This window comes from Typha angustifolia, chromosome 7, assembly GCF_048772165.1.
Source record: "Typha angustifolia cultivar Huaian chromosome 7, ASM4877216v1, whole genome shotgun sequence".
Taxonomy (NCBI): domain Eukaryota; kingdom Viridiplantae; phylum Streptophyta; class Magnoliopsida; order Poales; family Typhaceae; genus Typha; species Typha angustifolia.
In genome coordinates this window covers 13,329,624-13,389,380 of record NC_133245.1, presented here as the reverse complement: position 1 = coordinate 13,389,380, position 59,757 = coordinate 13,329,624, and the positions used below count along the sequence as shown (strand labels likewise).

General features: G+C 35.6%; 5 protein-coding genes and 1 long non-coding RNA gene across 21 annotated transcripts; 5 read left to right on the top strand and 1 right to left on the bottom strand.

The window, feature by feature from the left end:
- The first annotated feature begins 4,616 nt into the window (after window positions 1-4,616).
- Window positions 4,617-17,188, top strand: LOC140762801 (protein NPGR2). Of its 6 annotated transcripts, none has more exons than XR_012104755.1 (8): window positions 4,617-5,073; window positions 5,894-6,189; window positions 7,693-7,942; window positions 9,603-10,819; window positions 11,103-11,253; window positions 12,156-12,505; window positions 12,920-13,000; window positions 13,655-17,182. XR_012104755.1 is itself a non-coding variant. In XM_073100755.1 (7 exons), the coding sequence occupies exons 2-6, from the start codon at window positions 5,953-5,955 to the stop codon at window positions 12,470-12,472; spliced, it is 2,172 nt and encodes a 723-aa protein (XP_072956856.1). In that variant the 5' UTR covers window positions 4,618-4,959; window positions 5,894-5,952; the 3' UTR covers window positions 12,473-12,505; window positions 12,920-17,188. The 6 variants fall into 6 exon arrangements, 2 of the variants coding, with proteins under 2 accessions (XP_072956856.1, XP_072956857.1); XR_012104753.1 differs by having other exon boundaries at window positions 4,618-4,959; window positions 13,710-17,181; XR_012104752.1 differs by having other exon boundaries at window positions 4,618-4,959; window positions 13,655-17,181.
- Window positions 17,189-17,606: 418 nt separating this feature from the next.
- LOC140762800 (DExH-box ATP-dependent RNA helicase DExH1) lies at window positions 17,607-29,713 on the top strand. Of its 3 annotated transcripts, none has more exons than XR_012104751.1 (17): window positions 17,607-17,868; window positions 19,101-19,246; window positions 19,602-19,701; window positions 19,781-19,996; window positions 20,116-20,211; window positions 20,743-21,018; window positions 21,797-22,000; window positions 22,098-22,250; window positions 22,771-22,863; window positions 24,117-24,331; window positions 25,742-25,901; window positions 25,990-26,263; window positions 26,385-26,577; window positions 27,120-27,306; window positions 28,291-28,659; window positions 29,215-29,411; window positions 29,475-29,713. XR_012104751.1 is itself a non-coding variant. In XM_073100754.1 (16 exons), the coding sequence occupies exons 1-16, from the start codon at window positions 17,701-17,703 to the stop codon at window positions 29,344-29,346; spliced, it is 2,982 nt and encodes a 993-aa protein (XP_072956855.1). In that variant the 5' UTR covers window positions 17,608-17,700; the 3' UTR covers window positions 29,347-29,460. The 3 variants fall into 3 exon arrangements, 1 of the variants encoding a protein (XP_072956855.1); XR_012104750.1 differs by having other exon boundaries at window positions 29,495-29,712; XM_073100754.1 differs by lacking the exon at window positions 29,475-29,713 and having other exon boundaries at window positions 17,608-17,868; window positions 29,215-29,460.
- Window positions 29,714-31,014: 1,301 nt separating this feature from the next.
- LOC140761948 (BRCA1-associated RING domain protein 1) lies at window positions 31,015-35,989 on the top strand. Its single transcript, XM_073099499.1, has 14 exons — window positions 31,015-31,158; window positions 32,135-32,188; window positions 32,269-32,339; window positions 32,416-32,520; window positions 32,617-32,936; window positions 33,257-33,395; window positions 33,475-33,539; window positions 33,682-33,782; window positions 33,966-34,152; window positions 34,238-34,332; window positions 34,437-34,569; window positions 34,648-34,813; window positions 35,054-35,172; window positions 35,319-35,989. Exons 1-14 carry the CDS (start codon window positions 31,070-31,072, stop codon window positions 35,628-35,630), a joined length of 1,956 nt encoding a protein of 651 aa, XP_072955600.1. The 5' UTR covers window positions 31,015-31,069; the 3' UTR covers window positions 35,631-35,989.
- A 480-nt stretch (window positions 35,990-36,469) lies between these two features.
- On the bottom strand, window positions 36,470-44,084 carry LOC140761950 (uncharacterized). 6 transcript variants are annotated; one of them, XR_012104659.1, is made up of 6 exons: window positions 43,039-43,178; window positions 40,576-40,727; window positions 38,520-38,541; window positions 38,313-38,434; window positions 36,765-36,922; window positions 36,470-36,611 (listed from the first exon to the last, which is right to left on the bottom strand). It is a non-coding gene; the product is annotated as an uncharacterized lncRNA (long non-coding RNA). The 6 variants fall into 6 exon arrangements; XR_012104658.1 differs by having other exon boundaries at window positions 36,478-36,611; window positions 36,837-36,922; XR_012104655.1 differs by having other exon boundaries at window positions 36,485-36,622.
- Window positions 36,881-43,152, top strand: LOC140761949 (actin-related protein 2/3 complex subunit 2B). Of its 4 annotated transcripts, none has more exons than XM_073099504.1 (10): window positions 36,881-36,939; window positions 37,902-37,983; window positions 38,350-38,557; window positions 39,446-39,612; window positions 40,400-40,477; window positions 40,578-40,710; window positions 40,880-40,971; window positions 41,047-41,103; window positions 41,495-41,546; window positions 42,962-43,152. In XM_073099504.1, exons 1-10 carry the CDS (start codon window positions 36,881-36,883, stop codon window positions 43,150-43,152), a joined length of 1,119 nt encoding a protein of 372 aa, XP_072955605.1. The 4 variants fall into 4 exon arrangements, with proteins under 4 accessions (XP_072955605.1, XP_072955604.1, XP_072955603.1 ...); XM_073099503.1 differs by having other exon boundaries at window positions 42,959-43,152; XM_073099502.1 differs by having other exon boundaries at window positions 41,489-41,546.
- A 10,107-nt stretch (window positions 44,085-54,191) lies between the features above and the next one.
- Window positions 54,192-59,135, top strand: LOC140761967 (very-long-chain aldehyde decarbonylase GL1-4-like). The gene is made up of 10 exons (XM_073099529.1): window positions 54,192-54,349; window positions 54,522-54,745; window positions 55,392-55,624; window positions 56,641-56,860; window positions 56,954-57,329; window positions 57,427-57,534; window positions 57,712-57,912; window positions 58,012-58,110; window positions 58,576-58,746; window positions 58,846-59,135. The coding sequence occupies exons 1-10, from the start codon at window positions 54,290-54,292 to the stop codon at window positions 59,005-59,007; spliced, it is 1,854 nt and encodes a 617-aa protein (XP_072955630.1). The 5' UTR covers window positions 54,192-54,289; the 3' UTR covers window positions 59,008-59,135.
- The last annotated feature ends 622 nt before the right edge of the window (window positions 59,136-59,757 follow it).

Sequence of the window (59,757 nt, the reverse complement as noted above, 5' to 3'; positions counted from 1 at the left end):
AGGCAGCTCCCCACTTTTTAGAACGATGATTGGTGGTATAAGTTTGGATGAACTAAAAATTAGCACTCTTACCTTTAGAATCTCAGATTCCTTTTCTTTTCTTTGTTGGTAATTCTTTAGTAGATTATTTGAACTAATTGTTCGTACTGGAACAATAACTATTCATTTACCTTCCACAAATCATACGATTGATTCAGTCATGAAGACTTTACTCTTTGGATGTAATTGAATTCTTAGAGGGGTTGTGGTCCATTCTGAGTACTCTTTTCCTCTGTGGCTTCTGCACCATGGTAGAAGAGTTTTTAGTGCTCTACTCTTGTCTTGACTGTTTATATTAACAAAGCCGTATTGGACCCCCTACCTCCATAATTCAGAGTTTGATTCCAGAGTACAAAGAATTTTCTCAAGGTAGGCAAATTGTGGCCAGTTTTCATACAATGGTTGGTTCAGTTGTTTAACCTCCATTATAGCTGGGCCTTCTTTCTACTTTTTAAGTCTTCAGAGAAATGATAAATTGACTTCATAAAGCAAGAATTCTTTTGAGTTCAAATCCTATGAAATTTATCTAGACAAATACTTCAATACCTCGTTAAAATTACTCTTTTGTAATTATGATTAGGTCTTAGTTATAGAGGATATATTTTGATACTAATTACTTTTTACGAGAGATAGACTTCAATTTAAATTTGATTCATTATCTCTATCAATTTTAAACCAACGAGAGATATAGGTAAATAATAGAAAAATTAAATGTTCATCGAGTTGATTATATATATATATATATATATATATATATACATCTCTCTTATATAAGAATATATATGTGAATATAATTGCCAAAACATAACGTGCATGTGATATACTTTAACCGTTAGATCTCACTTTATCTATAGTTTGGGGGTGTTCATACCAGTATAAGAACCATGACAATATAACAAACTATTCAGACTGTTACCTCTGGGCCTCACTTTGTCCTCTATAGTTTCTCTAGGTTACAAAATGCCTTCACTTGTGTTTCAAATTTGCAATTCTGATCGGTGGACATAGAAGAATATCTTAGAAAAGATTTTGTTGTTCTCTGGGATGGCCTGTCGGTGATCCAAGTTTTTTTTTAATCCATCCTTGCTATTCTGATGCATTAAAAATTTATCATCAGATGAACAAGGATCAAAACTATTTGTGCTGCTGCAAGGAATCAAAATGGACAAGAATTTGATGGTTTGTTCCCTTGTTCTTTTGACAAAGATGAAGTTTCTGCAGGTACCCAGTACACCAGATCAACTCATGATCCAAACTGCATCACTGGTGATCAATAGCTATGGCAGTGTAAGCTACTGTGATGGTGGTGGTCCAATCTTGTGCTCATGTTTTTAAAGCTCACTGATGCTTTGAATGTTTATGGAAGAAATCATGAATACACCCTAACACTTCAAATTTAAGAGATTAACCATTTGTTGTCGTCCAGATTAACATCTAAAAACTAATATTAGTGCGGATTAAGTTACTCTTATTATCATCATTTTTTACACTATTTTTTTAGGTATTAAGAAATTCGTCCATTTTATAGAATTCTAGGTATTTTAATAATTCTTGGATTTAGTACTTTTGAACAATAAAATAAAATAATATTTATAGAGCGTCAGACTTCATCCTCATATAATTTAAATGTTAAAATAACTGGGCTCGGCACAAGTTCTATTTTAGAACTTATTTCTTCGAGAGAGTTTCACTTAGACCTTCTAAACTATCACTGCATTACACATACACTTTATGAACTTTGTTATTATTATATACACCTCCAAAATTTAAAAAAAAAATATATAACACTCTTAAATTAAGAAAATAGTAATTATATGTTCCTCTAAACTAATTTTTTTTAAATAAAATCATGAGGTGTATATGGTTAAAAAAATAAAATAAAAAATTGTAATAGTTTAAGGGGTTATCTAAATAGAATTATCTCTATTTCCTCTAGAAATTCTAATTCTTCCATGATCTCATCCTGCCTATTTGAATCCAAACTAAGCAATTACAGTGCTGGAGTGAGATGTAAAGTGCTCTCCTCTCATTTATCTTTCTCTTAAAAAAAGCTGAGCAGCAAATAAGGAGACAACTTCTTTATACAACTTTCTTTTATACAAAGATAAAGATTATATATATATATATATATATAAAGAAAGATAAAAAGAAGATACCTCATGAATGTCTCTGAGAAGCATTGCTCGGCTGTTTGCTGATTGCCTGCTCACAGCCGACGGATCAAGAAACGCCCTTATTTGAGTGAATGTTTAATTACGCATACACCCCTTCGACTATAGCATATTCATATAATTGGTGCGACCAAGTGGACGGTGTCAACGAAAAATATATAACTACTTCTATATATATATATTAATCTATTTTATATCATATTAAAGGACATTTATAATTATTTTATAGAAAAAAATAGAACATATATTTTTTAAAAAAGAATTCATTCATTATATCACATTAAAAATATTATTATCACAAAAAACTAAAAATTATAAAATAATTAATTCTGAGTTAAGTTAACTAAACTAAAAAAAATTATAAAAATACCGTTAACCAAGTTATATTAAGATCATTTTAGTCATTTTAAAAATAAAATATCTCTAATTAATAGAATATAATATTTTGATGGTATTACTTCAAATCTAGCGCAGAGTATTTTTTACATATATTTATTAAATGAGATGACTCAATTTATAAATAATAAAATTATAAGGTATAAATTATAATTATATCATGAAGCAAGGTACAAATTTTCTCCTAGCTGCTAAAGTAAATAAAGTCTAAAATATTCTCATTTATTTATGTTGTCCATGGAGATTAGAGTTGTACCAAGAGCTTTATTTCAGCAACAACAATATCTCTAAGATTCATTCTATTTTTTTGCCACCATTTTAGTTGGAAGTGATGATTCATGGAAAGGATTATGAGGTAATGAGGGTGGGTAAAAGCCAAAAGGGGAGGAAATATCAATAGCTATTGATGCTTTTGTTGGGTTTAGGTTTTGAACGTGGGAGGAAAGACGAGGGGGTTTAAGTTGGTCAAAATAAAACATAAGAAAATTTATATGTAACACCGAGTTTTATAATGTAATTATAGTTTACACGTTATATATTTTTATTAATTATAAATTGAGTCATCTAATTTAGTAAAAAAAAGATAATATTATATTTTAGATTTAAATTAATACTGTCAGAATATTCTGTTAAGTAAAGATATTTTATTTTAAAAATAATTAAAATATCTCTAGTATAACTTAGTTGAGTATATTTTTATAATTTTCTAAGATTAGTTAATTTAACTAAGAGATTACGGCCTAATCCGATCCGCAACGATTTTGAAACTTAGATTATAGCTTGATAGCCCTTCAATGGCTAGATGGATGCTAGGGTTAGTTCTTGGTGTGAAAGGGGAGAAGTTGTTGTGGAAGAGGGAGGATAGAGGCTGGAAGAGACCGACCAAAGATTTGGGTGGTAGAAGAAAGGAGGTGGGAGATAGCGCCAATGGCTAGAGTCAAGAGAGAAGGAGATGAGGCTAAAATCAATTCCAATCTCAATAATAATATCTCAATTAGGGTTTCCTCTACATATATCAAGAGGCTCATCATAAGGACTCTATAATTAACATAAAAAACACTCCAAACAATCCTAACAATTCCTAACTTAACCCACACTTTCGCCATGGTGTGTTCGAACGCACCAATTCTGTTCTTTGTCGATGCGAACGTGATACAGACGTTCGAACCACCTCGTTCGATCTTACGTTCGAACGTACCATAGCAAAAATAGAATTTATTGATTCTACTTACTCAACTAGATAAATATACTCATTCTCATAAACCAAATGTCACACGTGGAGCCAATATGGATCGAATCGTGTTAGTTTAACTAACCACAAATTTCCCTAGAAAATATTTTCAATTATAGCAATATCATTATTATATTACAATACTAATTTAAATCATATCACGCGCCCCACTTATTATCAAATTGAATTATATAATTGAATCAAATAAAATACTACAGCCGATTAGTTTTGGTTAGGTGTCTGGTTGTTTGTCGTTGTTTTATTTTTTCTTCTTTTCGATATTATGTTATAGTTCGAGTCTCCTACTCTAAACTTTAATATAAAAATATATGTCAGCATTTATATTAGTAAAACACTATAAACTTATTAGCAACAAAGACTCAGTGCACTAAGACTTGGATACCATATTATTTATATTTAATAGAAAAGTAAAATGGGGGGGGATTAGGCTATCATTTTAATATTGGGCCCTATTAAGTTTGGGCTACGATATATTTTGGTAAATAAAGGTTTGAGGGAGGGTTAGTTTGGTCAAAACAACTCTTCTAGTTCGAGAAAGTGCAAATGTAATTAAGCCGTGGAATGAGAGCTGTACGTCTTCGCATCGGAAAGAAAACTTATCAAGTCAAGCGAGGGCGCCGGGAGAAAGAAACACGAGAGCGCACAGGAAACGGCATCGCACGTGTCGCCTTCCGGTGCCGTCGTCCCAATGGCGGGGCCCACGCAACCTTTTATTATTATTATTTTAAAAAAAGAAGTTTACCTCCGTTCTTTTTGTTGGTAATTTTTCCAGTTCTTTTTCCTCCCCAGTCTCCTTAGTCCTCACCCCCACCTCCAATTTAAAACCTCTTATCCCCTACCTTTGTGATAAAATAAAGATTTGATTTGATTTGATTTGGTCCATGGAATCGCTTCTTCAAGAACCCAAGAATTTTTGTGATTAAAGTAAAAGGGGCACCTTTTTGACTTCTTAACAGTAGTAACTCGGTCAGATTTTTTGGTTGGGGCCGGGATTGGGATCGAAGCATACGAAGGTTGAATTTTTCTTGGGTGTTTTGGCTGTGGTGGACGTCGGAATTGAAGAATTGGGTTGGCGAGATTTGACAGCCTCATGTGGGAAAGGTACGTCTTTTATGATGAGTTAATGTCCCTCCTCCTTGATGCTTTGCGGTTGGAATCTGCATTAATTTGGTCAGGTCGGGATTGGTGGGGAGATCTTTTTCCCGTCTTGGTATGGTAAGGCCTCAATTGGGTTGGAGGAGAATCCCATGAATTTTTCTTTCTCTGGTATTTTAGGAAGGTATTTTGAGGGTTAGGGTTTGGAGGGGGTGAAAATTGGAATGTTGTTCATGTGGATCGCTTCTGGATAGTTCTTGGTTGTAGGTATGGTGTTCTTCTGACTTGAGGCTTAAAAATTAGACGTACTTTTTAGCGCGGCAATCAAAAGTTGCATTTTCAGTTAATTTGAAGCGAATCCTCGTCGTACGATATAGTCCTTTTTTCTGGCTTTTGCTACGGTTTTTCTTCTTGGCAAACGATGCAGAAAAATAGTTAGATGACTTCTATTCTTTTCTATTTTGTTTCTTGGATGAATATTTTCGGTGGAATTCAATGTTCGATTTCTTCAATAGGTGTTTCGGGGGGAAGAAGATGAATTTGGCGGTTTGTTGTCAGAGCGTAACCTTTCTATTGTAATTTGTAAGGATTTAGTTGTATACTTGTATGATAATATGCTTTATTGGTGCTCTCTAGTTTGGTTCCGTTATATTTTTCATACTTGCGAGATAGGGGTAATGGATTTTGTGGAATATAAAGTCTTTGATCTTTTCGATTTTTGGGTGTTCTGATGGTTTGCGCATAAATTCACTTACTCCCTATTAATTTTGCTGCCCAGGTTGTGTAATTTTAGTAGTTTGTTTTCAAAAGCAACCGTCACAAAATATTGAAATTAGCACGAGTTTCTTTTATTTAGTAAATAGTTAGTTTCCCTGTTTGCCGAAGCATAATATCTTCTTGAAATCTCGATAGTTATGTTTGTTCTTTTTCCATGATTCAGATGAGTTGCCAATAACAGTGCACGGTAAGTGCAAAGGTGAATATTTATGATGGAGCAGGATGAAGGAGAAGAGAAGCTTCATTAGATCAACTATAAGGAGTGCAATGAAGTGCTTGTGTTCTGGGGAACAACTGAGAGCAGATGAAATGATTCGGTCATCTGAGTCCCTTGCCACAAAGGACTGCTCAGCCAGCGGGTACTCTTCTCAAAATGGCGAGGGTGAGCGCCGGATTGACACCGGCAATATTGAAGAAGCCGAATCTTCACTACGTGAGGGTGCTTGCCTTAACTATGAGGTTTGACCCTTCCTTCTGGTTTATTTTCTGATTTAGATACTTTATTTTGTATAAGAAGTTGATTATCAAGAGCTTTTGGAGAAGTGCAGTATGAGATTAGGTACTTCTTTTGGGGCTAGGTTGCTTAGTATGATTAACAAGAAAAATCTGTGGGAGTATCCTTTTTCAGTAGATGAAAATCAAGATATCACCTCCAAGTCAGGATTGCTCGTTAGTAATTCTTATATTATCTATGAAGTTTTATATGCTTTGAAATGTCCTCGTCCCATTAAACAGTTATGTATGATATTTTTAAGCTCCTTACCCCATGAATAAGAAGCATCTGTTGTATTTCCCTGTTATTTTACTGTCCAAGTGCTGCAGTAGACTGAGATGAGAAATTTACGAGGTATCCATTCACTTGTAATTGGGGGTCCTAGTTCTTCTTAAGCTTATTGAAGTAGTATTAATTTGATTGCAGAATGTTGATCATCATAATATTTTTACAAGTTAGTTAGATGGTAGGGATCTCACATTTAGCTGAAAGTTTATATTTATTATAATTTAATGGAATTTGTATGGAATGAATTATTAAAGGGTTTATGTATAAGTTCTACATATAGGGAAGAGGATTCTGTGCAGGAAAAAGCAGGGTGATGGCCCCTTCTTTCCTCCTCCGTTCTTATAGAAGTTCTCTTTGCCCTTCAAATTTTAGAAGGTCAATTTTGGGTGATTAATGGTCTTAGAAATCTGTTAATCTTTTGATGGAGTCTTCTCAGTTCTAGTAGTTTTAGTTGGGAGAAGTTTGATATGAAGTTAATTACGTGAGAAAGTATCTTTTGTTCTGGCGATAGAGTTGTGCCAAAATATCAAGTAGCTTAGTATATGGATGACACACACATGGTAATTACTTGTCTCTTATATTTGACTAAGGTTGTTTTTTTCCTGTGAATTTCTTTTTCCTACTATTTCTCTTAATTCTTCTTGAATGTCACTATTCTGCTTTGAGTTTGGTACTTCCAGGGTAGCCTGCTAAACGCTGTATCCATGCTTTTTAGGTTTTGGACCCTTAATGTTAGTAATATATAAGTGGGCTCTTCCAAATTTTCAGATAGAAAGGATATCTGAGGAAAAGGGACATGGACATGAACAGCACCAAGAGTTTATCCATGTCTCAGACTATTATCTTTTTTCCCCTTTCTTGCTTGCAAATTTGCTGCCCTTTTGTCCTACACTAGCATACTGATTTCGTTTCAACCAGTATATTTAATTACTCTTTAGATGCTCTTGAGAGTGGAAAACAAGGTGCAAAGCAATAATCTTTTTAATACGTTGTGGAATAATGTCTTAAGTCGTCTAAAGATGTGAAAAACTTCTGCCACTACCATGTGGACAATGAGAGTAGGATTGCCCTGGTCATGAAAAGTGTATGCAACTATCTAGTTAAAGTGTTATAATGTAAAGTTAACTGTACCTTTGTACTAGTTCTGATTGTAGAACTTTTGGGAGTTTGATAATTTGCAGGAAGCAAGAGCATTACTTGGAAGGCTAGAGTACCAGAGAGGAAATGTTGAAGCTGCACTTCGTGTATTTGATGGTATAGACATTTCTGCAGTAGCTCCTAAGATGAAAATGTCCATAGCTAGAAGAATAGACCGTCGCAAGGCTCGATCACACTGGGATGCATCACTTATGTCGTTGCATGCTGTTGGTTTACTCATTGAAGCTGTATATCTTAAAGCAAGAGCTCTGCATGACCTTGGAAGGTTCAAAGGTACAACATAAGTTCTTTTTACTGGAGAACTTAATGTGCTAATACTTGCTGAGTTTTTTATGTTGAACTTAATGTGCTAAGATTTGCTGAGTTTCTTATGTTATGTTTTCTTACTCTGATCTTATTGTCAATGTGAAGTTTCTTACTTTCTTTAGCTGATTTACACATGATTTTTTTTACTAGAACTTTTTATATAGCAGATATTCCTTGAGATCGTCTATTGGTAGTGGCTTCTTCGAATTGAAGACTTATCTTCCCATATATTGGGGCTCATGTAGTTTGTAGGACATATCATTCTGAAGTTCATAATCCTTTATGAAAGATTTCTTTTCTTGCTCATGGCACTGTCCTAAGTAAGTAGGTAGGTACATAGTCAGATGCAAACTATCTAAATTTTTTTATGTTTTGACAGACAACATTACAGGACATACTAAAGAGCATCATTATCCATAAGATTAGGATCATTAACTATATATACTAGTTTCTCACAATTAGCTATTTGAGGGTATAACGTAATTACTGTTTAAGTACATGCACTTTTCTAAGTCAGATCCTTTTGACCACAAAGTGGGGGTAAGTTTACGAGGATTCTAGGAGGGAATATTGAGATTAGCTGAACTTGGAATAGTGAGATCGATGAGTGGTGTCACTAGGAGAAATACAATATTAAGTAACTATAGTTCTACAATGCTAGGAGTGAGTGATGATAAGATGCAAAGATATTTGTTTAAGATGTTTTGAACATGTCCAATTGAGACAATGTAGTGGACTAGTAAGATGTGATCCAACTGAGGTGTAAGCTGTCACAAAACATAGGATTGAGAAAGTTTTGGCCTAGAAACCTTCATCAGCCAAGGACATTTTTTAGGGCAGCTGAATGAATTGAATGAGCCATGCTGCAGGCCCAAAATAATTGGGATATAAATCTGTGTCATTTCTGTAGGAAGACAGAAAGTATCTTAGACGGTTGATTAAAATATCAAGAGGAGGAAAAGTACAAAGAATGTTCTTTATATCCAGACTGAGTTAGTATTGTGGTGGATACAATGTTTAAGATTAACACTGTGATTGGAATGTCCACCTTCTTGTGAAGTCTCTTGAAACTCGTTTTCTGGTACGCCTAACCTCTGGTTTGACCATGGCTTGTTCAACTCTTCTCCTACTGTTCCACTGCATGTTGTCATATTGTGTTAGGAAATTGTGGTGCGATAATAAATGAATAATATGTTAGAGGAGACAAATGACTTGAAAAGAAAGTAACACTAATTCACGGAAACGGATTTCATTGAATCAAAAATGAAAAAAAAGTGGTCTGCTCGGTAAATCAGTACTAATGGTTGTAGAATGCCACGGCCTGTAGCAAACTACCAATTTTCGTCCTAAATACTTGTTTATTTTTTTAATTATTTTTGTCTTCATTTTGATGTTCTTTTTTCCTTCCAAATCATCAATGATGTCTTTTCTCGTTCAGTATAAAGTACTGTTTCCTGATTGTAAGAGTTCTGGAATTATGATAGCATGGAGATAGTTTATCTGATTTCAATATGATTATTTTAACTTATCAGGAAATGTTGTAAGCCAGTCTCGGTTCTCTTATGATAAAATTAGGAGTTCATCAAATTGTTTATGCATGTAATCTGGTTCCAATCCGGTTTTGCAGAAGCTGCTCAGGAATGCAGTACTATATTGGATATTGTGGAATCTGCCGTACCTGAAGGCTTGCCTGAGAATTTTGGTGGTGACTGTAAATTGCAAGAAACTGTAAGCAAAACAGTAGAGTTGCTTCCAGAGCTATGGAAATTGGCAGGTTTTGCACATGAAGCCATGTCATCATATAGGAGGGCCCTTCTTAGACATTGGAATCTTGATGCTGAGAGCATAGCAAGGATACAAAAGGAATTCGCTATCTTTCTTCTATATGGAGGTTGTGAAGCAAGTCCGCCAGACCTCCGCTTTCAAATGGATGGTTCATTTGTTCCTAAAAACAATATTGAAGAAGCCATTCTTCTTCTAATGATTCTCTTGAGAAAATTTGCTCTCAAGAAGGTCGAGTGGGATCAATCTGTCATTGATCATCTCAGTTTTGCATTGTCAATGTCTGGACAACTAAAATCTCTTGCCAATCAGGTTGAAGAATTATTACCTGGTGTATTGGATAGGAAAGAGCGTTATTACACTCTTGCTTTGTGCTACTTAGGGGAAAATGATTACTGCACAGCTTTTAATCTATTGAAAAAACTATTGAATGCAAAGGAGGATCCTGATAATCTTAAAGCTTTATTATTAGCTTCCAAAATTTGCAGTGAGAACAGGGGATATGCAGAAGAGGGTGCTTCCTATGCACGTAGGGCACTTACCAATTTACAGGGAATATGTGATCAGATGGAAATTGTTGCAAATTGTTTACTGGGTATTTCTCTTTCAGCTCAAGCTAGATCTTCTGCCTCTGATTCCGAGAGAGTTTCTAGGCAATGTGAAGCACTTGAGGCACTAGAGAGTGCTGAAAAGAAGATGCAAGGAAAAGATTATAACATAATTCTGAACCTCTGCCTAGAAAATGCTGAACAAAGGAAGTTAGATGCAGCACTTTCCTATGCAAAACAGCTTTTGAAATTAGAAGCCGGATCAAATATCAAGGGGTGGATTCTTTTGGCTCGAATATTGAGTGCACAGAAACGGTTTGCTGATGCTGAAATTATTATCAATGCTGCTCTGGATCAGACTGGAAAGTGGAGCCAGGGAGAATTATTGCGGAGTAAAGCTAAAATTCAGATTGCACAGGGGCAACTGAAGAATGCTGTTGAGACATATACTCAGCTTCTTGCCATTATTCAGCTCAAAACTAAAAGCTTCGGTGCTGGAATGAAGTATTTGAAGGTTAATATTATAACTTGACCTTAACATATTCTATTATAAAAGTTCTTCCTGAGATTATATTAGCTAATTAATAGTTTTGTCCTCTCAAAATTAGGTCCAGATCTTTTGAGATGAACATTTGCTCTATTTAGCAAGATGTTTCATATAAATATGTGGTAGTACAGTTCCTTTTGTTGTTTGATTGACATACTCTCATTTTGTAGAGTTCTCTAATTTGCATTTATGGTCTCTCTTTTGCTGTTCATCTTTAATTCCTTTTCCTGTAAATATTTCATATTTACAGGGTGGAAAGGCCGATAGAAGTTTGGAAGTAGATACATGGCATGATCTTGTTCATGTCTATCTTAGCATGAAGCAATTGAAAGATGCGGAGGGTTGTCTCTCTAACCTAAAGTTAATTTGTCCTTATTCTGCTTCTGGGTGGCATGCTACAGGTAGCCTATTCATTTCTAGAATTTTTTTTTGTAATTTTGCGAATCTTTCCAGTGATTTCTGTTAGGATAACACCATAATATCAGTAAAAGAGACAGTTACACCATCCATCTAATTTATTTTATTTCTGTATTGGACTTGAAATAGCGTGATGAATCCTCGGTTTTCTGGTTATACATTTGTCAATTTTTGTTGTAGCGCTCCCTGTGCAAGCTTAATAGATGTAGGATAGACATTAAAAGGCACAATTAGAGCTATTGCATTGCCAATTAGTTATAGGTCGCTATATTAAACAGTGGATTAATCTATAATCTGATGTTATGCAGTACTCAAGAAAACAATTATATACAATATTACATCGGCTGAGATAAAATTCAATTCAGGTGATACCAACCAGATATCTTTTATCAGATCTGTATTGACTATTGAGTTTATTTTAAATGAAATAGGGAATATTACCGCTATGGTGACTTGGTGAATCTGACTTCTTTCTCTATGCAGGCTTTATTATTTGACCTCCGTACTTTCTTTGTAATCTGCTGCTTCCGCACTCACAAAAACAGACATACTCTTACATTTTGCATCAGTTAGTTTAACACAAATTACATATTTTTATTAAGTGTGTAATACCTTTACTGTCATATTCTCTATAATTTGATACATCTCTCGTGTACATAAAATCTGTCTTGAATGAGCTCAGACATAGAGAGACACTAACGCAATCTGTGAAGTTTGAATACACTCATCTAAGACTACTTTTCCTAGAGAACATTTATCATTAACTGATATGCATTCCTCTATACGATTGATTCTTATAATCAAAATTTTGCATTACAAGCACAAACAGTTTGATTGTCTAGTGTGAAGCCTCAGTCAGATTGAAAATTATTATTTACCATTTCAGGTCAGCTATATGAAGCAAAAGGTCTTCTGAAAGAATCTCTCGGAGCATATGCAAAAGCATTAGATGTAGAACCTACACATGTCCCAAGCTTGGTATCTACAGGTGTTGTTCTTCGGCAGCTTGGTGGCCGACCATTACCTGTTGTGAGAAGCTTTCTAACTGATGCGCTGCGGCTAGATAGAACAAACCATGTTGCATGGTTCAATCTAGGTCTACTTTATAAAGCCGATGGTGGCAGGTTGGTGCTTGAGGCTGCTGAATGTTTTAAAGCTGCTGCATTTCTTGAAGAGACTGCACCAGTTGAACCATTTAGATGAATTCTGTGTCTGTCTAGCAGGGAAATTTTCTCTGTAAGCTACTGTACACAAACTGAAAGATATACATATATTTTATAAAGGAATAGTTTATGCAGTACAATTGTGCTTTGCTTGAAATTGCAGTACATATCAACACTTTTCAATTGGTTCTCAACAGCTAGCTGTTTAATTTGGAGTTTAAAATTGAAGTGCTTAGAATGTTTGGTTAACACTTAACAGACTATTAGTTGCTACTGAAATGAAGGCTAGGTTGACTTTCATTTGTAAGTTACTAAGTCTCATGGTGATAGTAAGAAAAAGGTTCTAGGTTGAGGGCCTGAGGTTGTACAGGAGTTATATCGATGTTTTGGAAACGAACAAAGTAGATGAGCTGCAACTATAAGTTCCTTGTACATTATTTATTTATTGCCTTGATCCAAATAATCACTCATTTTTTTTGAATGTTAGAAACTAACATTTGTGCTAGAGGGAGGCGACAGTTAAAGTTCAAGTGGGTCAAGCCACAGCAATATCCTCTACTATAATTTGGTAAGGTGCTTCCGTTTTCTGTGGTATCTCAGATAGAATCATGCAGTATGGACTATGGCAACATTCTTTTCTATTAGCAACAAAGTATATGTTATTTAGTCTCTTTTATACATTTCTTTTACAGCAGAAGTTGCAAAAGTATTTATTTCATTAATATTGCCTTCAAATTCAACAAACTGAATATCTTTTTCTTTCCCCCTCTCTCTTTTGGTTTGTTGGAATAAGGCTTGATTGTTGTAATGCCCTCCAAATTAATGCAGTGAGAGACCTTTTTTCAAATGAGAATAATAACTTGCAAAGTAATCTTCAAATTGGGATTGTCCTTTTAGTGGTTGGCTATTTCATGTACAAAGATTTGTTTTCTTGGAGAAATAGTATTCATAGAATTTTTTTTAAGAATTATGCATGCAGAAAATATGCAGAAGTCGGAAACTTTACCTTATGGATATGTTTATGAAGCAACTAATGCTACCAATATTCTCCTATTTCATAAACTACTACTCAAGTTTTTCGGCATTCAATTTTTTAGCATCATGTTTTTTGGGAGACAAACCTAGGATGAAGTTAATTATGTCAAAATAAACTTAGGCATTGAAGAAAGCTGAAGATAGAACTATCAAGAATAATCACTTCATCAATTTTAATGCTTTGCAGCATGGTACATGCTGCCCAACATGTACCAATTTGGCATGTTGCTGCCTCATTACAGGTTCTGGCGACACAATATGCCATTACACAGTCCCAACCCTTGATGGAAATAGTGTGAGGATGGTACTGTGCCTACAAGTTGCTGGCATTTAAAACCTAGGTGCACTTGTCAGGTTAGTCACTTACTATATTGCATGCTATATCTCTGGCTATGAGCCTATGCATGTAATTCTTTTTCAATTCTTTTGGTTGATACTTTGTAATTCCCAAGTTCTAATTATCTTTGGCTATTGGTAAGTAAAAATGGGAAACATTGTTGTCAGGTTAGTCACTTACTATAGTGCATGCTATATCTCTGGCTATGAGCCTATGCATGTAACTCTTTTTCAATTCTTTTGGTTGATACTTTGTAATTCCCAAGTTCTAATTTTTGGCTGTTGGTAAGTTAAAATGGGAAACATTGTCTGTTAATATAGAAGGAATTAAAGGATGTTGGTTCAATGCATTAACTGTAGGCTGTTTATATTTTTGAGCATGTTAACTAATTTTAATACTTTTATATGCCCAGAATTTGTTGTATTTCTCCTTTTAGTGCCCATTCTAGGTTATTGGTGGGGATCAAGGCCTTCCTATAGGATCTCATTTGTCAGAGTTCCATTAGGATAGCTTGGCAAGAAGCCTAAATTTGTACAAATCATCAAGTACCATTTTATTTAGTTTTTCTTGTACTTGAGCTTCTATTCACTGTGATGCTCTTTGCACAGGATTTAAAATGTTGAACCAGTTAAATTTTTGAATGGTCTACCAGTTGTGCTGTCAGTCCGCTTCATGATCTAGTGGAAAACAAGTGCTTCGATGTTTTGCATAAGAGCAGTAACAATCTGGTCTGAAACTGATGTCAAATCCTCAATCTTATTATTCCTGTTATTCATGCTGCTTCGCTCACTATTCTCCATTAACAATTCACGACTTATTTTAGATATAGGTCAAGGACCAAGAGAGAGTTAGTAAAAATTCTAATTTCGTAATGCATGCTTAGAGCGAGGTTATATTTCAATAGCTTATTCTCAGATATATCTACATTCAACTGTTAATCCGCTACTATAGCATATGTTACAGTTTTTCATATACATAAATTATGGAAGTATCCTATGCTTCCTAGGTATATTGTGTACATAGGGTGTGCCTATAAACTTGTAATACACACGTTGATAAGTAGGAAGTTCCCACCTACTTCCTGGGTATATTATGGAAGGTGTGCCTATAAACTTGTTATACACATGTTGATAAATAGGAAGTTCACACCTTTTTCCATGATTATTGATAAGAGGTTGTGGAAATTAAAACTCAATTTGTCAACTTGATGTACAAGTAGAATGCTTAGAAGAAAATATAGATGTTTCAAAGCCCTTATGCATATCAATCAATTTGGATAACTTATGAATAGACAGTAGGGTTCCAACTTCCAAGTATGATTTTCTCACACACAGACATTTTCAGGCATTGTAGATAACACCAGTACCTCTAGATTTGATTTTAATCACCATGCTGGAAATTGAAGGTGAAAGTAAACACAATATATGAATGAGTCGCTATTTCCATCTATCTACATATGGGCAGATGTACATGAACTCATTGATATTTCCTAGTAAAAAGTAAAAACTAAATCCATTGATTGTTGCATGCTTATAATGTAAGTATGAGTGCTTCCTATTCACAAGGGTACATACATCATGCTTTAGTGCTATGTAAGTTCTCTTGGTACAAGATTTGGATTGACTAATTGGAGATGTCATGCAACCGTTTTTGAGATATTCCCAAATTTCTTAAGAGTTGCATGGAAAAGAGTATTTAATTTTCCTTTTCAAGAGAAGTTATGACATTATTACATGATTGATTTGTTTCTAGGCAAATTGAAGGATATCCATTTACTGAGCATATCCACTTAGGTGCATGTGATTGTCAGTAACCGACTTCTGGTACTTGTCATGGACTACTTTCTACTTTTGTGATAATTTCAACCAAGAATTTGCAGTGCTAGTAGATAAGAATTTTCTATCAAAGTTCTCCATTTTATTTCTTGCAAGAAAGTAACACTAACATTTTTTTTTTAATCTATACCCATAATGTTTTTGATATTTATTGTGAGGTTACTCTTCCAATATCTTTTTTATTGTTTTAGTTTTTATAGGGAAGTCTAGGCTTATGATCCATTTGTCTTCTGGATGATTAGGTTAAAGTATGCTAGGAAGTTAGGCCTGATCACTTATTAAGTTTTTTTCGTATGTATTGCTGCATCTTTGCATCTTCTTGTTATTCTGTGTGCTAAGAGCTTTATATTATTATGCGTTTTGTGCTAATATCAATTCTTTCTTGCTGTCAGGGAATCAACTGCATCTCCTTTTCTCTTGAACTAAGCTCCTCTTTGTTTTCTCTTTCTTGTTCCAAGCTAATTTTGTGTCCTAATTTCTTGATTAGGAGTTGCTAGGAAGTTAGACCTGATTGCTTATTTTGTTTGTATAGCTGCATCTTTGTCTTCTTGTTATTTTGTGAGCTAAGAGTGTACTATTATTATGGTTTTTGTGCTAAGATCCATTTTTTCTTGATAACAGGGAATCAACTGTATCTCCTTTTCTTTTGAACTAAGCTCCTCTTTGTTTTCTCTTTCTTGTTCCAAGCTAATCTTGTGTTATAATATCTTGATTAGAAGTTGCTACATCATTTGGATAAGCTATATCTGGAGTTGGCATACTAACTGGCAGTGGTACAAACATGGTGGCAGTGTTGTTGACAAGTCTGTTACTCAAATTGTGTTGTAAATCTCAAAAGAGCCTATGTTGGTTTATAAGCATATAATTTTTATCCAATTGCTCCTTGTGATCACTGATGAAAGTGGAATGACTTCCTTGGGGGTGTTTTCGATATTGTCTAATTTGAGCAAATTTAAACTCTAAGGTGCGTATTTGTTGGCTGCTAAAATTTGAAACGCACAGGATTACTTTACATTCTCTGACCAAAGGCAGGCTTGATGCAAAGCAATGGGATTTAGTGCATTTATTTTTGACTGCAAACAACATGAGTTATGATGACTCCTCAGTAAGCTTACACTGTGAACTCTTTACTGCAGGCTCTTTCTTGATCATACTACAGAGTGATTCAAGCAAAAACCTGCAAGCTGATTACCAAATGGACAGGAGGCAAAAGAGAAACAAATATTGCAGTAGGTCATTCTCCAGTCAAAGTATTTGGGAGCAGGTGTTGCCTGCACAAAGTAAACTGCTAATGAACAGCTCTTATTGCTTGTAGACCTTTGGACACCTTAAAAGAACAGAGGATCTATTTCCATAATCAGATTTTGAGTCACTTTTTTTCCTTTTAAAGATTCATGGCCCCTCTCATCTTTCTTGAGCGCCGGTAGTGATCGATTGCCTCTCGCTCTCCCCCTTCTCCTTGTGACCTTTTTCAATAAAAATTACTTTAACCTCCTTAAACTTTTATTTTGAATCTTCTCTCTAAATATATATTTATTTAATTTTAGTTATTTAAACTGTGTTTTTTTTACATAATACATTTTTCGTGTAGTGCTATTGATGAATACCAAGTGAGGTTTGTTCAATTGGTCATCGCCCAATCTATCCCTTTATTTCGTTGTGTATCAAGACTTATAATAATTTCAGGGCATTAATGAAGTTATTTCGCCTATCGCTTTTGCCTGATGAATGCTTCCTACCAGGGAACTCTGAGATCGGAGAATAAAAACATAAAATCGCTGATATGAGTTTGGATTCCAAACATTTATGATACAATTCCTTACACATCCCAAGAATAAATATAATATAACACACGAGTTTTTCTTTTAAATCCCCACCCATCTTAATCGTTGTGAATCGAATCGATCGCAAATACTACAATACCCTCGCTTACTCGTTTCTTCGTGGTATTTATTTTAGATGTCCGTGTGCTGCCGTTTGGGCAGTCACCTCTACGCGTCTTCCAGGACACTAAACCTACACCTCCCTCTCTACCTGAGAAGAAGTGTCCCTCTTCGCCCCATGTCGTACCGCCCTAACTACCAGGGAGGCCGTAGAGGCGGCGGCGGCGGGAGAGGTGGCGGCGGGAGAGGAAGAGGTGGCGGCGGCGGAGGAAGAGGAGGCGGCGGGCAGCAGAGGTGGTGGGATCCCCAATGGAGAGCCGAGCGTCTCCGCCAGATGGCTGGTGAGGTCGGTTTCCATGTCCTTCTTTCTTTGTCGCGAATTTAGTGCCTTCTTGCTTCTTTGATCAGATGATCTTTTGGTACCAAAAGAAAATTTGTGGGGTGGATATTTTATTAATACTCAATGGATTTCTCATAATAGCGAAGCAAGTCTTATCTTTTTTATGCTTTCGCAACTATCCTGTTTGTTAAGTGTGAGACCCTTCTTTCGAAAGGATTGGTTTCTCTCAATTCTCTTTGATATCTTAGTGGATTATTAGCACCATGTACCTTTTAGAATGTTTCACATAATCTGGTATAAGTTGTAACGTAACATTCTTATCACTTTTTTTTGACATTTTATTGCCATCAAGAACTTTCCTCCCGATTCTTTTCTTTTCAAACATCTGTTGATTCTCCTTATTGGGATGCCATTTCACTTGTAAATGTTATCTTGAGGAATTAGCATTGTAAATATGCACTTTTCCCATTTATAGCAGTAGAATCGACTCACTAAATATGGACCACTAGTTTGGAATTATTCGTATCTGAAAGGATTAGTAGGCAAATCTGCACGCCTCTTAAGCTACAGAAAATCTATCGTTCCTTTTTGGTCTGGAATAATTAGGATCGACTCAAAGTTCTTTTTCTCATGATAACATATATTGAGGGATAGGGGTATCGAACAAGCTTGTTGCCCTCAGATGCTTGTGCTTGGCTTAAGCTTTCTGATATATTAAACAAGCTGAGCTCTGAGCTGATGTCATTTCAATTTAGCGCCAAGTAAATAAATGGGTGCATAAATAAGTACTTATCCTAGAGAAATTATTACAATCTTGTAGTCCAATTGGTAAAGATATCCCTTCTGTTTTGGAGTTTGATAGTTCAAATTCCCCTCATCTGCATCCATTTTGAGCTATATTATTTTTGTTCCATTGTATAATGGCTTCTTTTTCTTCGGGAGTCAGTCTTTCTGAGCTAAGTTTCTTAAGTCAACTCAAGCTTTACTGAGCTAAGTTTGACATATTTGGATCCTTGGGGAGAGAGCCTACTTCCATAGGCTTGGAGAAGTATCATAATATCATATTACTAGTTACTACACTGGATAAAAAACCCTATCAATTTGCTTCTGTGTTTTTTAGATTCTATATGCTTTTATTTCTATACTTGTTTCTTTGTTATATTTTTAGTTACTCTTACTTCTTACGATCTGCATATCTTTTACTAATTTCTAATTACTCTTTCCATTACATTTTCCAGGTGGAAAAGCTGGATGAGGATGAATGGTGGAGTAAGATAAACCAATTGAAACAAGGTGGCCAGCAGGAGCTGATAATTAAGCGGAATTTCGGGCGTGATGGTCAAAATACTCTTGCAGATATGGCTCAGACTTTAGGCCTTCACTTGTAAGTTTTGAACTCTTATGTTTTCTCTCTTTTACTTTCATCATACTTTTTAATCTACTCAGATTTTCCTTTTAGTTGTTGTATGTACTTGTCGCTTCTCTTTACTCCATTTTTTCTTATTTAATTGCCAAGGAATGTGAAACTGTTGTAGCTTTCAGACATAATTGCAAGTGCATTCTGGTGTTAAAATGAAAACTATCCTTTCTTTATCGAAACCAGACAGGATCTGGACTTACAGTTTTCTTGATTAGGACTTGTTGTATCTGTCTTTCTTGTTTATAGATTGGATGACACATTACATATGTGCAAACCTAACAGAATTTTCCTTCTCTTGGTTTACTTTTCCTGATGATAGCAATGCATATAACAAAGGGAAGACACTAGTTGTCAGCAAAGTCCCATTGCCAGATTACCGTGCAGATCTTGATGAACGGCATGGATCAACACAAAAAGAGGTATTATGATGTGAGTAATTAGAGGATGTATTTCACCGCCCAGCACCTATAATCTTGTACTGCTTCATATTGATTGCAGATTAAGATGTCCACAGAAACTGAGAGAAGAGTTGAAAATATTTTAGCACGATCAAAAGAAATATTGACCATAAATGATTCTGCTGGCACATCTGCTAATATTTACAAGCAGTCTTTAGCTGGCACATCTGTGACTAAATCTGAGTCAACATCAGATGTAGATGCTGTCAAGCAAAAGTTCAGTGCTGAACTAAGGGACTTGCAAAAATCCAAGAAGGTACGTCTTGCTGATGCTATTTGCTTCCTAGATGACCTCAATTTAGTCCTGTAGTGAAACAATGATAACTTTGTTTAGGATTGGTTTTCAGAGTGTGTCTGACCTGTCCTTCCTTACAGGCAACACCAAGTGCTAGAGCGATGCAGTCTTTCAGGGAAAAGTTGCCTGCTTACAAAGTCAAAGATGAATTTTTGAAAGCCGTGACAGCCAATCAGGTAAAGATCTTCCTGACCAGTGTTCACTTGTGGCATGGAAGGGTGAATCTTGTGTTTCTTCTTATTGAGAGGTTGGATTTTTAGTAGATATGGTGGAACAAAATCTAAAATCTGCTAGTTGGTTATGGTGGGCCACAGGATTAGTATCCTTAGTTAGTATATTCTTTGTGCTCAATTAATTACCTATTAAAGTATGCATTGTAGTGCCAGTGATACTGTGATACAAAGAGTAATTTTCACTTTTCAATGTTCTACAAGATCTTGTAGTACTACTAATCTCAAGAACGTTGCTTATGGTGCAGTTGTTGTTTTTTATTTGTTGACTTTGTTACTCATCATGATTTGCTTATGATTATGTTGTTATATCACTCGTTTTAGATGACAGTAAATTTATGCTTTATATTGCTTAAATTGGAGTTTATTTGCTAAACTGTAGTTCTCTTTTAGCCTGAGTCTCCTATATGATATTGTTCTTTGAGTAGAGAGTTTGCTACATTTTCTTGTCTTCTGATCAAGGCCTTAGTTATGTAGGTACTCGTTGTTTCTGGTGAGACAGGTTGTGGGAAAACAACACAATTACCACAATTCATATTGGAGGAAGAGATAGAAAATCTACGAGGAGCCAATTGCAACATAATTTGTACTCAACCTCGCCGTATATCAGCCATATCTGTTGCAGCACGAATTGCTTCTGAAAGGGGTGAGAATCTGGGAGAAACTGTTGGCTACCAAATCCGTTTGGAAGCAAAACGTTCTGCACAAACTCGACTTTTATTCTGTACTACTGGAGTACTACTTCGTAGACTGGTATGCTACAGCCTACAAACTTTCACTGGAGTCATTTTGATATAATACAAGCCAAATATGTGCCTCTTTTTGTTATTTTTCCTTTTCTCTGAAGCTCCATTCCTAGTTAATTTCCTGGTAATTTTTTTTCTTTTGCAAGTTAGTTTGCTATTTTCCTAATTATTTTGTGACTTTAGATTTCGCCATACTTGAGTGTCCATTTGATACAAGATATTGAGCTTACTGTTTTGACGTCTATCTAAGCATCTAGGACAACAGAAGTGTTATGCCAATGTTTCAATTTATTTATCAGTTTTATTTTTATTACAACTGTGAATATCTCTGTGACTGCTGTTATCTTGTTATGCTACCTATTTACTGTTTTATTTCTTGGCATGTTGCCCACCGATATGCCTTCTAATGAAGCATTGCTGCTAATAGGTGCCGAGCCAGCTGGCATGGCCGTACCACATGCAGATCAATTCTTGGTTCATGTATTTTTGTTTCTTAACTCATACTTAAGATACCTACAATGCATATAGGTGGAGAAAGTATATAATTGTGGGATCACTCTATATTGCATGAAGTCCAATATTTCGTCCATGCTAATATGGTGTCAAATTGCATCTTCTTCTGTGGTAGTCCTGTCAGCATGATTTGACAGTTCTCTGACTATCTAACTTTGTCATACATCTATCTTTTTCATATTTCTGAGTAGCCAGTGTTTATGATGTTATATCCTGTGAAAATCTACTTTTAAACTATCCTCTTTGCTGTTTCTATTGGATTTGAAATGCAGGTTCAGGAACCTGAGTTAGCGGGCATAAGTCATTTACTAGTGGATGAAATCCATGAGAGGGGCATGAATGAGGATTTCCTTATCATAATTTTGCGGGACCTTCTTCCCCGCCGTCCTGATCTTCGTCTTATATTGATGAGTGCAACCATAAATGCAGATCTCTTCTCCAAATATTTCGGGAATGCTCCCGTTATCCATATCCCGGTAATTTTTATCTTATATGTGCAGAATAAATAGAAGATTTACTTGCATTAGTACTTCGATTATTTGAACATTAGTCATCTTCTTTTTGTTTGTGTAGGGATTGACTTTCCCTGTCACAGAAGTGTTTCTAGAAGACATCCTGGAAAAAACCCGTTACAAAATCAAATCAGAATTTGATAATCACCCAGGGAACTCTAGAAGGAGAAGACAAATTTCAACAAAAACTGACCCACTGACAGAAATGTTCGAGGTGATCCTGGATTCTTGCACTTCATTCTGAACTCGTCCTTCGAGAAGCAACTTACTTTTTCTTTGGTGTTGGTGACTCCTCTTTTTCCGCTCGTCATTATTGACCGAGGTTGCTGATTGCTGTTACAAAAGTTTCTTTTATAAATGCAGGCTAGTAATTTTACTAAATAAATGAGTTTGCATTGTCTTGAATCATTTCATCCTTATGAGTACCACTTCTCTGAATTATAAGACTCATCTACCAATAAGAAAAGTTCACCAGAACGTAATTTTCTTAGATGTTTGCTCTTGTTTTTCCCTTGTTAAAAAGGCAAACCAGAAACTTTGGCAAAACCACAAACAGTTTTCTCAAATTTTATTAATTTTCGGAACAATAGCTTCCTAATGATGGTCAATATTTTATTCTGATGAAACATTGCAATTTATGTTGTTTGATCTTGTTATGCTATTTCATTTCTTTTCTTGTTTGGTCATCAACTTTTATTCTGACGCAACACTTCTCTTTGTTCCTTTCCCCTTAGGATGTTGATATTGATAGTAAGTACAAAAGCTACAGCATATCTACAAGGCAATCTCTTGAAGCTTGGGCTGGTGCACAGTTAGACTTGGGCCTTGTTAAGTAGCTTGGAGCTTTTTTTAATGTTTGACTGTAAACTTGGTGTCGTAGATTACACAATGTCTGCAGGTTTATTGACTTTGGTGTGGTCAATCAGCAATGTTTACATTTGGAGCAGCCAACTTTACTTTTTGCTTATATTTGAGTTTAATATTGGTGGAGCAGCTTTTTAATTTGAAGCATAATTGTGAAGAACTGACAGTGATAGTTATCTGAAATACTAAGTGTCTACCTAACCTATATTGGGCATAATATGCCATAGAGTAATTATTCAACATAATCTCAAAGATTTTATACAAGAATAAAAAGGAGAATATGAAACTTCATATAAGTGGGGTTTGACTTCTGTGAGCTATTCATTTGAAAATGTGTTCTGGTCATAAATCAGGTATTAATAATTATGTTGCACACTATTCTCAAACTAAGCTTCCCCTAGATGTCAATGAGACATGAGGTTTACAAGATCTTACTGCGGATTTTTCCTTTTTTTTTTCTTTAACTAAATTCCTTTAAGTTCTTTAGAGCTTAGTTGCCACATTGTTTAGAATTAGCAGAACTTGTAAATTCTTCGAAACTTCTAACTTCTTGACACATTTGAAGAATGAAAGAATATTAGCGTTGGTGTTTATTATGGTCAAACTGAAACTGAGAGTTGTTTGTCATAAAATTAGTCCCTTGAATTTTCTAACGGTGATTTGAGGGAAGAATATAATAGTCAGTCCTGAAAAAGCTAAAGTTGTTAAGGGCCATCCTTTTGTTAAAGTTCAAATTATGAAGCATGAATAAAGATGCAGGATGATGGATATACACGATACATATCCACACATATCCACCGGTACGACAAATTAGTGATGCACATAACATATATATGTGTGTGTTTGTTTGTTTGTTTGTTTGTACAACATATGAGAGTATACCCTAAGCAATATTCATCAATAAAGCTAATTCTTTATCATAATTTGTGAGTTAATAATATTGGGAGCAAAGAAGAGATATACATAACTTATAAAATGATTGATTATGATATAAACGCATGATTCTCCCATGTGTTGTGCGACTGTTCATAGTTCATGTGAGTAGTGACAGCAACATTTAAGTATTCCAACTTGAGGAAAATCCCTAGCTGACATTTTACCTACAAATTCTTTCTGAGTACTGTTGAATAAATAAGTCTTTTTTGGTTGCCTTTCTTTTGCATGTAAGCATTTGAAATTTGCATGCAAGGTGATCACTCTTTATGTGAATATGCAGGTGGAAAGCACTATTGAATATATTTGTCGAAATGAAGGAGATGGTGCTATCCTAGTATTCCTCACAGGTTGGGATGAAATATCTAAGCTGCTTGACAGGATTAAGGGAAATAACCTTCTTGGAAATTCTAGCAAGTTTATAGTTCTTCCATTGCATGGTTCAATGCCTACCATCAATCAGCGTGAGATTTTTGATAGACCAGCAAGTAATATGAGGCAAGTGCTGTCGTTTCTTCTTCTCCTTGTCTCCTATTTGTTTGATAACACATCAAGTAATTTTTGTTGAAGTCTGACGGCTGTAGAGAGTCTGACTTATAATATTTTGAAAGTGCTGGATATGTATACTCGCATTATTTTGGTTTACAACTTTGCATTATTGAATATAATGTGGCTCTTTGACTCATGTTATTTGGAGTCTAATGCTGCTTCAGATAGAGATGCACACACAATTTATATATTTCACTAAGTTGTTTAATGGTATCACAAAATTTTCATTCTTGATTGGGTTATAAATCTGATATGACAGAAGCAGTATTTTTTAATACCTATCAGCTCAATATCTGTCTAGTTACTTTTTTCTGGATTTTAGGAATTTGCAGCTCATTGCATTCCATGTAAAATCTTTCAATCCTGAAATCCACTATAATGTTTAATCCTAACTTGATCTTGCCTATGGACTAAGAATCTTGTTTAGGGACATATTGAACCATGTTTTGCTCATGTCTTTTATGCTGAAGGCTGCCATGAGCAAATCTGAAATGATAGGGCTTCTTTACAAGCGGCATGCCTATTTTTCCCAAGTGTCAAGCTTGCCCTATGCTGGGTCATGCTAAAATGCTGATTGCCAAGTGCTTTGGCAAGTAAATCGATGGTTTTGCCGATAAAATAATCAGGGAATCACATACCTTTCCTTTCCAGAAGTGTTCTATAGGTTCATCTGCAACTGCTGCAAAGATACAAAATTCAAATAGTTAAGCTTTCTTGTTGCTGCCATTACATTTATCTGGAACATATATCTGGAATCAACCTGCTTCTTAACTGTCCTCACAGTAATAACAGAATCGTTAATGTTCTTAGATGTAGAAATACCTTTCCTTGAACAATAACATGAACTATTGAAGTCTTTATGATCTAGGTGTAATTAATTTCCAAGTTGATAATAGCCTCAAAGAATATCAATTGCCATTTCTCTGGGTAAACTTTTAGGTTTGCTATCCACTGATCCAATGTGATTCTTCTGATCTTTGTCTTGGAGAAAAGTGTGAGTATGATGCATGCTGACAGAAGCAGGAGTTGTCATTAAAGCAAACGGAAATTAAACCTGGATAGCTCATATTCTTAGCACTCAAAGCAGATGATAGGGAAGATAACATGAAAGACCGTCAGGCTTTATCTTTTCTCTGCTCTATATCACCATTCGTCTAAGTTAACTGCATAATGTTCATCCATTGTACATTTCTTGTTTTGTTCCTCTCGTGCAGCTTCCTGCAATTTTGAATTACCATTAAGGCCTCTTCCAATAGTTGCATATTCACTTTTCAGTTGCTCCATATAAGCCTATCAAATCATCCAGGAGAAATAGCACGTGAAGATGACAATATTGTTTTATTTTGTGTATAATTGCAGAAAAATTGTGTTAGCAACAAATATTGCAGAAAGTAGTATTACCATAGATGATGTGGTGTATGTCATTGATTGTGGGAAGGCAAAGGAGACAAGTTATGATGCTCTGAACAAGCTGGCATGCTTGATACCCTCATGGATATCAAAAGCTTCTGCACATCAGGTATATTACTACGTGCAGACTCTTTTACTGCTTTTGTTATGTTCTGCTAGTTGGCCATGTTCTCTTGATAACAAGCCTGCTTGTACAGAGGCGGGGGCGTGCAGGGCGTGTACAACCCGGTGTTTGCTATAGGTTGTACCCAAAAATTATTCATGATGCCATGATGCAGTATCAATTGCCTGAAATTCTTCGAACTCCTTTGCAAGAACTATGTCTAAATATTAAAAGCTTACAGCTTGGAGCAGTTGCCTCTTTTTTAGCCAAGGCATTGCAACCGCCTGATCCACTTTCTGTCAAAAATGCAATTGAGCTTCTCAAAACTATTGGTGCGCTAGATGGAGAGGAGGAACTTACTCCTCTTGGTGTGTAATATAACTACATTCTCATGAAAGATTTTCTATAATTTAAACTTAGAGTTCCGTTGATACATTGCTCTTTTGGGGTTTTCTCCTCAGTTTGTTTTCCTTTTCTTGACTGTTACAGGGCGTCATCTCTGCACACTGCCACTGGATCCAAATATTGGAAAGATGCTACTCATGGGTTCTATCTTTCAATGTCTAAATCCAGCATTAACGATTGCTGCTGCTCTTGCACATCGTGACCCATTTGTACTGCCAATAAACAGAAAAGAAGAAGCTGATGCTGCCAAAAGATCCTTTGCTGGTGATTCTTGCAGGTTGGTCCATCCACTTCCTTGCATGACTCATACCATGAACATTTCCCATTCTCTCTTATCGTCAATTAATCTAGTGATATTGAAGTCTCCTATTGTAACATAACCCCTCTAATCAATTTATAACAAGATCCGTCACTAAGACAACGATGTGATGGAGTGGAAGAACAATTAGATACAGATATACAATTGCAAAATAACTGAAATCTGTCTTCCCCTTGATTGATCAATTTCAACAAGTTATAAATTTATCTAGTAATATATGTTCTGGAAGTATTTAACCAACTCTACGTATCAATAAAACCAACCGAAGGATAATATTTGAATTCTGAAGCTTGTATTCTTGAGAGGAGAACATTAAAAAAATCAGCCAGTTGGCATGTAAGTTGTCTCAGACTCACAGGACTTAACAGTTGGTGGCTGAAAATTCTTTTGGTCCAACTTCTAGAAATTTCATTTTGACCTTGTTGAAGCACTCTTCTTAATCTTTGTCTACGCTTGCTAAATGCTGATGGTACCTGTATGTACTCTTAAACTTTTTGCAGCGATCATATTGCTCTTTTGAAAGCGTTTGAAGCATGGAAGGATGCAAGACGTAGTGGAAGAGAACGTGCTTTCTGTTGGGAGAACTTTTTATCCCCAATAACATTGCAGATGATGGAGGACATGAGAAATCAATTTGTTGATCTATTATCTGACATAGGTTTTGTGAACAAGGCTAAAGGAGCAAAGGTATGCCTCTTCAACTTTTTCTTCAGATCTTTTTCATACACAATAGCCCTACATGCTAGTTGAATTTCTTCTCTTTGGTTCATCGTAGTTTAATAAGGCTTGAACTTGACTCCTATCCTTCGCCTATGCCTGAGTATATCCACACTGATTGTAGCTGCTTTAGAACTGTTCAACTCACTACATTTCATGCACAGCTGTGATATTTCTTTGGTTTTAATGGAACTTTCTGATTCTAGAATCAGTATTCTTTGTTTATGTGCACTTGATGTTGCCAATATATACTCATCTTTGGGAAGGAAACTATAAAATTTTGTTGAAGATTTTTCCAGCAACTTCCACTGTAACTATTAGTGTATCCACGTTGGTATACTCTTCTTTCATGGTTACATGAAGACTTACAATTGAGGGTAACTTTTCAGAACTTCTTTACTCCTACTTTTGTCACTGCAATTTTTTTCAGAAGTGACAAAAACTTGGTGATGTTAGATGTGGAAAGGATTTTCCTGGAGAGATCAAACACAAAACAGGAAAGCATTTTTCTTATATGAAACATCAATCCAATTCCCAAGTCTGTAATTTTATTGCAGAAACATTATCTTGGATAGTAAATTTTGTGGACCAACCAATAGATTAAGGATCATCTACAGATGAATCAAAACTGAGTTTTAATGCTTGAAGAAAAAAGATTTTTCTGCAGTTTCCATGCTAAGACAGTGGGAAGATACGGAAACAATATCAAAAGACTTGGTTTAAGGATTTGGTCTCACCCAAGTGAAAATTTAATGCTTGTATGTCAAATCATCACAGATCTATGATTACAAGGATAGTCGGGGGTGCTGGGTTAATGTAACTTATCTGTATTCCAATTTTCAGAAGCTTAGGATCTTTACAAAGTTGGCCCTTTGTGATGATATTTATGATTGTGAAGTTCAACAGTTCAATTCTATTCAGTTACTAATATTCCTGAGCTTATGCTTTTTCCAGGCATATAATCATTACGGAGATGATTTAGAAATGGTATGTGCTATTCTCTGTGCTGGGCTTTATCCCAATGTAATTCAGTGCAAAAGAAGAGGGAAGAGGACTGCTTTCTATAGTAAAGATGTTGGAAAAGTCGATATCCACCCATCATCTGTTAATGCAGGGGTTCACCAGTTCCCATTGCCTTACATGGTTTATAGTGAAAAAGTTAAAACTACAAGCATTTATATTCGGGATTCAACAAATATATCAGATTATGCTTTGCTTCTCTTTGGCGGCTCTCTCAATCCAAGCAAATCTGGAGAAGGCTTTGAGATGTTAGGTGGCTACCTTCATTTCTCCGCACCAAAGAGTGTAATACAGCTTATTCAGGTAAAATAGGCTCTCAAAACTACTATTGCACAACTGATCTGTGTGTAAGACATCATGCTCATACTAGTAACCATGAATTACCAACATGATCTGAAGGTTGTTATTTAGCTGTACAAACAACTGAAAAGATCAAATGCACAGGAAGTTCAGCATGTTCTGCTATAGTTATCTAATAATCCACACCTTGGCCTTGTTTTCTCTCTTCAAGAAGGGAAAAGCAGAAAGAAAAAGTTATTCAAATTGTGGAGCATATCGCAATTCAAAGGGACATTGATCTAGTCGAGATACTGTAGAAGTGGTTCTAAGTTTCAAGTTGGTGAAAATCTGGAATACCTAGCATTTAATATCAATGCTGAAGCTGCATATTGTAGTTTACCATAACACCAAAGAAATTACTCTTGTTGAACTTCTTGTGCACTGTTAATCTTAAGAAAAGAAGTACAGGCAAGAAAAGAATTGCACAGGATGAAATAGAAAATATTGCCTACTTGATACATTTTCTCATCCTGAAACTGTATCCTTATCTCTTAACTGTCTTGGTTTTTGTTCCAACAGAGGTTGAGAGGGGAATTGGACAAACTTCTTCAGAGGAAAATTGAGGATCCGGGGCTCGATGTTCCTGCAGAGGGAAAGGGTGTTGTAGCTGCAGCTGTGGAATTGCTGCATAGCCAAAACTTTTACCACTAGAAAGATTGAGAGATCTCTGGAAGCTTCAGGAAGATTTCCTTCTACTTATTGGTTGTACAAAATTTGTAAGACTGTAACTTTATTTATTTTCCCCCCTATTTCTTCTTTGAGTAACTTATAGAGAGTAGGTTTAATTCATCCTTTACAGGTGCACTGTAGTTTGTGAATTACTCTTAACCAAATGGACGAGGCCTTCACTAAAGGAATGAGCTGTGGTAATGCATAGAATTCTTCGCCAATAGTGAGAGGAAGATAAGAAGATACTAAATAGTCTAACTTCTCATGTATTTTCTCATAGTCATGGCTGGTTGTCCAACCAGGAAAGATAGCTGTTTATGCCATCCATATCAGTAACTAACATAAATCTACTTCGAGTTCATGAGTTGGAGACATGATGTACCAACTGACTAACTCATTAAATCTAGTACTTGTCCATTCTCCATCAATGTACTCGAAGTCGACAACGTTGTTGTGGAATCTGAAACCGGTATTGCAAAGAGCTGACTTCCTTCGTGACTAAATCTAACTCCTGTCTCTGGAATGATTCCAGAGCATTCCTGACTTCTAATGGAGTGATCTGAAAACGAGGCACTTGCCACTTGGTTAGTGATGTCTCAGTTGAAGCTTCTGTCGTTTTGGGGATAAACTTCTTCCTCTGGAGACTGGAGCTTGCAGTTCCAGTGGTTTCTTTCTGGCCAAACTGATCAGTTCTTCCAGGCAGTTGCTAGTTAAAGATGAAATGAGACGTTAAAAATCGAGTGAAACAATGAACATAGTAGCTGATTCAGTGAAGGCCATACTTAGTGAGTAATGTACAAAAAGAACACGAAATGAAGAAGAGATCGAAGTACAATTATATACCAGCCTCCTTTTTTGTTGTACATATCGCAGTGGATCCTGTTTTCCTCTTCAGTGAAGTTTCCATGGCTGAGGTAATTTAGTCATCCTGCCATAGAAGAGATCAACCGTAGGCTTATTTCACAAGGGAAGTCTGTATATATAGAATAAGAGTCTGGCAAATAGGAGAAGAAGAGGAGCTTATAGGAGGTGGGACTTGCGTATAGTGATGATGATAACATGAAGCTGAGCAAAAGTTAAAGTGAAAATATGGATGCACAGCTATAAGGTCAGCAATGAGCCACACGTAGTATGCATAAAAAATCATCTAAGGATAGGAGGTAGTTGGAACTGAAGTATTATTAAAAGCCTACGTGAAACATTTATACTATGCTTGTTTTAAGTTTATATTAAATTTTTGAGATCCAATTGTATATTTGTAGTTCTAATTGGCTGCCAAATTATCCAGCATTTTAAGTAAAAATAGGTTTAGAATGTTATATTTCAGGTAATCGAAGGCAGCCAAGTACCCCTGCTACAGTAAGTTCCTGCATTCGGGGCTGCAGGTGATCTGCTGCATGACATAGAACGTTAGAACGAAAACCGCTGCAAATTTACCTCCAATGCCCCTCAAAACAAAACCGATTAGAATTTCGCGCGCGCTCTCAGACCATTTAATTGGCTCCCACCCGCGCGAAGCCCCCGCCTTTTCTTGTCTGAAATATTTCCGCGCACGGATCTATGACGTCCACGTATACTTAACATTTCGTGCCCCTCTCTTCTTTTTTAAGGAAGCCAAACCTGACCACTTCCGAGAGAGAGAGAGAGAGAGAGAGAGAGAGAGAGAGAGAGAGAGAGAGAGAGAGAGAGAGAGAGAGAGAGAGAGATGGCGGAGATGGAGAGCTTCAGGAGATGCGTGAACCCTTTGGTTCTCAATCTACAGAAGATGGAGCTGGAGTTGACATGCCCCATTTGGTATCTGCGATTCCCTTCCCGTCTTTTCTTTTCTGAATAGAATCTTTAGTTGGCTCTAAAATTGACTACGGTTGTTATAGAAATGATACAAAGATTTGATTCTTGGCTCATATTTCTTAAGGGTTTTTCCTTTCGTTAGACTGCTATGCTGATACGAGTTGGTGAGATTACAAAGATTTGATTTCTTTTTGTGGAGAAGAAGCTTTTGGTGGATCATAATTTTGCTACTATCCTTTCACCCCTGTCAGGAAATTATTGATAAAAATGGATCTACTATGTTCATTAGCGAGACATATCCAGTACTGTTTAACGTGTGATATAATGGGGAAATATGCGGGATAGATGAACTTATAATTAAGAGAAAGACATAAAAAGGAGAGCTAAGTTTGCTTTGGACCTAAGCATCTGCCTTGGTACAACCAACAGGGGTTGATAGGTAGAGTATAGCTTAAAGTGAATGTACTCACGAATGAAAATGCAATAACATGGAAAAGTTTGTAAATGAAAATAAGAGAAGGAAAATGAAAATAGACCAAGTTCTAAAAATAATGTACTCGTCCATTCTTCCCCAAGCTTGATCATGAACTAGAAATTAAACAGATTTTCCTGTGAAAGCTTCTTTCTTTTAGTTGTTAAACAAACAATGCTGCTTAAAGGCATGCAAGATGGGAAGCAAAATTTGATGAAAGATCTGACTAAAAAAGCAGGAAAGATTGCTAGTTGCAAGATGAGATAATGTTTTACACATACTTATGTACAATATGTGTCAAACATTAAAGGCAGCAACAAAAAAACCTGTATTTACTGTCTCGCAGTTTATCACATAAAACAGTTTATTCTCATGTTTTTGGGTTTTCCCTGATCTTGATTGCTTCGCTATAAAATGTCAAACTACAGTCTTGACGTTCGTATGGATTACTTTTATAGCTGCCTTTCGTGTCGTAAATGTTCTTATCATTTGATTTTCTGATGGCAGTTTAAAGTTACTGAGCATCCCAACTTTGTTGCCATGTAATCACATCTCTTGCAGGTATTCTTTGCAACTTTATAAAATATTACCATAATCAAGTTATATTTATCTAATATGCTGAATTCTGTGGACACATACAGTCTTTGTGTCACAGCTCGAACAGTAAATAGTTATGACTGCCCTATTTGTAAAGTTCCCTTCCATTACCAAGGTAATTCTCAGTTTTGAACTATGATCTTTAGATGCTAGTTTTAGTTCTTTTTATGATTTTCTAAAATGGATTGCAGATTTAAAACCTGCTGCTCATATTGAAGCAATGGTGAACATTTATAGAAGCATGAATTCTTCTGTCAGTGCTATCCTAACACAACAACCAAAACTTGACATTTCTGGTACATTCACTCACTTTTGTAGATCTGCATAACTTTTTTATATGTATCAGTTTCTACTGGACTATTCTGATATCTTTGTACTTCTGCAATATATAGACCAAAAACCACCTTCAGGTGGAAGTCCAGGCTCGGAGAACAAAAGTGCCGTGGATAAGCTTGAAGATGATCAAATACATAACATGATTGGGCCAAAATCAAGATATACACACTCATGCGCACCTGTCTATAGGAATATGGATGACGGGAAATTCAGTAATGATGGAGAAACAGGTGAGCTTGTGATCAATGAAAGCAACAATGAGGTTGACAAGGTTGGTGTGGATGCGTATACCAAACAGAAGGAACCATGTAGCTCTCAGTCTTCTGGTGACCTGAGGGATTCATATTATGAAACCAATGGCCCTAGATGTGAACCTGTAAGTTAATCCATTTTTTTTACCACCTAACTTTGTGAAGATGTTTATTAGATTGCTGTCCTAAGATGTTAAGTTATTTTGTTTGAACTAGAAAGTCTAGAATAATAAAGATTAAATTGAAGAAGCTGCTGTAATTTTAAACTTTGTTGAAAACTAAAGTCCATCTCAAAGGTCAATCAATAGAAAGCTTCAAATAATCGGTGCTAATTTCAAACTCACATACGAAGTTACTAGTAACTGCAACATGAAATTTCAATATCTATTATATGCATTTTATTCATAAAATGATTTTTCTCGTTAATCCAAATGTGTTTGTTCAGAGAAGCAGCAGATCACCTGTTAAAGGCTCATTCAGAGGAGATCCAATAGTTGGAATGAACCAAGAGGATCAATGTAGAGAGTCAAAGAGACAGAAGTTGGATAACGCTGACGACGTTGACAAATGTACTAATTTTAAGTGTAAGGATTTCTCACATTCCAAATCCAAATCTGCTCCCAAGCATTGAAGACACTAAAGAGTTTCATAAATCACATACAGGGGAACAGAACAACACAGCCTGCATGGGGAATTGTGCATTTTGCCACACTTCTAGATCCACTGAGGTAATCCATTATCCCTTCAGGCAAGCGCACTACAGGATTCATCATTGACTTGTTAACAGAGATCTGTTTATCATGTTAAGTTCCCTGTGTGTTTTTTGTTGAATCTTCTAACTGTTTTTCATGTACAACTGGAATCCCCCAGGCTTCGGGACCAATGTTACATTATCTTGATGGAGAACCAGTACCAGGTGATCAAGCTAGACAAGCAAATGTCCTGCATGTACATGAGAAATGCATTGAATGGTACAGACAATCATTTGATTTTGTGATCTCTTACTCTTCAGAAAGAGAATATATACGTATTGACTAACAAGTTACTTTGTGGTCATTATATTAAGTAATATATTTCCACAACCAAATGTCTACCTAGCATGTACTTCTCAACTATATAATATTTCGTATTGTTCACTGCTAATATCAATACAGGGCTCCTCAAGTATTCTTTTCTGGTGATACTGCTATGAATTTGGAGCCGGAATTGGCTCGTGCTTCTAAGATCAAATGTAGCAGCTGTGGATTGAAAGGTGCAGCACTTGGTTGTTATGCCAAGAGTTGCCGTAGAAGCTTTCATGTCCCATGTGCCTATGAGATCCCAGAATGCCGATGGGATCCAGTAAGTCTTTTTCCCCGCTAAATACATACTAGCTTTGTCTTAATCAGCAAAGCAATTCTTATAATTGATATACTATCTTTTTCAGGTTAGTTTTCTTTTGCTTTGTCCTGCTCATTCTTCTCACAAATTGCCATGTGATAGATCAAAGACTAAAGATAAGATCAAGGCCAAGCGTCAATTGTATGATTTCTTTTTTTTTTCTTCTCTATTTTAATACATTCAAAGACTTCTATTCTGATTGCCTTTGTCACCACGACTAATCTCGATAACTGCTCTTTTACTAGATCATCTTCCAATTTGTTGCTGGATGACCTGACTTCATCTTCAAAGAAACAAAGTGATGAAGTCTGGGCAGCCTCATCTTCTCTGACTAGAGAATGGATGATATGTGGTTCTGCCCTCTCTAGCAAAGATAAGGTGGGGATGATGATCTTGTTAGTCTCTTTGCTTGTAGTTTACATCCAATTGCTGATTGTTTTATTTGGTTACTTACAGGAAATCCTGGATGATTTTGTGAACCTAACTGGTGTATCTGTAGCTAATAACTGGAAGCCAAATGTCACTCATGTAATTGCTGCTACTGATGAACGTGGTGCTTGTGGCAGAACACTCAAAGTGCTTATGGCTATACTAGGAGGGAAATGGGTTTTAACTGTAGACTGTAAGTATCTTCCCCTAAATCTTTGGCTATGTTTCATAATAAAGTAGTAAGCTCCTCTATAGTCTTCGTTTAATCATTAATTTGGTATTGATTGGTCAACAGAAGGATATTATCCAGAGTCCATGTTCCCAAAAGCAGACGCTATCTTGTTTCAGATATCTACATCTGTTGTTTATGATGCGAATTATTTCCTTTCCAAAAGATTTCTCTTTCCTGAGTTCTTCATTTTGCGAATTATAGGGCTACAGGCTTGTCTCGAAGCTAGACATCCAGTCTCTGAAGAGCCATATGAAATCAGTTATGATGTCCATGGGTCCTTTGATGGACCTAGAACTGGAAGAATAAGAGCCATGCAAAAGGTCTATCTCTCTATTTCTCTCTCCATATGTACATATATAGGCACTTATATGAGTCATCATGACTTTTTGAATAACATCTGAATTCAAAGATGATTAAAAATTGTAGATATATTACCAACTGCTTATATATGGTTGCTCTCTTGCAGGCACCAAAGCTGTTTGCAAGTTTAGCCTTCTATTTCAGTGGTCATTTTATGCCCTACTACAAAGGTCACCTTGAAGACTTGATCTTAGCTGCTGGTGGATCTATCTTGAAGAAGAACGAGCTTTCTGAAGCATCTCTAATTCTTTATAGTACAGAGCCTCCACAAGGAAGTGATCCAAACGACCTTGCTGAGGTTATTAAGAGGAGGAAAGAGGAAGCAGAAGAATTAGCAACTACAACTGGATCTCGGGTTATCGCTCATACATGGCTTCTGGACTCCATTGCAGCTTGCAGTGTTCAACTGCCCATCTGAATGTATTATAGGTTTGCTCGGATGTCATATTATCCTACTTTCCAGTAGGAACAATCTGAATGATCAATTTAACAGTTTTATTTAGTCAGTTCTATTTACATCCTTCTTGTTCCATTAGTTTGTCATGCATTTTTTTTTCTAACTTGTAGTTTCTATAACTTGGTATGGTGTCTTTTACCAAGTACGTTGTCAATATATGATAGTTTCTATAAGTTGGTATATGCTTTTCTATATTTGCAAACTCGTGTTCAGATCTTGTATGTGCGCATATCTAAACGAAAGATTGATTTAAGTTAAGGATTGTTTCCTAAACCAATATTTGACTTGGTATTGAATGTTATGCCTGAGTAATGGCAAATGTACAAACACGCAGCAAAAAAATGCTAATTTGTGGGACATACAAGTCGAACATATAAATGCGAGAAGTAAAGAGTAAGCTAATACTTCAATCATCAGTAATAAGAGCCTTTTAGTGATTAATTTTGTGCAGCTTTACCAAACTTCTCATGAGTTTCGGAGTACAACCATGCTCAACAACTCCTAAACGTGAAAAGCAAAAAAGAAAAAGAAGGGTACACACTACAGTGGGATCATAATGTGGAGATTGATAAATGTCCTTATCAGACATTTACAGACATCAATACTTCGGCAAGCACAAAGCATCAAGTCTGCGACTAGCTGAGCAATGTTTTGGAAGCAACCTTGCCCCTCTATCTGTATGGGGATTCACTTTCATGAAGACGATTCATTTACCTCTAGTTACACACCCAAGCCATGAAGTGGTAGACTGGATGATTAATATCTTTGTAGGTTCCTCGCATACAGATATAAATCCTTCAGCTTACAGCTTTATTTGCAAGATGCGAACTTTTGCGAGAATTTGTTGGTCTCAAAAGTTGCAGATGCCACTGTTGTGAACAGAAGTTTTCTGACTGATAGAGAAGTTTAGCTTTGTCTGGAGAATTCTCACTTTCTTGACCTCTAAAGGGATACTTCCATGTTGTAGAGCACCACCATGATTCAGATGACAAAAAGACAAAATTATTGTGGAGTGCACCTTAAACAAAGTAATGAATGATAAAAGCAGAGCTTGCTTCAGAAAGCAGTAAGCAAGTAAGAAGGGAAATCACTCACATTAGTCATTTTCTTCAGATGAAAGTATTATGAGACTGAATCTTAAGCAACAACGACCTCCCATTCACTAACCTTTATATAGGACTCTCCATGGATTCCCAAGAACCTCATCAAGAATGGCATACTTTGATACAGGATCGCGGACACTGGTGGAGATCCTAAATAATTTGCAGGGGTAAGTCTTTCCTTTTGTTCTAAGTAAACGTATTGTAGGCAATGGCAGATATGTGCAACTAACTTTCAGTATGAGCTGCAACTGGGAGTTTATTCTAATTTTAAAATTGATTCAGTAAGCATATTAACAGTCACAGGACTAGAACAATACATTTCTTGGAAGCTAGACATCTAATAATCAAAGTTGATGAATTTGATGCAATAAACCATGGCAAAAGACATCAGATGCGACAAGTAGATTATTCTTCTTTTTCAACAAGCCATAGGTATCACAAAACCCAGAAGCAGCATTTGATAATTATCACTAGTTGCTGTAGGTATAGAACATCAGACCAAACAATCACCACCTTTTGATTTGATTTTTCTTGTTTCTCCCCCAGTTCTATGTTACTCTGATCATCCTTTGATCAATTCTTGCAATAACTGGCACAAAATAGTACAAAGAAAAAAATCATGCCATTCTGATCTGATAAAGGATTCTCTACTATTCTCTGACCACTAGTTACTTGCTGAAAATTGGCAAAATAACCAACTTAAGAAGCTCTAGTAGGATTTATGCAAGTGTAGGATTCACAGCTAATTTGTTAGAGATTGATAACATCTAGAAGGGCACCTTATAGATTCGTAATGTGCAATAGACAGTGGATCCTGAACACTTGTACATAACTCCATGTTGAAGTCCACAAGGATGTAACTTTTGAAAATACATCAGTTGCTATTCACTTATTTGGCTACTCCTTGTTTCTCTTGCACTACAAATTTTATTTACTTTGTGAGATCTGGAGTTCCTAACTTCTTTGGTGAATCAAATGACCAAATTAGAAAACATTACAAGGCAGATGCATTTTCAGTGAACTGGCTTTGATACTTAAATTCTTACGTCAATTTAGGCAGACTAATCACATTGAAGAATATATGTCTTCGACTATGCTTAGACGTGTAATTATTCTGTTGATTTTTCAGATGTTCTGATGGCAGTGTGGAAAAACCAACAGTCATGGATCATAGCTTCTATGAACTTGGATCAGTTCGTTATCACATTCAGGTAATCTCTTTTATTGCTGCGCTGTACAGATACTGTTAAGTAGTTTCACATAAGGTCTAAAATAGGAAATACTAAAACAATAGCGGCATCTGCGACGCAACTAAGTAAATCAGTAGTTTCACATAAGGTCTAAAATAGGAAATACTAAAACAATAGCAGCATCTGGAATGCAACTAAGTAAAGTATTATGTCTAAGTATCAAATAATGCTTGTATTCTTGCTGGGGTCAAATAGTGCCATCTAACTGAAAAAAACTATCATTGCTTGAATTAGCATTAATTAGATAATATGTATTTTGCAAAGAAGGAACATTTAGATGAGATGCAGACCTTCCTTCTGGTTTATATGCTGATCAGCTCTCTGCAGGTTTTAGCATCAGATCCTGCAAATATATACTTGTCAATATTGATACCACCACTTTCTCTGGAGGTTCCGCATTCCAACGGTCTGCCTGATCGCACATTACAGGATATTAGAAGAATGTACTCGAATGTTGCTGAAATCATGGAACCCCCAAAAGAAGGATTTATACTTACTCTGAAGCTTAACTTTGGTAGACTGCCTCGCAGCGAAGGTATGATTATTTTGTCAGTTCAGACAAGAATTAACAAATGGCAGTATTAGAACACTACCTTACAATGATTTTGCCAGTTATCTCCTCAAATAAAAGCAATTAAAATGTAGAATCTCCAATTAAACTTGCAAAAAGAGAAATAACCTAGTTTAGTGAAGATACAATGGATGCCATACACATAGGCATCGATGCTCTGATCTTTCCTAAGCTAGCAGATTGATGCATGCTTAGTAGTAAGCATTTAAGATATATGGACCATATACAAGAAGGAGAAAAGGTGCACTAGCCCATCAACATCAATCAAACAAACCAGAAAAGTGGATGCTATCTTGCTGCAGTGGAAAATTCTCTTGATGGTAGTACTAGAGAAGGAACAAAAATCAACTTATAACCCATGTATTTACCAATTAAAACATGCCTTCGTCAAGGGAAGTACCTTTTATATCTTTTTATTGGACTTCTAGCTAAGCATACTTAAAAGAAGCAGTCCTTTGGGTTTGTTGAGTTGCTCAGCAGGAATCTGAAAGCTCTTTACTAGCTAGTTATATGATGCAACCAAGAATACATCATCCTCTGTCGTGGAAGAAACTTCTTCAAAATTAACGTTCGATTTCTCTGATCCACATAGTCCAAAAGAGAAGTATTGCCTCAATGCTAGAAACAATCTAAAACATCATGACAAATTATCAACGGCTTATCTCACATAGTATCGCTGACGAGTTGACACAAGTAAATTTGAATAAGATAGAGTTGCTCAATTCATTTTGTATTCTCACAATGAAATGCTGTATTGAGACTTCAAGTAATATATTACTAATGATTTTCACCTAAATATAAATAAATTATTCTGGTTTAGACTAGATGCTAATCTGTGGACTGCTTCATCAGATCGTATCAAGGCTGTCAATGAGATTTCCTCGCTGCAGGCAGCCATCCTGAGTTCTCAGTTGAAAGATCTGTTGTGGAATCTTGATTCAATGGATATGCTTCATGGGACCTGCAGACCTATCAAAGTTGTTTATTACCCACAAGAGCCTTTCTTCGTTAGCAGAAGAGTATGTCCATACATCGATCATTTAATGATATAACTGTCAGAAAGTACCGCTCTGAGGAACAACAAGAATAGATAACATAACCTCCCTTTTCTTCTCTTCCAATTGAAGGTATTCAGAACTAAAAACTCTAGTATCAAAGTCAAGGAAAGAAGTTCATAACCATACTGAAAGAGGAGCAGACAAAACATCCTAGTATACAAGTCCCAGTTGAGGTCCACTCAAGGAGAAGCTAATTTTGCATGTCTGAATCTTCCAAGCATCAATGAGATCTTCCACCTATTTGAACCTTAGGTGGTCAATTGTGTGGCACTTTGTTTTGCATGACCTATGAAAGATCATTTAATCTGCATGAGTTGAAAGCAATGAAAAATACGAGAACCTGCATCAAAATGCTAGGGTACAATTCAAGGGAATGACATTTTTCCCCAAGAGAATTCACAAAGAATTTTCTGCAGAAATATTATGCCACAAGTAGTAGTTTTTCTATTTCTCTCAAAGAGATAAAGTCTAGTTTGTCTGCTCAAAATTGATCTCCTTCAGAGGCAAACAGATATTCATTACAAGTGACAACCAGATATTCATTACATAATACCATCTTATGAGTTTATCTTTCTAGACCCTAACCAATATAATAGAACCCTTCTACGACAATTGCCTTCACATTGCAGCCCATGTTGTTCTTTTAATGCTATCAATACTCAATAGCATAACATTGCTAGCTGGTATTACGTGTGGATTTTCTTTCTTTCTATGAGTTCCATAATGCAAATTAATCTTTGCTATGCAGCCAGAAAAAATAACTGCAATCTTTCCCATGCGTTTCAAAGATAACTCAGATGTGGTACTTGCAACATCATTCTTTCAGGTAGCTTTTTTGCTTGATCTTGATACTAAAAGGAAAGCAGTTAAAGTTTACAAAATTATAATATATATGCTATTCTCAACTTAAAAGTACTGGATTACAGGAACTTATGGATTTGGGCGATTCAGCATCTTTTTCAAAAGCACCGCATTGCACCTGGTCACCAATCCCTCCCTCAGAGCTGAGAGGAGAGAATTTTCAATATCTAACGACCAATGGAGGATTTGTGTCCTTTGGTATGTATTCTATCAGCCTGATAAGAAATTTATAAGCAAATATTTAGATAAAAGAACTAATTACATTAGGCAAGCAAAGACTTAGCAAATGGCAATATGATACACTTAAAATGTTAATGTTAATGCTAATAGGTTTTCTAAAATAGAAGCTTCACTTGGCAAACTGCAGATATTTTTTCGCGACATGTTAAAGGAGAAAAACTTGAGAAAACTGTCTGGATTCTTCTGAACTTCTACGCACATGTAAAGTATCATATAAAGGTATGTATCCATTCATAGTTGATTTTGTTTACACATTTTTAGTCTGTAAATTTGTGAACTGACTGACGCTAGCAGTCTACCAGAGGGTTTATCCAAAGAAGGATGAGGCAGCGTCAAGAGAGATTGGCTGAGGTATAAACCTTCTACTTTAAACCAATTGGAAGGAACATTGCTTTTTAAAAAAAAGAAAAGACTTTTAATTTATTTTTCTTTACTAATTACTATGGTTCATAATAGCAAGTTAATATATAAAAAGATTTGCTTACATATGCACAATCATCAAATCTGTCTATGGCCTAATTGCTTAATTAGAGAACGATATTTGGCATTATCTGCATGAATGTGAATGGAACATGTCATCAGGTAGGTACTAATAAGTATATATTGAAATTGAGTAAATTTTTGTGATTCAAAGATTACTTCAAATGACTCAAGTAGTCTATTGCAGCCTTATAAAGATGCTAAATCCAGTATGGGTATGAAGCTGAATGATATTGCTCACGAAAAATGTTGCTAGTTACAGGTGATCCGACAATCAAGAATAAGAGAAGGAGAAGGAAAAAAGGAGCTCCAAAGTGAGTATTACATGCAAGAGTAATATTTCTAAATTTCGCTAATGCAAATGACCAGAATGAGGGGCATCTTTTCTATCTTGTAGAATGTTAGTAGAACATTGGCAGAATCATTCAATTAATATGGGCTACCAGATATATTCTTGAAAAAAAATTGATGGTTCCAAAAAGGAATCCTCCATTTGATTAGACTAACCTAAGTAAAAACAGAGTAGGACATCAAGAGGAAGTCTTCAGTTTGAACACATACTAATATAGGCATATGACGCAGGTGGCATTAAGAGTCGATCAATTGGAAAACAACCAGATTCTTGTAGGACAAAGAAAGGATCATAAGATTGATTGTTAGGTTGGGTCTGCATCATCTTGTGTTCTAGTTTCAATAATTAGTCCTGTGTAGATTGTATCCAGAGTTCAAATGCAATCTTTTCGATAATTCAGGAGTAATTTACTATTCATACAACACAGCATTTACATATGATAAAGACTAATGAGAAAGGAAATTAAATCAAGGAAAAGTATTATACTCCCACCATAACATTATTATGCATGATAAACAAAGGTAAGATTGCATAATCAAAACCTGAAGGATTATATCTAAATATATTGTTAATATCTAATTAAAAATTGAAATGGCTTCTACGAATTAGGAGTCACAGCATAGATAACTTAATCTTAGCTTTTGAATCTTTGATACATGAAGAGAAGTAAAATATGGGACAAAAATACAAGCAACAATACTAGATAATTAGTGGTATTTTTAACAATTAGGGTTGAATGCATTTTTTAGCCCCTCTACCTTATTTTGTATCACTTAACCATCATTTACTTATGACTAATATAATATTAAAGACGCTGTTAGAAAAAATATTTGAAATTACCAAAGTATCCCATTATTTTTGTTAGACAAAAATCGATTGGAGGAGAAGAGTTTTTCTTTAAACAGCCAACACCTTCTCCCTCCTTAGACAATCCCAACCTATGGTTTTAGAAAATCACATCCCTCCTTCACATAAATGTACGATATTCTATTTTTGAAAGCTAGGGTTTGGTAGAAGATGCGATATCTCAAAGAAAGATACTTGGAAGAGGCCATGGGGAAGTTGAGAAGAACACCATTCGTCCTGCACTTAATTAGAGATAGGTTTCAACTCATTCTTTAATGTATATGTGCTGATAGAGGAGTAATTTAGTCCATAAAAGTTAAGAAAGGGTGAGAATACAATCCGCTAACTATTTTTGCAAGTCTTAGCGATGAAGTAGAGAGGGTAAAGTGATTTCATTGCTAAAGTACATGGATTTTAAAATGCATTTAACCCTAACAATTATAATCATGCAGGAATTCTAACATCTTTAACATAATCTCATATCACACTTCTTCCTTGCTCCTAAAATTTTACAATTTGAAATCAAAGCAGGTCGCAACAGTCTGAAGAAATTGATGAGCTTCTCAAAACATAAGAAATTGAAGACGGGGTGCATCGTTATCACTGACCAGATCAAGCGGCTCCGCTCCCGGATCAAGATTAAGGGTTTGGATCGGCTTCGCCGGCGGTGGTTTCGAGTTCCCAAATTCCCTGCCTTGAGGAAATACTCCAAATTAGACTAAACTAATCCAAATCTACTGCTTACATAGTGTTATATATAGTGCTCTCTCATGAATTGAAAGGAATCTTTCCTAGAGTAAACCACAGGGATTTATTTTTTTAATCATTCTATTTCAAAGAAAGTATGTAGACATATAGTTCATTAATAAGACTCCAGAAAAAGATCACAACTTGATACCCAATAAAAAGGAGAGAAAGAACTCAAAGAAGCATAACTCTAGAGCATGCTTGCTTCTGTAGCAATTTTGAGAGGGGGTTTGATTGCAAATTTGCAATGAAGCCGTCAAACGGATCCCACGTAACGGGAAATGTCCAAAATCCGACATGATATTTGTTGGATTTGGATCTTTATTCGAGCGGATCTTATCTGAATCCTTCTAAGTCGGGATGCTCACAGCTCACCCACTATTATCAAATTGTGTGCCAAAAGCGTGGTGCCGGTTAACATACGCACCGGATAAGCGCAATTTAGCAAAACCCAGTTGCTCAGTTTTGCGAACAAATAGTCCGGTTTGTGCGGAAACTATTATAAGTGCGGGTTGCCGTAGCCACCCGCCTTCTCGCGAATTTCTATTTTATGGTTTCCTAATATTTATTTTTATTTTCGAGACGGATCGACTTGTCTTCCAAATTGATGTGATTTTTGGCAAACTTTCCCCATTATTTATACCCAAAGATTCGTTTTTTATATCCTCTTGATGCGTTTTTATGCGTGGGGGTTGCCTTCGGTTTTGGTTGTGTAATCTCCGAGTCGCCAAAACGTAATCCGGGTAATTGATTTCCTATAGGAATTTAACAGGAGGCCAAATTTTTTTATTGGATTCGGCTCCATTATACGAATTCTTGCATTTGAGTTGAGAATTTCTGCAAAAAAAATGGCATTTTTAGTCGTTGTTGTTTGGTTTCCTCTGCTGCGCATTCGTGGTTTGTGGTAGAGAGATGGATTCGCGTGGTAGGAAGCATAAATCTTGCGATGGGAATATGTGTACTCTTATTTTGGAACCCGAGGTGGGGCTGAACAAGAGAGAAGAGAAGGAAGGTGAGAGAAAGTCTCTTTTGGTCAGAGTGGGGAAAGGAGGGATGGCGATGAAGGGTAAGAAAAGCTCGAGGAGGAAAGTACAATGGAATGACAGCAACGGGAAGAAACTTGTGGAAGTGTTGGAATATCAGCCCAGGTTAATCCTATTTTAGATTCTTCCTGTTTTACCAAAGTTCTTAATTTTGTGAGAATTTACATTGAGCAAATGCAATGTGGTTATAAAAATGTTTCTGATTGCTGCATACCTCATAACTTGGATTTGATCATGTTTCTTAGGTTGATAACATATGTTGACATATATTGATGAAGAATATCATGTATATCCGACTTGTTACTTGTAAGATTCCATTTATGCAAGTTACTGATTTTTTAGATGTATAAGATTTACTATGTGCCTGTTAAGTTTACTTTGTTTATTCTCTCAAGTCATTGATATATTTGTTGGATTATGCTCTCTTACCAATTTTTGACTTTGAGAGGATGTTGATTTATTAGGTGATCACACTGTACTATCAACTTTGGCTTTCTAAGCCAATATAACTCAATTGTGTTGGTACTTTAAGTCCTTTAAATTGATTGATGAAATTGGCTACCATATATTGGAGTGCAAATCTGAACCTCAACAAATTATATCTATCCAATTTAAGCAGAACTGTCGTTATCTCTAATTTCTTTCTTCTAATAAACTCTTTATTTCCTTTTACTCCACACACTTGGTCATTGCTGTATGTTTATATTGGAGTGAACAATCTTGCGTACAATGGTTAAGAGTTGGGTGGTCTGATTTAGTTGATGAACTGAAAGCTTGATTCTATGGCAGAAGATTGTGCAAGTGTGATATGTGATATTGGAAAATCGACTTCCGCAAAAATATTGCCATTGATATTCAAAGTTAGTTTCTACACTATTGTATAGGAAAGATCCAAATGACACTACACAATTTAGTCTTTTATTGTTCAACTCTGAATATCACATTTTATAGTAGGACCCCTCTTTTTCTATGAACTATAGTTATCAGACTGGATATTGACCTGATCAGAGGTCGGTTCACTTGGTTATTTTTTTAAAAAATGGTTCACCCTATCTGATGCTAATTTTTTTAAAATTTTAAATAATATTATATATATATGTACATATATAGTTCTAAGTAATTCTAAAAACAAAATAAATCTAAAAAGCAATATAATAGTATGTCTTTATTACTTAGCCATTTCTAACTAATCTTTATGTTTAACACCATCAAATCTAAAAAACTTATGGTATTGCATATCACAACTAACAACATATTGATCAATTGCTGAATAGTAACACAACAACATGATAGTAACTAAACATTTTTTAACACATAACTATAGTTTATTAGTGAGAAACATGAAATTATATATAACTATAGAAGTCAACTCATTTGATAAATTAACAATCACAAAATTTTAAACACAAATGTTTTATTTGCTAATCATTTTCAAAATTGTAGGACTAAAATTTCCTTAGGAATTAGAATAAAGAATAGGATAACTAAATATTCAAGATAATTATGTAACTTTGTAAAAGTAAGAAAATAGACCGATTCGCTGAAAATTGGTAGGGTTGCACGAGTTGCCGGTTCAACCGCTTGGTCAACCGGTTAATTATTGGGTCATTTGCTTTTTTGGTCTAATAATAAAACCAAAATGGTTTAGTGATTGGTTCACTAGTCCAACTACCTAGTACGATCCGATTATGATAATTATGCCATAAACACTCATAATACTCCCTATCGTTACTTTTGCAATGTACGGTTAAGTTAATCTTAGATGAAAAGTTGCCAAATAACCCTTAACAAAATTAGAAAATTATCATATTATCCTTCTTAACTTGATGTTTTTTATCTTTTGAAGTTCTGATTCTTATAGCCGTATGTAAAATCTTGATATATATTCTGAACTGTTTTCCCTCTTCTTGAAAACTTGATAATCATTTTATATAACAAAAACTACGAAATGCGAGCAACTGTGACCTCAAGTTCAAGGTGACAATAGAAAGGACATCTAAATGCATCATGCTGTTGCTAATGCGTGGTCTGGGAAGGGAAAGATGTATGTGGCCTTGGTCTCCTACAGGGCACATAGGTTTCTCTCTCCTTGAAAACTATCTAATCTATATATACAACAAAAACTGTGAAATGTGAGTAACTGTGATGTAAGTTCAAGGTGACAGTAGAAAGGATGTCCAAGTGCATCATGCTCCTGCAAATGTGTGTTTGGGGAATGAAAAAATGTATGTGGCCCTGGTCTCCCGGGGGACAGGGTCTAATAAATCCAGAGTGAAAATACATCTTCAAAATGAAGGTAGCAATGTAACATAGTTTAACTATCCCAAGTTCACGTTACGTGTTCTTAATTTTCAGGTTTTCTTTTACTTAATACATCCAATTGAAGTCAATGCTTTTCCTTCTTTTCTTAGTGGCCTTGTAGATACATTCACTGAAACAAGTATCATGATCCGTAAATCATAAGTTTATTGATCAAACCACAGTTCTACAACAGTACAACTTTAAGTACTTGATGCTCGTGCACAATTAGGATTATTTAAAACCTAAATATCTGATGTTGGCAGCATCTATCTTTTTTTCTATGTGCTTCACTAGCTAAAGGCAAATTATATTTTTTTCCCACCGCTAGTGGAGTCTCTTTGTTTACATTCTATCCATTGTGGCAGCTCCCAATGAATTGGCTTACTTCCTCTTTCCTACATACTACTCTCTATAGGGCATGGTTGAATTTTGAACCATCTTAGACTATTTTTCTGGTGCGGTGAAAGAATGATGATTAATTTCTTTAAAGCATATTAAAAAGCACGTGGATTGATTGTTAAGTTGAAAAGTCCAACAAAGGTGTAATCTATGGTAGAGGTCACCATAGTCAAATCTTCCAAGTGTATATAAGATCCTGAAGAAAAATGGTTTATAGGGAAGCAGAAAGTGCATGTTATTATTATGATAATTGACACAGCAATTTTTTTTTTCTGATAGTTATGACATTGTAAAAGTTCTCATTGAGTCACAATTTTTTTTTCCATGAATGGTTTTTAAAGATTTCATTATAACTGGTAGTCTTTTTAATTATGTTGTAATTGATCATGTCTCTGGTCGTATTTGCAGCGACTCAAGTGATTCCGATGATGAGTATCTGGATTCTTGCATCTGTACCTTGATGTAGATCTCTCACATTACGTCGTTGCAGCTCCAATTTTGAGCGCAAAAACATTAGCACATGAAGTAGCCGCCTGTTTTGAAGTTGCCATAGGAAGATTGTACTTATTCATGCTTTGTCTGATTGAAGGTGGCTTAATTAACTTCGATTAAGGTAAAGTGAGGGTCCGAGAAGATTAGCTCATTAAAAGTATTATGCCAACAGCACATGTGGATCCACCAGAAAGTCTGCTGGTTTTGAGAGCAAAGGCTTGACCAAGAGGATAGGAGAGGAAGAATGCCTGATAGATTAAACACTCTCTTTCTCTGAGATTCTAAGTTACTTGCAAATTGTATAGCCTATGTTCTATGGATATTCTAATTAAGGGGCAGACATGCACCTTTTATGGTAGCTCATATTTCACAAATTATATTCTGTTTCTTCTCTTAAAATAAAAGTTATAATCTGTTTTATGACTGATTAAAAGTGATGCTTGGGCACTATGATTGATAGCTCAGCAGGCACAAGAACTCTGTGATCTTTGCCTAGAACTCTGCTTTGACAATGATTTCTATGTGAAAACGTATCTTGTGGCTATAATATTTGGATATCCACAATGCTAAGATACATTCTTTAAAGATGAAAGCGAAATTACAAATGACTTGGCTTCCTATTCCATTCAATGTTTAGGACCATCAGAAAGGAATTATGGGGAGACTGTTTGCAAGTGGTTTTCGTATTTATAAAATTATTAGCAGTTGATTCAAACCTAGGAGAATAATACGTAGAGCCTATTCTTTCCTTCCGTCAGTAATTAATTACACTTAAGGATCATAATTAATTACACTTAAGGATCAATAGGATCCAGTATATATGCTTGGAAAGCAATCTCCTTGAGTACCTAACTTTGGCCTTTACCGGAATTTCTACGTAAAAATTCTTGTGTTTTGTATTATTCTTTTTCTTTCTTTCTTTCTTTCTTCTTCTTTATAGTTTACATGTTCCTGATAATCCACAGAAGGTAGTTTCTCCTATGTTAGGGTTATTAATAAATTCTCAAATATTAGCTTAGCCTATAATTTCATCGGACATGGTTCTCTGATCCAGCCCGACCTGATCCTGACCCGACCCGCAAGACTGAATCCTACCAGCTCTGACCTGGTAGTTCTTATGCCGACTTACATACATCCACACAGGTATAGAGCAAGATTTGAAGAGTATCTTTTGGATGTGAGGCCAATAAATTCGTAATGACCACTTGCAATGGTTACAAGCTATTAGATAACTTAGCAAGTAGCATTTTAATTTGATGTGATGTCTGCTTATATTCTTACAAAGTGCATTGCATCTCCATAACCCTGTAACATTAAAGGAGCCCATACATTGAAACATCCCATTGTTATACTTTTCATATAACCCTGCACCCCAACTTTCTTGGAGTATTCATGTACTTGGTATTAATTTCTTGTATGGAAATGCAGGTAGACATTCACATTGTTGCCTGCTTTGTTGCTATCATGATTCATGGCTCATCAAGTTCACTCAGAGGAAGTTAAGTCTTTGAGGCAGATTGAACGTATATTTCTCTATTATGGATTTAAAGTAGCAGGTGAGTAGTTAGAAGAGGAGAGATTTGGATCTTTAACTCCTAACTCTTAACACTTTTTTATTTATTTATAATAAAAGTGAAAATTTATGGCATCCCAATTAGGTCAAACAGTTGCTTGAAAGAGTTGAATCCATATCCTGAAGATATTTAATTTTGATGGTTTTGTGGTTAACCGACTTGTACCGACGACTTAATTAGACACACAATATTATATTTTTCCAACTAATTCTAGGTAGAACTTAATTAATGTCATTTGAGAATAAATTTTATTGTTTGGAAATTAATGAATCTATAAAGAAATCCATCTTTATCATGTTGTGTTCCATGAACTTCATTACATATACCCAAATCCATCCAACTTCCAAACATAGTGTAAGTATAAATGAGAAATTAGATACCCCAAATAATTAGGAGATTAGTTTTGGATTACGACATAGTTAATTTCCATTCATTGATGGCAAAACCTCGGTTCTTGGTCCACTACAAAGTACAAAGAACAAAGTAACATAGTTATCAAAACTTTAATTACGCTTATCTAGCGCAGAAAAAGAAAGTACGCACTCACTCTCTGCCTTAAAAAAGTTGCTTTCATTATAGACAATTTAGACATACGTCAACAGTGTCCGAGTGGTTGAGACTTGAGACATCCCATTTATCTTTCTAGGTTGAGAATTTAACATCTCCTATTAGCGAATTCTTATGGTTTAATTAGAATAAATACTTTGATCTTCTCTCTTGGAAATGAGTGTCCTTGCCTTAGGTACGAACAGTGATATTTAAAATCTTATAAATTTGAAGCTAATTTTATTTGTAGCATCTCCTTAAAAATTAGAATTAAAAGCCGGCTCCGCTGCTTGGCCCGGATAAGCTAAGAGTGAGACATTGGCATTTAAGCATAGTTAACCATATCCAAGAGTTCATTGTGTCCCATTAAAATCTTGGTGGTCCTCTTGCTCCCAGTTAAGGCATATGAGGCAACATTCATAGTTTCATGATTGATACATATCAACTGTGAAGTCAATTTAATTTTTCCTTTCCTAGAACTCACTACATTGCTGCTATCCTATCTATTATATATATATATATATATATATATATATACTATGGAGTTGTGATGTCAAATCAATTAAAGCATTAAATTTTTACAGCATTTCCTTCTGCTTGTGCCATAACTGCATCTTAAGTATCAGTTTGGTGAATGATGACTTGCTGTTACCAGTGATGACTTTGGATAATATCACTATTTTTCACTAGTACTTATTAAAATCTCTATTAAGGAAAGGTTGCTATTCTTCCGTCAACTATTGCGGCGAGCTATTGGCCTCTCATCTTTGACCTCCAACATGGATGGATTGGTAACATTAATTACTGAGTTAAATATACGATATTTATTTGTAGGAAAAGAGGAAAACCTAAGCAACTGTAGTTTTTAATGTACATCGTGAATATTTTGGATACACAGGTCATCCTCATTCATTTATGCCCTTTCGTTTGGTAGGATTAATTGCTCATGCAATGTATCCTTGTTCTGATATCAAAGGGAGGCTCCATTCTTTGACCCAATGCACTTAGCTTCTTCCTATTTCTCATTAATGTTCTTCTTACACACAATAACTCCTTGAAGCTTTGAGCCGTGGCAATGGTTCCACCTGTTAATTTCTTTTCACTTAAAAAAAAAAAAAGAAACCGCTCTCATTCTATCGTGACAACATTAAACGAGCACAGTGTTTGTGTAATTGATATGGTTGAATTAGGTGGCGAGTTGAGTTGAAGCACACGTATGATTCGTTTAGCATTTGTGTTAGATGGATCAACTTATTTATGATATAAATATTAGACGTAACCCACCTAACTATCCTAGGTTTCTGTCAGATCAACATGTCAGGGTCGAAAATTGGCACCCATAATCTCAACAAGAGAGAGAGGCAGCCATGGGGTCACATTTAGGGGTGAAAACGGGTCGGATTAACTCTGATCCGACCTGCTATCCGATCCGACCTGCTATCCGATCCGACTCGGATCAGATTCGGAAAAAAAATTTCTATCCGATTCGGATTCGGATTCGAATACGGATATAATTTTTGAAAAAAATCTGGATACGGATTTGGATACGGGTCGGATAAATTTTTCGGATTCGAATACGGATATCGGATATCCGTTTACCCGCATATTTTTTTTAAATGATTTACAGTTTTTAGTTTGCTTATTTAAATAGTAAGTATTAATATTATTACTAATAATACGTTATATATTATTTATAGAGATTAATTTCTCTAATTTTATATATTTGACATACAAAAAAATTATTTATTGTAAAACTCTTAATAATTTTATGTTAATTATATTTAAATAAAATATTATAATTATTTTAAATTTAATCAATATCCGTTTAAGATCTGATCCTTTATCCGAAAATTATCCGTATCCGTTTAGTTAGGATATGGTTTTAAATTTTGCTATCCGTCCAATATTTGTATCCGAATCCGTATCCGAACTAAAAATATGGATCCGGATATGGATTGAACACTATCCGATCCGTATCCGATCCGTTTTCACCCCTAGTCACATTACTACGTTTACAAGCACACAGGATTTTCCATTCCGGAAGCTAACCCTCTTGGAAATTATCAGCGATTTAATGCACTGCACTCTGAACTATTCTTGTTCACCCTCGGATCAAGATTAACACAACTGGACTGGTCCATAGACCATTAACATCGGTTCAAGTGAATCTAATCCAACTTGGATCGATGGATCGATTCCCATTGTACACAGGCAGCAACTTGTGGTGCTATAGTTGCAGTACTGAGCAATTGACTCGCCTTACGTACGTGATCTTGACATTAAAACTGTGATGCAAATGCTGTTGGGAGTTGTACAGCCCTGACACTGTTGATTAATATCTTTGCCTCCAGGTCACCTTCGTTTGGATGCATATATATGAATACTATATGCAGTATTCATAACCAGTACATGGAAGTGGTGTAGCTATCTCTCCATTCACATGAAAGGATCTGAGTCCATTCCATTAAGACATGGGTGCGAATATCATGCTAGTTGTAGGCTTCTCACTCCATTACGATTCTATTGATCATTGCAATTTTGGCAACTTGTCCAGTCTAGTACTTGTTTATCCAACTCATATTGAGTTTGGAAACGATAACTTGTGAGATCGATGGATAAATTTCTGCATATATTATATGGCTTCAAGGACGTACGACCATAATTAGAGTCTTTTTTTTCCCTTCTTCTTTAAAGCTCATGACCAGGGGTTAAAATTGTTCTTGAGCTGGTGGGTAGTCATTTTCTTGCTTTCAGTAATGGTAAATACTTCGATACCCCACTCTTAATTTGTTTGAATCCCACACCTGGGACCAGTTTTTAGCACCATTTCTATCTGTCCCTTGTGGTATTATATATATGACATACATATTACCTATTTTACCGACAGTCACCTTGTCTTCTTCCCCCTGTGGCATTATATAGGAGGAGTGTTATAAACTCGACCTCCTCCTCAATTTAAATCGATCTCTTGTACTCTCTTTTTCCTTCCACTGTCATACGTACACGTCCTTTGAATCAGTTTACAAAGATGCAAATATTGAATTTCTTTTGATGGCGCCTTCAGGTCGATCAAAGTTTTAGATCTCAATTTGAAAAGTAACCTTTCTCGAAAGGAGGGTACGGAAGAAGAATTATATTTATTGTGAAATCCAACTTCGTCACTAGAAAATTGGAGAAAAAGAGATAGAAGGCAGTAGATTCATGTGCATGAATTGCATTATTAATTTGGACAGTCATTTGAGGGTTTAAAAAACTTGGGTTTTTATTTATATACAGGACTTATATTTATTTAGAACTTAACGATTTTACTGACGTGATTAAATGCATCTAGTTTTAAACTCATTGATGTTCATGGACTACCTATCGGCATATAACTTTAAAATAAAAGATCAATAATTTTTATAAGTGAATTACATGTTGTTTAATAAAATATAAACTCACGTAAAATATATATAGTTGTCACTGAGGAGGCAATTTCATGTTGACAAAGACAAGAATGTATATGTTCCATCTACCTGTCACATATCGTTATAATTATAGCTATTAAGACTCGGCTACCTATAAATTGGCTTTAATTAATTTAACGCCATGCTATGTCGAGAGAGATATACATAATTCCAACTAGACGTGCCAAGTTTGTTGCCCATACTATGTCACAAGAAATATACCTAAATGCAAAACATTATCATAGACTATACATAATTCCTCACGTCCACTAATCTTTGAACAATTGTCTAAGTTTATACGTCTCCATAAATGCAAATTGACAAAGTTTTTTTGTCATAGTGTTATGCTGATGATTAAAGAGTGCTAACTGTATATTAACAATGCTGATGATTAAAGAGTGCTAACTGTATATTAACAATCTTCTTCTTTCCCTTTCCAATCTTAGAATAATGCAGGGAATTAGTATGGATAACAAATCCTACCTGAAATATTGAAATCAGTTCTTTCTTTTTTCTCTCTTTATATTTAGTTTCGATCTGGCATAGTTTATTAATGTTTCAAATATTTCATCTGTATTATAATATCCTTTACGACTTGTTGACAATTGCCTTTGGGCATCCGGAAATTTAGCCCCAACAAAGTTCGCAGAAGCTCTTGTCAATCTACGATTTGAAAAGCATGACCCGAGTGAAGGAAGAAATTGCTTAGTGTACAATAGATCAAGGCACAAAGAGCTTGAAGCCTAGATATAATATTGATATATGATATAATACTAATTCTAAGCGTCCTATAATATGAGTACTTAAAAAGCAATTTATTTGAACAATGTCACAAACTAGATAGCGAATGTTTTAGACGTGGACATATTGGCTTTTGTGGGATTCATGTAGAGTAGAAGTCACAATAGTGAGGTAAATAAGTTTGCAGCTCACTTGTCTAGATACATTATTTATAAATACCTACTACACCAAGCTAAGAAACTATCCAAAACATTATCATAACCCGGATGAAGCCACTTCCCATCCCTTTCTCCTAAAAGTTGATTGGTTAGGAATAAGTAAAACACTCAATCTACGCAAAACCAGATCACACTTTCTTGCCGTCCATGTGGTTCTGACCGTTGGTACAACTGAGTTAGCTACTCATGTTTATTGCACCCTCCCTCCCTCCCTCCCTCCTTCCCCCTCTCTCTCTCTCTCTCTCTCTCTCTCTCTCTCTCTCTCTCTCTCTCTTTGAGAGTTAGTCTATAAATACAAAGGTGAGCTTATAGTGTTGGTAGGAGTAAAGAAAAGAAAAGAAGAGAAGAAACTATGGCTTCAAGACCTGGTCCCTTGACTCACTGGCCATGGGAAAGGCTAGGCAGCTTCAAGGTATAATGCATGCACCTCTTCTAACATATGCCTTCCCCATCTTCTCTTTGACACCCTTCAGGCTAAGTTCGGATGCAATGGTCCTCTTATTTTTATTCCCAATATTTCTTGAGAAGCATAGAGGTCTCCAACTATACATTCTCAGTTTATTATGGTTATTTTCTTGAAACAGTATGTGGTGCTTGCTCCTTGGGTGTTACGTAGTGTGCATATGATAGCAACCAAGGAATGGAAGGATATAGACTTATCCAACCTTGCCATCTTTGTATCCATTGTGTGGAGAATAGTCCACAACCAGATCTGGATAAGTTTATCCAGGTTTCAGAACGCCCGTAGCAAGCACCGGATCGTCGACCGGAGCTTAGAGTTCGAGCAGGTGGACAGGGAGAGTAACTGGTGAGCTCTGATCTATCCTTGTACATTTCCACGATTAAGCTGATAGAGAACGCCCATATCAAGTTTATAATAGATAAAAGATAAAAACCGCTATAATATACTAGTTTAAATTTCTAAAAGATGTGATCAATTATAACATGGTACGGAAGCTGAGGGACCTAGAATATCTGGGCACCCGAAGTGAGAGAGTTAGTATAAAGTAAATCAATATATCTCTCTATGAGCTTTAGCCTTGTTTCACTTTAAGAATTACTTTTTCTTATAGTATAATTTTTATTCTAGCATTACAGCCAAAGCCTATCGCTATATTTTATATCAAATTAAATAATATTTACTATAACTTTATAAAAAAATAAAATATATTTTTCTATTTTATTTTAATATTTTACATCACATCAAAAATAACTATTACATCTTTATTTTAAAATTTAAACGAACATATGAACACTTATTTGTAGAATAAATGTCTCATTTTTAGAATAACAATCAGAAAAACCTTTTTATTCCTTTAAGCAAACGACCTTGGCTTTAGGTTTTAAAGATGTGGTTTTGAACAACCCAAACTAATCTGGAATAAATGAGGTACAAGAATGGTCTCGAAGCTCTTGTTGCGAAATTATTTATTGGTCTTACATGTGACACACAGGGATGATCAGATCATCTTCAATGCCATCATTCTCTATACGATAAACGCCCTCCATCCAAATGCTTCATACCTTCCGATTTGGAGAGCAGATGGTGTAGTGCTGATGAGTTTGCTTCATATGGGCCCGGTTGAGTTCCTTTACTACTGGTTCCACAGAGCTTTGCACCACCATTTCCTCTACTCTCGCTATCACTCTCACCACCATGCTTCCATTGTCACTGAGCCCATCACATGTGAGTATATCCTACAAAAGAGACCAAAGATTATACATCAAGTTTGAACGTTTCATGTCTGCATCTTCTTAAGTTACATCTTAGAGGTCATCGTTATGTTCATTAGTAATCTCTATTTGTCAGCTACATAGTTTATCTTTACAAGTCTATAAGAGATTTATTGCTTGTGGTCCCAAATTTATGTCGATGGTAAGAGCCCTTTATACCAACGTACCATGGCCATCAGACAAGTCTTGTCAAAGAACAGCTCACTATTTATGCATGTAAGAGTATTCAATGTTGGGTGACATGTCGTAATATCTTCCAAGAAATACATGTTCCATATGCTTCGACTGTAAAATGTGATTTCTCACATTAATCGCCATTAGAAACTTTTATAATATCATATTAACTATTACATTTTAAAATAAATTATAGTTATGTCCGAAATCTTTTAATCTAACTAATTACGGTTCAAACTAAACTTAGATTAATAATAGATCATTTTATTTATTTAAATTGTTTAACATGATTCTAAAGTTATATACTTTTACCGATCTCATATATAGTACAAGAAAAGCAAACCTAATTTTTTTGTAAGGAAAATAAATCAGTGATACATTTTATGCTTTGAACTTTAAGAAAGACATATATTTTTGTCATTTAGATATATATATTTCTTCAACTTAATAACTATTTGTTAGGAATGTAATTTAAATATTCCATCAAAAACAAACTATAATGACAATTATGATTTTTTAGGAATGTAGGGACAATTATCATATTTGAATATTTCAGCAGCAATTATGTAAAAAAAAAACATTGTCTTGCATGTAGCTCTCTATGAGAGATTAGAAGATTATAGACTCCAAGCTATGTTGCAATCGACAACATCTCTATATTCAGTGAACTCATTGTAGAACTGGTAAAAAGAGACTCTGGAGTAAGTAAAAGAAAGAAAAATAAATAAATAAATTGTCAAACAACAGAATGCATGAGAAAGAATACCTGATGCTCATTTATCATGTCCTTGGCAGCTGTTATTCATCCATTTGCAGAGCATGTGGGTTATTCCTTCCTGTTCTCGATTCCAATGTTCGGAACCGTTCTAACTGGTACTGGTTCCATTCTGGGAATCACTCTTTACATTACATACATCGACTTCATGAACAACATGGGGCACTGCAACTTTGAGTTAGTCCCACAGTGGATGTTCAAAGTCTTCCCCCCTCTCAAGTATCTGATGTACACTCCCTCGTAAGTATATATGTTAACTATTACTGTTAGACAACACAGTTAGCACTGCTTTAATTCGTGCAACTGATAACTCTTTCCATGAACTCTTCATAGGTTTCACTCTCTGCATCACACGCAGTTTCGGACGAACTACTCTCTCTTCATGCCATTCTATGACTACATATACAGTACAATGGACAAGTCTACCGATGATTTGTATGAGAAATCTGTGGAGGGAAAAGAGGAAACGCCTGATCTTGTTCACCTTACCCATCCTACAACCCTGCAGTCCATCTATCATCTAAGGCTTGGGTTTGCATCAGTTGCTTCTAAACCGTACAGCAACAAATGGTATATGATACTGATGTGGCCTGTAGCGTGGTTGTCCATGGTACTGTCATGGATCTATGGATCTACATTCACTGTTGAGAGGATTACGTTGAAGAAACTCAAGATGCAAACATGGGCGATTCCTAGATACAATTTCCAAGTAATTAAAGAAACTGCGTTCATTCTCTGTGTTTCTGAACTTTTAACCAGTGCTTCAATTCTCATCAACTGAGCTATCGATATGTTTCTTTGTGCAGTATGGCTTAACATGGGAGAGAGAAGCAATCAATGATTTCATTGAGAAGGCAATAGTAGAAGCAGATGGAAGAGGAGTTAAAGTTCTGAGTTTAGGCTTACTTAATCAGGCATGCAATGTTATCCTACTTTATTATCAACTAATCCTAGAAAAGACATACATTCTACATAACATGAAACATGGAACTAAACAAATTGAAATCTAGTAAACTCAACATCAACCATAATTGGATTAACTGATTATTTTCAAGGCATATTTTAAGTTCGTAACCTTTCTCCAATTTCAGGCAAAAGAACTCAATGGAAGCGGCGAACTCTATATACAGAAGTATCCAAAATTGAGAGTGAGAATTGTGGATGGAAGTAGCTTAGCAACTGCAGTGGTTTTGAACAGTATCCCTCCAGGAACAAACCAAGTACTTCTCTGTGGAAGTCTTTCTAAGGTGTCCTGCGCCACTGCTATAGCATTATGCCAAAAGGGCATCCAGGTAGATTATGGATCATTCCCCCTGTTAATCTTGTGCGGCAGAAATTTTTATTTATTTTTTGGTCTGTACTAAAGGGTAAACAACAACTTACTTGAACAGGTGATCATGCCTCGCAAGCATGAATACCATATGCTTAAGCCGCAAATGCCAGACAGTACGGATAACTTTCTTACATTCTCAAGCAAACAAACTCCTCAGGTAATTAAACAGATGTTTCTTTATGTTAGGAGCACTAGATGTCTTTTATATGCCTCAAATAAGTATAGTAGCAAATGTAACAATATCAAATTGTTAACTCGAAGATAAAACTGAATCAATACGTGGCTGCACTAGTAGTTTTTTTGTCATAGAATGTTCAATTATAAGCTGGATAAGATATGCTACTGTGGGTTCTAATCAATACGACAAACATGACAAGTCATGGATACTTGGGCAGATAGAGGATTGAACTCTGCAAGGCTCGTAGATTTGTGACATATAATACCACTAATATACTCAACCTTATAAATGTCAAAAGTATAGAAATTGCATAGCTGTTAATTGCATACCGAAAGAATGGATGTGGTGTTGCAACAAAGAATAAGGAGGGATATTATAGAGTAAAAGTTCCAAATTTCCAATCAAGTTGCACAAATTTAGGACGGCCAGTACTTAACTGTGCAGGTGTGGATAGTAGATGGATTAGCTGATTCAGAATACAGAAGAGCACCAAAAGGTACACTGTTCATTCCGTCATCACAATTTCCCCCAAAGAAGGTGCGCAAGGATTGTACTTACTATACCACGCCTGCAATGAAGATCCCAGAGACATTAGGCAACGTGCACTCCTGTGAGGTAACAAAAAGTCCACAACTTCCTAAATTTAACTTAGCAAGAAGGTAGAAAGATGACAGAGAAGTACATTCATAATCATGTACTATGATTGTCTTGCAGAATTGGCTACCGAGAAGGGTGATGAGCGCGTGGCGCGTTGCTGGAATAGTGCATGCACTGGAGGGATGGAACATGCATGAGTGTGGAGGCAATATGATGGATATTGAGAAAGTATGGTCGGCTACTATTCGCCATGGTTTCCTCCCAATTACGCAAGCTTGATATTTTGTTCTGAAAGGCCCAGTAGGGTGTATCCTTGAATGTAGTTGATAATGGTTGAATTTGGATGTTTATGCAAACTATGAAGCTCTGTTTGAATATAAAGTAAGGGGGTGATCCCTTTTTCATTATGTCATTATGGTTTGAACTGTTATTCTTTTTTTTTCATTTAAAAGAAAAAGAAATTTTATAGATTATTCCGACCGTTATAAAATTCCAATAGAATAGGAGACCAAAGTTTACACAAGATCAACAAGTAAACTTTCATCCAAATTACATGCAAAGTCTAAGCTCCTATCTTTGATAGTATACATGAATAATTTTATAATGGTTAAAATTGCTAGATAAGTTTTTCATGTAATCTTTAATAGAGTTAATGGACCAAGGAAGCTTTGGATCACCCCGCTCAAAATATTGACTAGAAGGAGAGAGTCTATTTAAAGCCAAATTATGGTGAAATCCTTATGTTGGATGCACAACAAAGCTTCTCTAATTGCCACCGATTCCACAATAGCAATAAACTTGTAAAGCCCGCAGAATAGAGCTTTCATTTGCCGGTCAGACTATGAAACTAACACCTCCCACTTCCTTCCGGTCAACGAATGACCCATCGGTACTGTTGACCTTTATCCATCCAGATGGTGGCGGTTCTTATCGAAGAGGAATAGTGTAGTTGGTTTCATACATCTAACAAATAGTTGAGCATGGCATTCCTTGTTTAAGTATATAATACAGAGCCAAACCTTTTCATAA

Coding starts and splice junctions, on each gene's coding strand:
- LOC140762800 (XM_073100754.1), top strand. CDS start 17,701: ATGTCGTACCGCCCTAACTACCAGGGAGGCCGTAGAGGCGGCGGCGGC. Junction 19,997..20,115: donor ACTTGCAAAAATCCAAGAAG/GTACGTCTTGCT, acceptor CCTTCCTTACAG/GCAACACCAAGTGCTAGAGC. Junction 28,660..29,214: donor GTGTAATACAGCTTATTCAG/GTAAAATAGGCT, acceptor TTGTTCCAACAG/AGGTTGAGAGGGGAATTGGA.
- LOC140761949 (XM_073099501.1), top strand. CDS start 36,881: ATGGCATACTTTGATACAGGATCGCGGACACTGGTGGAGATCCTAAAT. Junction 41,104..41,488: donor GTCAAGAGAGATTGGCTGAG/GTATAAACCTTC, acceptor AAATGTTGCTAG/TTACAGGTGATCCGACAATC. Junction 41,547..42,958: donor AGGAAAAAAGGAGCTCCAAA/GTGAGTATTACA, acceptor TTGAAATCAAAG/CAGGTCGCAACAGTCTGAAG.
- LOC140762801 (XM_073100755.1), top strand. CDS start 5,953: ATGAAGGAGAAGAGAAGCTTCATTAGATCAACTATAAGGAGTGCAATG. Junction 10,820..11,102: donor CTGGAATGAAGTATTTGAAG/GTTAATATTATA, acceptor TCATATTTACAG/GGTGGAAAGGCCGATAGAAG. Junction 11,254..12,155: donor TTCTGGGTGGCATGCTACAG/GTAGCCTATTCA, acceptor TTACCATTTCAG/GTCAGCTATATGAAGCAAAA.
- LOC140761967 (XM_073099529.1), top strand. CDS start 54,290: ATGGCTTCAAGACCTGGTCCCTTGACTCACTGGCCATGGGAAAGGCTA. Junction 54,350..54,521: donor AAAGGCTAGGCAGCTTCAAG/GTATAATGCATG, acceptor TTCTTGAAACAG/TATGTGGTGCTTGCTCCTTG. Junction 57,330..57,426: donor TTCCTAGATACAATTTCCAA/GTAATTAAAGAA, acceptor TTCTTTGTGCAG/TATGGCTTAACATGGGAGAG.
- LOC140761948 (XM_073099499.1), top strand. CDS start 31,070: ATGGCGGAGATGGAGAGCTTCAGGAGATGCGTGAACCCTTTGGTTCTC. Junction 32,340..32,415: donor AGTTCCCTTCCATTACCAAG/GTAATTCTCAGT, acceptor AATGGATTGCAG/ATTTAAAACCTGCTGCTCAT. Junction 32,521..32,616: donor ACCAAAACTTGACATTTCTG/GTACATTCACTC, acceptor TGCAATATATAG/ACCAAAAACCACCTTCAGGT.